Consider the following 71,896-nt stretch of genomic DNA (forward strand, 5'->3'; position numbering starts at 1 on the left):
GGGACTCTACCACCGTCCATGCTTACCACCATCCCTACCGCGTGCACCGTAGGCGGGAATCACAAGCGGGACACAACCACCATCCCTGCTTACCACCATCCCTATCGCATGCACCGTAGGCGGGAATCGCAGGCGGGACTCTACCACCATCTCTGCTTACCACCATCCCTACAGTTCCTTTCCACACAATGAATACTTAACCGAGCACTGTAGGCGGGAATCACAAGCGGGACTCTACCACCGTCCCTACTTACCACCATCCCTACCGCATGCACCGTAGGCGGGAATCGCAGGCGGGACACAACCACCATCCCTGCTTACCACCATCCCTATCGCGTGCACCGTAGGCGGGAATCGCAGGCGGGACTCTACCACCATCCTTGCTTACCACCATCCCTACAGTCTCTTTTCCTTTTACTCACATGAGAATCCAATTTTCAATAAACACATGAACATGTATGCAATCATGAGAAAACCCAGTTTTATTTACAAACATGATCATGCGTGCAATATGCGATGTACATGAACAAGCCATAAACAACAACCAACAACCACAATTCACAATGCAAACAAACACACAACAACTCCGTCCACAATCCATCTGACCCCCGAAACTCCTCGGACTCAGTCCGGCAAAACAAACCAATTCACAGATAATATGTGTTAGTGCAAAAATATATTTAAATCACGAAAGTTCTTTAAGGAAAATGCTTACAGCGCTATAATATGATTTCTGGAGGATCACAGAGTTGCAAAAGGTAGCGACTCAGCAACAACACAGTGTAAAATACACTGTGGCCGTGGGTCTCAAATACCCACTTTTCAACGGGGACAAACTAAGACTCAAAATTGATAGGGTAGGGCCTAGAGAGGTCGGTGAAGCCAATGGTGGTGGTGGTTTGCCGTGGGTGGCGGCGCAAGGGGTGGTTTTAGGCCAAAGATGCACAAATCGGAAATGGGCTTGGTGGGGCTTCACCGGTGACTGATCGGAGCTGGGGTTGGGTCCATTGGGTTGCTAGGAGGTCAGGGATGAAGTAGTGAAGAAATGGTGGCCGGAGGTGGCGCAACGGCGGCGCAACGGGGCAAAGAATGTCGCGGCTTCTTGGGGTACGTGCAGGCTACCGGCGGCGAGGTAGGGGCTGGGATTTGGGGGATGAGGTCGCCGGAGGGAGGGGGAGCTGGTCGGCCGGGCGGTGTCGCGCACGGCGGCACGACAACGGCGGTCTGGGTGAAGGTGACAGACACACGGGGAGAGAGAGGGAGCTGGGTCGCGTGGGGAGGGGGAAAGTAGAAGAAAAAGAAAAAAAAGAAAGGAAAAGAAGAAAAGAAAAAAAAAAGAGGAAAGAGAAAATGGAGTGAAAGAAATGAGGTCCAGTCCTCACATCTTGAGTCACGAAAATGATCCAACGGAAATGATTTTAAAACAACAAATCAATTAAAATAATTTAAACGTAATGATACAATGAAAATAAAATAATTAAATTCCACAATCAATTAATTTTAAAGAAGAACAATTTAAATGTATAACAATAAATAAATATTAAGAAAACATAACAATTTAATTCCCACAATTTAAAGATCATAAAATAACCCATTTAAAATATCCGATAATTATAAAATAAGAGAATAAATTTTGAATAAATAAATAAAAATGCTTCATTAAAAATGCACTAATTTACGGGGTGTTACACTTGGCTGGCCAAATCTTTACAAAGAAGGGCCTAGAAGGTTCTTGAAGTACAAAGTTAGAGGATCACCTCACTCTTTCACTTTTACAGTCCACTTGAGAAAAGATCTTGGGCTGATTTTTGTTTATTGTAATGAGAAGAAAAGGTCAACACTCAACCTTTCTTTCAGTCCTCTCACTTTCCATAACTTGTGTAAGAGGCTCTCCAGTCCACTTCCCACGAAAAGCAACCCTCCTTTACACTTTTCCTCGATAGAACACAAAAGACACTCTCAGACAGTTTTTCTTATCTCTTTTTCAAGCCTGATTCGAAGCTTTTGTAAGTGTTTAATCACAAAGTTTCCTTCATGAAAGTTGTTCCTTTTTCAGTGTAGTTTATGTGGATACCTTATTTGTTCCATTTGGAGATCATTTTTTTGATAAAAAGTTGTTTAAAACCCAGAAATTTCATTTTAGACGATAAACTAGAGAGTGTGTTATATTTTGGAGTTTTTGACTAAACTAATGAATAGATATTGGTCCAAAATTTTTATGGAGTACTGTTAACATGTGTATATAATTATTGGTTGATGATTTGCTGCATGATTAAAAGTTTTGGTAAAAGATTTTCTTAAATCTAGAAACTTAGAAATTGGAAGAGGAAAAATAGTTTCTGTTTTGAGAAAGTTTAAATCTTTTATGGTTTAATCTTATTCCAATGGATTTGATATGTTTATTGGAGGATCCTAAGCCTCTTATATACTTGTTAGAATGTTATTTTGAAGATATTTGATGTTAGTTTCGAAGATATGGAATTTTATGCAAGAAGATTTTCGGTTAGGCCAAAGTGATGATGTTCTTGGCTAAATTTATGTTTTGGTTGATGATTAACCATGTGATCTCGAGTTTGAAGCTTGGATCTATTTTAGGACACATTTTTAAACCATGTGATATTTTGGTTTGAATATCACATCTTTATAAGTCATGGACCAAGAGGTTGATCAGAACAAGTTGGAAACAAAATCTATTTTGAACTTGGAAGAAAAACCAAAAAGTTCAAGTATGGTTTTAGTGATTTTGATGACTTTTGTTCATGATTCAAAACATGATTATTCTTAGGAATATGTTATGAGTACATTAGAGGAAAATTTTTGGTTTAATCATGAGTTTTAAAATTTGAAAGAATTGCAACCAAAATCAAGAGAAATGACCTATGTATGTTTCGACCATAGTGGGTTTTCCATAGTTGTCAATGATTTTAAAATTTTCTAAGTTGATATTTGAGTCGGACAAAATTTATATGATGAATGTAAATTTTGATAATTTTTGGAGTTAGAATGTGAAATCCTTAAGTTAGGGGTAAAATGGTCATTTTTCCATATGTAGTGGGTAAAATGGTAATTTTACTCTAAGTTGTCTCTTTTCACATTTATAATTGTTATTAAATTAATTTCTAACTTTTAGAATACCCTCTTACAGTTCCTCGTGTTTCGCGCTTTATTATTGTAGAACGCGACTATCGAGGCAAGTTAGCTCTTAACTTACTATTAGTTTACTGTGTATGTGTGATGGGTAAGGGAACTATAATTTATTTTCATATGCTGTTATATATGTCATCCCATGCCATGTCATCACATGTTTATCTATTACACAAATTATTTTGTCACGAAAATCTTATCAATTACACTATATTTTGTCTCATGTTATTATCTGTTGCAAGTATGTCACATTTCTTATGATATATGTTACATGTATGTCATACCACGTAATATTCACTATCACATGTTACGCCATGTTAAGAAATATTGTCTTTTATATGATATGTCATGTTACGAAATATTATCTGTTACATGTATGCCATGTTATGAAATGTTGTCTGTTATATTTATGTCTCAAAGTATGTCGTATCTCTCGTCTTACGTCCATGTCACGTTACGCTACGTCAGGACTTCTGTCTTTTATGTCACGTTCATGTCACATCACGTTATGAAATGTCATGTATGCCCGTTAAGTTATTTATGTCAATCACAATCCTAAGTGCTAGAATTGGTAATATCCTAGTGGAACTCATTTGTTCACGTTGGAGTGTCTAATTAGGTATGAAATTTCCTGGATTGACGAAGTACAGTCAACAGGTTGCGAATGAGGCCTAACTAGCTGGTCACCAGAGCGCGCCAGACACTAACGCCGATGGAGCCACACTTTATGTTACATGTGTCCATAGCAAGTGCGGCACAAACAATTCATAGGGCCACAACAATTGTGGAGCATGAAGTATGAGGCCACAACAACTGTGGAGCATACACTACGTGAGACACAGTAATTGTGACACGTAGAATACGTGGGGCCACAGCAACTGTGGAGTACGTATTAACGTACTCAAAGCTGGTATTGACACCTGTGTTGTGATGCGATAATCGGCAGGGACACACGGCTCAAAGGGACTTGTGCACACCCGTATGGTCACTTTATTAATTAAGTCTATTGAATAATATTCCAAGTTTATATATTTCACGTTTAAGTTATGTTTCACGTTATGTTATGTTTAAGTTTACGTTCATGTCAAGTTTTAAGTTTATGTCACGTCAAGCTAAGTTTCAATTTCAATTCAAGTTATGTCAGCTCATGCCATGTTATGTCAAGTCACGTTATGCTTATTATTTCATGTCATATTATGACAAGTCACGTTATACTTATTATTTCATGCCATGTTATATCAAGTTATGTTTTGTTTACTATAGACTTGAGTTGTGCATTTATGTCTTTATTGCCATGCATGTATCATTAACCTGTATAGGAGTTTCCTATTAACTTGTTGAGATTTGTAATCAAATCTCACTGTGATAGTCTCAACTACCATTCCCCTCGAATGGTAGATCTTATTATAGAATCTAAAGGAGAACAGAAATCAACCAATTGGAAACTATCGACTAAGCGACGGTGCGACGTAGGTGATAGTACAGTAGTTACTTCAGATTACTACTTGTATTTGTGGAGTTCAATCTCCAACTCTCTTTTTATCACAACCATTTTAGACTAGTGTTGTAATCTCAGTTCTTTAGTATGTCATTATGTATGAAATATGTTTTAAATATTTGAGATATTTCAATTTGGTGCATAGTATTATTAAAGAAAAAAATTATCCACTGCAAATATTACATAATGCTAGATGCATGTTAGAAACATTGCATCTTATATGTCATGAACGGGGGCAGGTAACTTTGTGTTGCATGTTTCGACGCTTCAAATGTCTGTCCGATCCCAAGCAAAATTTGGCGGCGTCACAGTAATGATTCTTGGATAGTTGGGCTTGCGATGGGGATCAGCTTGGAGATTCAATTATATATCAGCCATATCCAAGCAAAGGACCCTTCGAGCCAAGATTGATAACACCCATGGGTCAAAAGAGGTCTGTCTTCCTTCCATCTCCATGCCATGACCTCACCGACCAGACTTCTTGCCCCATCCCCAGTAAAAATACACCTCTCATGTGTCTAAAACCTCTCCAGTAACAATGATGGTTCGGTTTCTGTAGTGTCGTGAGCTCCAATTGTTGATTTCTCTGACAAGTCTGAAAGTTCTGATTCATAGAACGTTTCTCTGCACCTGCTTGCTTACCAAGCGGGAGGAGGTCGGAGAGAATTTTTAAAAATATATGCTTGCACTGAAGATGATATCAGTGTGGTTCTATCTTGCTCAATGCAAGAAGTCAAGCGAACCTAAGATGAAGATGAGGAAGCAGCAGTTAAAGAAGGAGAATGAGACTATTATGATAAAGAAGGCAATGAAATTGAGGAAAAGGGGGATGATGAAGGATTGGTGGATGCAGGGACATTAATGCCAGATACTTTGGTGCTAGAATAGGCCAATTTTTTTCAATGCACTGCAAGTAAATATCCAAAAATTAAAAATAAGATTATTGAATAAACATAAAAAATGAAGACAAAAATAAATTCAAGCTTAAAGAAAAGATATATATCTTACCAAAATTCATAAGTACGAAAAACTGTGTAGTTTTTAATTAACTAGTATGTCAAATTCAAGTCGTAGATGTACAGCTAAAATTAGAATTATTAATAAACAATAAATAATTTTAAATTGGCGTAGAAAGTTTTAGAAAAGATGAATGACAAAAAGAGATATATGGTATATATTTTTTTAAAAAAAATAATAAGCTATAACTTTTTCTATCAAAATTTTGTACTCGAAGAATATAAATATTTAGGCCTCGATTTTATTGATGGTCTCAACTCATCTAATCTCATCTCATCTCAACATTCAAATACCATTCAAATACAAATATTTTTAAATTGTAAATTTTTAAATTTATCATCTAATCATTACAACTTTCTCAACTTCCAAATAAAACACAAAAAATAATTCAATTTTTCCAAATCCTAAAACAAAAATAATATTTTTATTTATAATATTTTTATTCAACTTTTTCTCTCATTTTTCAAAAACATCTTAATTCAAACCATTTCAATACTATTCACAAACTATCTCATTACTATTTATAAATTTATCATCTCTTCTTATTTTATCTGTGTAACTAAACGAAGCCTTAATTACAAAGATATTTTATAAAATTTAATTTTATAAATTAATACGATAATTCATGTCAAATTATATTAAATTATAAATTGATTTTTACGAAGTCATAACACTTATCTTTAAAAATATCTAAATAATAAATAAAATATCATAATAATATCTAAACACTAATACAGACTCATTTTTTCCGACTCTCTCTCTCTCTCTCCCTTTTTAAGATGAGTCCTTTTTTTCTCGTTAGTGAGGTAGACTTCTCTTAGTAGTCATTTGCTTTAGTTTCTAGAAATACAATCTTCCCTCCATCTCCACTCCCTCACATCCCTTTCCGAAAATCTTATCACCTTCTACTACTCCCAATCCCCAATTCTCACCTCGCACATACTCATTAGCCAAGCAAAAGCCCTATCATGGAACGATCTTCTTCTTAAACCAAAGCTTGGTCCAATGAACCACTTCTCCAACTGGACCCTAATAGGTAAACTTGTATCATCAAAACCCCTAAACAAAAATACATTTCATGTCACCATTAAAGTTGTGTGGAGTTTTGTGTTTGGGCTCATGATAGAAGACATCGAAACCAATACGTTTCTCTTTACCTTTCCATCCCAACAAGACAAAGAAATGGTCCTAGCCAACCGGCCTTGGAACTTCAAAGGGTTCCACATGGTTCTCAAAAACTGGTCTCCAGGTATAAGCATTCACGAAGTTAAGCTTAATTCCTCAGTTTTTTTAGTCCAAATTCACGGGCTTCCTTTGGAGATGCTCACCAACCAAAATGCTGAAAGAATAGGGAAAGTCCTAGGCAACCTTATTGAAGTGGATAGAGCTTCGATCTTTGAAGTAGCACTGAGGAGGTTTCTTCGGATTAAGGTGAAAATTAACATTGAAAAGCCTCTTCCAAAAGGCTTTGATTTAAGCTATAAGAGCAGAGCAGCAACAAAGGTCTTGATAAAGTATGAGAGGTTGTCTGATTTTTGCTATGATTGTGGTTGCTTAGGGCATATCGCCCAAGCTTGCCCAATCTATGTGGTTGTGCTCGAAATATCCTAATATGGGCCATGGATGTAAGTAGAAAACTCAAACTATAGGCGCAACATTTGAGCACCAACGGAAATTCAGGCACCAGTCGAAGTAAGAATGATAGACACAAACATCCCAAGGCAACAACCATTTGATGAACATGAAGTGTTCAATGCCAGATCAGTCCACAGAGCCACGCTGCCTCCAATTTCTAGAGCAACACTGCCTCCATTTTGCATCAAGGATCCAAGCCAAGGAAGCTCACCAGCAAAAAACTCAGTAGAGAAATAATTTCTCAGTAAAAAAAAGGGAACATGTTCACGGATAAAGTCAACTGCTACTCCAAACGTGAAAACTGTGGCAACACAATCCACATTTACACAGGAATTCCTTGTGCAGAATCATGAGAACCAATGATGGAAGCAAAACATCAATGGTGGTCGAAACTCCAACCGAAAATACAAAGGCGTGTGAAGATGAATAGTGGGCCAAGACAACCTACAACCCCATTTAATATATATCAGCAGCCTAAATCTCCTTCCCTCTGAGGGATATCCAACCTTGAGCCCTTCATTTGCAATTAATCCAAATGCATCTAGCCCTCTGAAAACCCACAGTGCACCGCGGGATCTCTCCTCATTTAGTCTCAACCAAAACCCATCAAACATTACCCCCCTCAGTCCACTAAAATCAAATCAAAGGGATTTCACTATGTACACGTAAGACCCATTAGTGTATAAGCAAATCCTCAAGCATTTTGAAACTCTTTCGGGCCCAACATACAGTTCTCCACCCACTGCAACCCAAAAGCCTGGGACCTAAAGCTCACTAAACCACATTTAGAGAAGTGGTGAATTATCGCCAACTAGCAAAAGGCACACTCCGAAGGAAATACCCAGCCCCAAAAATAGTAACCCCCCTTAGGAGAAAATCTCAAACTTGCCCCTTTCTTCCTCAAGGACAAAATCTTCCAGAGCACTCTCTCTCCCCCAACCAAGCCACTGATCCAGCTTTGAACCAAACCCTCCCAAAAAAACCATTGGAAATTTCTGCAAACACCAAAAAGAGAGATCTAGATCACCCCGAGTAGGCAGTCCCACAAAAAAGAGAGCAACAAATCTACATGTCCTTGTAACATGTTCCAACCTTGAGACCATAGAAATTGGTGACATTGAGGATACAGACCAAACCTTGGCGACAATCATCAGGTCCTGTGGTGTTCGAAGGTCAGTCAAGGTGGAAAAGCAAAAGAAGAAGCCGAAAGCTTCATCACCTGATCTCGTTGATGGTAATGATTCTCAAAACTCTCTTCAAAATCAATCATGTGTCAATGGAATGGCTGAGGTGGCGGGCCCTAACCTGCCACCAACCTTGAAATGAGACTACAAGGCTGGAATTGCAGAGGCATAGCCCGACCTCTTGCAATGTGTAGTCTAAGGGCACAAATCAGGACTCGCCATCTTGATTTAATTTTTCTTTAAGGAACTCTTTTATTTGATGTTAATACTACTCGTGTAGTGAATAGACTAGGATTTTCTTTATATTTGCATGTTCCTCCCCCGAGGAAATGGGGTGATCTTTTGTGTATGTGGCGTCTAGGTATGGACGTCGAATTTTTTTATATTTCTAGCAATGTAATAGCTCTTTTGGTGTCTTCTGATCATGTACATATGCCTTGGTTACTTCTCCTAGCCTATTGTTCAGCACAACCAAGTCAAAAGCAAGTTTTTTAGACTCGGCTTAATTCTATCGCATTAGAGTTTTAAGGACCTTTATTAAGGTTAGGGTTTTTCAACTCTGTCCTTCGTCAATTTGAAAAAATAAGAGGCAAAATGTTTGCCTCTTCCTCTAAACCCACTAGCCTTAGTCTCTTCATGAACCAACATGGTATAGGCGAATTAGGTTATAAGGGTTCAAAACACACATGGTCCAACAATAGATTTGGAAAAAACCATATTCATGAAATACTAGATATAGGGATTGCTAATCCCTTTTGGACCTTTCTCTTTCCCAATACAAAAATTTTGCACTTCCCAATTCACTCTTTGAACCATGCTCCACACCTCCTGACCACAGCTGATTCAAAAAAGGCTCCTAATTCTTTCAAATTTGAAGAATTTTGGGCAAGAGATCCTACCTGTCTTGCTATAGTAAAAAATGCTTGAAAGAATATTTGTAGGGTCACCAGCACATAGTTTTTCCCAAAAATTGAAAGCTATAAAAAAAAGTCCTAAAAATTTGGAATAGAGAGAGTTTTGGTCATATTCAAACGTTAATCAAGGATCTGAATAACCAATTGACTTAAATCCAATCTAGTGATACCTTTTATTCTTCTATCTTCATTGAGGAAAACCTAAAAGTTTACCTCACAGAACAACTAAAAATTGAGAAAATTTTGTGGAGGCAGAAATCCAGATTGCAGTGGTTCACCACCACTGATTTAAACACCAAATTCTTTCATATGACTTCTACGATGAGAAAGAAGAAGAAATGATATCTCATGTTTGAAAGACCCTTCTAATCAGTGGGTCAATAAACCATCAGCCATTACGAACATGTTTCTGGATCACTTAAAAAAGAACTACCAAACCTCAACCCCTGAGCTCCTTGTGGATCTAGATAACTTGTTTCCCGAGAAAGTCTCAAATCTGGAAAATGATAGTCTTTGTAAAATTCCCTCAGATGAAGCAATCATGTTAACCATTAGACAAGCCCCTTCCTCTAAATCCCTTGGACCTGATGGGTTTACTGATTTCTTTTACAAGCATTATTGGGAGGTTATCAAGGTGGATCTCACAATGGCAATAAAATCATTTTTTTCCAATGGCCACATTTTGCAAGAGCTTAATCATACACACATTGATTTAATCCCTAAGACCGATTCACCCAATATAGTCCACCAATCAGACCAATTAGTCTTTTTAATGTGTGCTATAAAATCATTGCCAAGATTCTGGCCAACAGACTTAAGACTATTCTCAACAGTTTTATATCTCCTCACCAATTTGCTTTCATCCCTGATAAAATAATTCAAGAAACTACCATTGTTGACCAATAAATGTTCCATTTTATTGGGGGGGACTAGAAGGAAGAAAGGTTTCATGGCCATTAAGATAGATATGGAAAAAAAAAAATTTTTGATTACATGGAATGGAACTTTCTGTTAAAAGTTTTGAGTTGTCTTGATTTTCACCCCCACTTGGATTAACTGGATTAAAGTTTGCATCTCAACAGTCTCCTTCTTTGTGATTATTAATGGTGAACACTATGGAAATTTTCATCCTTCTAGGGGATTGAGACAAGGAGATTCCATATTTTCTTTCCTGCTCATCATTGGCAATGAGGTTCTCTCTAGACTGTTCATTAAGGAAGAAAATATGAGAAACCTCAAAGGCATTAAAATTACTAGAGATGGACCTTTTCTCACCCATCTCCTTTTTGCTAACGACCTTATTCTCTTTGGGCCAGCTTTTGTTAGGAATGCAAACTCCTTCCTCAAATGCCTTGACAACTATTCTTCTTGGTATGGTCAAAGGATTAACAAGGCAAATCTTCTATCCAGTTCAGTAAAAACTCTTCCCCTTCAACAATCAGAAATGTTAAGAGTAGTAATGAACTTGAAACTCTCCTCATCTAGGATTAAATACCTTGGGCTCCATTTGAACCTTGATAGATCTAATAACAACTTTTTTTGAAGAAGTCAAGGACAAAATCTAGAAAAAATTGGCAGCATGGAAAGCCAATCTTCTTTCTCAAGCTGGTAGAACTACTTTAATCAGATCTGCAGCCAGTTCCATTCTAGCATACACGATGTCTAGTTTCCTTATTCCAAAAACCATTGCGTCTTTTATGAGATTCTAGTGGGGGTTCGACCCAAAAAAATCTTATAACTTCACTCTTAAATCTTGAAACTCAATCTGTAAACCAAAGTCAATGGGAGATCTAGAGCTGTGACTCATCTCTAATTTTAACAAAACTTTTTGTGTAAACTAGGATGGTCACTCCTTAATAATAGCACTTGTATGTGAAAAATAATCATTTCTAATAGATACTTGAAAAGTGCATTGTGGTTGGATGTTCCAATAAAACAGAAGATTCTAGATTTTGGAAATGACTATCAAAATAAAGAGACTTTCTAGCCTCTAGCTTCTGTATGCAAATTAACAATGGAGCGAGTACTAGTGTCAGGAAAGATCCTTGGATTCCTACATTGTCCCCTCCATCCCAATTCCCTCATCTCAAAACACTAACATTTTTTCAAAATTTTTCTTGCCCAATACAATTTTCATAATTCGAGTGACAACCTGAAATGGCTTCACCATTCTAGCGGTAAATTCTCTGTCAAATCTAATTAGCACAACCCAATAATCAGGATAATCCTCATCCTCCCTTACTCTGGAAGAAATTGTGGTCGTTGCATATACAGGATCGTCTCAAACTTTTTCATATGGAACGTGTTTAACAACATTCTTCCCACTCGATCCCTATTAAAAAGCTGCATTCCTCTTAATGAATACCAAGTGCTCTGTCCCATTTGCCAAACAGCTAAGGAAACAACCTATCACTTATTTCTGAATTGTCCTTATACTAGGATCCTATGGAGACAATCTCATTGGCCCCCAGATATCACTAACATAGTGGGGCAAGAAATCACCAGTTGGATTCTAGCAATCCTTGACCCAATCACAAAACTGCACATTCCTGCACAAGAAACATAAAAATTCTAATTTAGAGATGAGTTGAGATGGTTTGTGAATAGTAGAATAAAAGTTGAATTATTTATTATATTTTGTGTGAAAAATTGAGAAAATTATTTTGGGATTTGAAAATTTTGAATTGTTTATTATATTTTGTGTGGAAATTTGAGAAAATTGTAATGATGAGATGAGATGAGTTGAGGTGACTTTGAATACAAACGGGGCCTAACTCTTTGCTTTCATAGCTATGGATAGCCTCTGATTTTATAGAAATCAAATTATCCATGACTCCTAAAAGGTACCTATAGACTTTTTTTTTTCCTAAAGTCATCAAACTGTACAAAGAACAAAGCAAGGCATGAGAATGGAAAATTCATAATAATGGACCCAGGTGGAACCCTCCTCCAATGGGACATTACTCAATCTCATTCGATGTAACAGCAAGGCAATCAGGAAGCAGGACAACAAATATTTGCAGGGACAAAAATGGAATAATTGTGTTAATAGTAACAGAGTTATCAAGCAATTGCAATCCAAACCACGGTGAATCATTAGCAATTCTAATAGGATTCAAGGAAGCAACCTCAAAGTATCTCAAAAAAATAATCATAGAAGGAGACACCTAGGTGGTGATAACAACTTTGACCCAACCACACCACAACTCAAATTGGATCACTAAAGGCACTATAAGAGATACAACAATACTGCTACAAGGCTTTGAAAGCTGGAAATCAATAAAGATACATTAGTCGCAGAACTGATGCGTGCATTCTATTGCACAATGGGTATCTTCCAACACTATGTATGGAAATATATCCCTGGTCAAAATCCCGCAATGCCTTTTAAAATTTCACGTTGGAAAAGACCCACCATAGCTAATTGTACAGCTAGATTATATGTATTTTCAATTTCAACCTCTGTACTAAAAGCATCCTCAATGGATTAGCTAAATTCTAAAAAACTAATTCAAATAGATATTAGGACATAAAACCTAATGGCATTGGATTAGGCAAATTCCAAAAAAATAGACTTTAATTACAGTAAATCTAAATTTCTGGTCATATTTGGATGTGCACTATAGCACTACCAAATCAATTGTTTGCTATTATTTTATCTCTCTCCTCTGGCTTTTTCTCTTTCTACTTAAATCTATGAATAAAAAAATGATCTAAATAAAATTAAATAAATCAAGTAATTAAAATTAAATAAATAGGTAGAATAGTAAAATATGATAAAATTAAATAAATTATAATTAAAATAAATAAATATTTTTTAAGTTAATATTAGTTTATTACTATATAATAAATAAATGAATAATCTAATGTGGAGACTTGATGTGAATAGAATAGTCAAAGTCAAATTCATCTCATAATATTTTATTATTATATAATGAAAAAATGGTTATTCCAACGTAAGGACTTGATGTGAATGGAATAGTCAAAACCAAATTCATTTCATATTAGTTAAAAGTGGGGTTTAACTTTGACTAATTCATTGAGAGTGCTCTCAAAGGATCTTATATCAACAAAGTTATTAATCTTTTTGAAGAAAAATAAAAGAGAGCAACTACAGACCAGTTGGGTGATTAGTGTTAATTTAGGCTGCATTTGGATATTGAACTGAGTTGAATTGAGTTGAGTTGAGATGATAAAATATTGTTAGGATATTATTTTTTAATATTATTATTATTTTAGAATTTAAAAAAATTGAATTATTTATTATATTTTGTATTGAAATTTGAAAAAATTATAATAATGAGTTGATATGTGTTTGAAATCCAAACTTACCCTTACACTAAAAAATCACAATCTGTCACGTAGGAGATCAATAAATTACAACATAGACTCATACACAGGTTATTTTGTTTTTACAGTTCTATCTTACCCCTATCCAAAGTCGCTCTCTTTCTCTCCCTCCCTTCCTCCCTTTCCCCACCCTGTGACCTGCTCAAATCTTTGATTGTTGCTCCCCTCAAGGACCGAGAGAGATGTGGCCATCGACGAGAGGTGAGCCTGGCCATCCTTCATGCTGCCACTGCTTCTCAGTCTTCGGCTCAGAGAGGAAGAAAGAGAGATTTGGGATGGTTCTCTGGTACACCCTGGGCTGAGAATTGATTTGGAGAGCTTCATGGAAGATGAAGAAAGGCGTGAGATGAAACAGATGAAGAGCTTGCTAGTGCTACTGTCATTTGTGCTTGTCATGCGATGGGGTCTCTCTAACTCAATTCTCTCTCTCTCTCTCTCTCTCTCTTATTATTATTATTTGTTCGATTTGTGTGAATCATTGACGGTGGAAAATGTGAGACTTTGCGTTGGGATAGTCAATATAAACTGGAGAGTATTGGGTGGAGAAGATCTTTGTGTGTGGGCGGTTTGTTTTGGGGCCGTGGTCGCAGAGGTAAAGACTGCAGAGAGAGTAAGGGTGACGAAATGCTCTTTATCCTTTGCAAAATTTAACCCAATGATCGTAGGGTCAGGCTCTTTGTTCTTCTATACTTTGCATCAATTTCCTCCATTCTGCACAACACCAAATGATACCCTGCCCCAAGATCACATTAGTCTCATCTTTACTTAATGGTCCAGAAGCCTTCTTCATGCTCTTGATTTGAACATGGTTTAAGCATTAATAATTTAATAGCCCTTTGAATTTCTTCAACATGTCTTGTTTATTGCCGACGAAAATGGCTTAAGGGGAGAAGAATGACTTCGATGGTAGAAGAAAGCTTCTAGGGAGAAGGGAAAAAAGTGAGGGGGTTTAACTGGATGCATACCCACCGTAAGTATCATAAGAGCACTAATAGTGAATTCAACAAAGTTAAAATTTAGCGAAGATTTAGCAAAGGTGCACAATAAACCACCGTAATGTACTCAACAAATGAACAGTGATTATAGCAAGGTTATTTGACTGGTCATCCAAGAGGCTGACTAAGGTCTCGTTTGTTTTCAGGAAATATCTCATCTCATCTCATCTCATCTTATTTCATCATTACAATTTTTTCAAATTCTCATACAAAATAAAATAAATAATTTAATTTTTTTAAATTTCAAAACAAAAATAATATTAAAAAATATATTCTAACAATATTTTATTAAATTTTTTAACTTTAATCATACCTCATCTCATCTCATCTCTAAGAACAAACGAGCCTTAAATATTATTCTCATAATAAAATAATTCTGTCTTACTGCTGCTTTGGTCTCCCGCACAAGAGAAAATGTAAAAAAGGTGAAAAAGATGAAAAAGTTGTCCAGCTTAGTGCTTTCCTTTCTTTGAAATTTCGGCGTGCAGCTGCAACTCTACTTCAGGTATAAATAATCTAGTTTGTTGGAGGCTAAACAAAAATGAAATGAAATTGGGTTTAATATGTTAATATAAATTGTGATTTGGAAAAAGTTTTAAAAATATATCAATTAAAAAAAATGATCTTTGTATCAAAAAGATCGTTAGGAAATTATATCCATTAGAAATAATTTGAACGTTAGAAAATTAATATGTAATTTTTTAATAACGAATAAATATTTAAATTATAATTATAATTAAAAAATAAAAAATTTAAAATTAATATTTAATTCTATTGAAAAGTAACTAATTAAATTTGTAAAAAGAAATTTTTTAATTAAATTTTGATGAGCGTATTATTGGAGCTCTACTACCGTGTTGGTTTTTTTACTGCTGGGTGTAAAGAAATACATGTTTTGATGGTTTTCCCCCTAAAAAAAAAAAAAACACTAATCAAGACTCTGAAAGAACAGGGAAGGCATTGATGGGTCAGGCAACCTGATTGGACCGGATCATATCATTAATGAGGTGGCTCTGGGATAGGTAAGGTTGCAAACACCGACCTAATCTAATAAGCCCACCACCTTGACCCACCTCCACCTTATTTTCTTCTCTTTTCTTTGACCTATTGTAATTACTCAATTCATGATTTTGTAATTTATTGGTCGTAATTAAATCAGCGGTCAGGATTCCCCCTACACCCACCAGCAGCCACTTCACAATGCACACGTGTGTGACCACGACAATTCTAATATCAAAAACCGAACACAACGCCTGATACCACGTAAACAAACTCACTCCACTTATAAATCGCAAGAAATCGTAAGTTTCAACGGTGATGAGGCATGTTACGTAAAAAAGTTGTCCAGCATAATATAATATAGCAGGTTAAGATTGTTTTTGGACAGTGAGAATAATTGAAATATTTTATAAGTAATAAATAATAATTAATAATTAATAATTAAATAATAAATAATAGTGAGAATAGAACACCTTTCTAAACTACGACTAAGGTTTATCACAGGACAACGATGGTGATTTTGCTTGGATTACAGGCTATCTTGTTTATTTAAGGGGAGGTTTATATTAGTAATTTATCTTAATTTATTTTATTATTATTTATTAATTTTAATTTATAAATTTTATTATTATTTATAATTTATTTTATTATTATTTATAATCTATCTCAACTTATTTTTAAATATAAACGATACCTTAGTCAAAGAAACTGACGAGGATGATGGGCCACTCTGATTATTGTATTTTTTTTCTTTTTCGTTATTTTTATATGCTTTATCTCTTGTTAGAAAGAACGAAAATTTTAGACAGATTATACATATTGGAAAAAGAAAAGGAAAAATCTAGTTAGAAAAGAAAAAGATTGAGATAGCAAGCAGTCTTGGGTCTGTATGTCATCATCAGCCACCTTTTACTTTGTCTGTTTCACAACTGAAGCTGTACAGGTACTCTTGCTGCGGCTTACTTTTCACGCCTCTCTCTCTCTCTCTCACTCACTCTCTCTCTGTGGTTGGCTCCCAGTCATTCTTCTCCATTTGCGTGCTTGCTTGCCTTGGTCGCGGTTTTTGCTCAAACATTGGTCATTTGTAACGGACTAATTTGATGGGGCTTTGGTAATTGTGATTTTGTCCCTTTTTGTTCTTCAGGTACCGCTTCCTTTCTTTTCTCCAGGTGTTTCTTCTTGCTTTTCCATGTTTCTGATGCAATTCTCTCCTCTTTTGATCTGAAAACATCACAAAAAACTTTGTTTGATGCTGTCATTGTTGCTTAATTGTCAATTGATGTGGGTTTCTTTTAGTGTTTGATGTTGCGCGTGGTTGCCTGATCGCCTGGTTAATTTTCTCATTTCTGAATTTGATGGGTATCTTTGTCTGTAGAAGTTCAGACTTCTAATTCATCTGGCTGGGTCTTTCTAATTATTTGTTTCCGTTATCTGCACTCGTGTTAGAGTCTAAAATATGATACGTGATAGCGCAAGAGTCAGTAGAAAATGTGGTTCGTTCTTAGTTGAAACTCTTGGGTATCTGTTAGTTTAAGGGAATCTTACTTTGAACCAGTTTTATACTTGTTTCAAGATGATTATGTGGGTGTACCATCTGTATAAAAAGGCTAATTCTTCTTCACATCATCACCGCTGAATTTGTCTGTTGTTGAACTAAATTTTTCGTAGAAGTCGGGGGGGCATGTTCCTCCAGAATATCTTGATATTGATTAGTGATATTCAGATTGGGAGGAACTCTCTGGGTCTCTCTCTCTCTCTCTCTCTCTCTCTCGATGGGCAATATGCTCGAATCATCATTCAAATGGACTCTTTGCAGTACTTTGGGTGTAGAGTGCGTTGAACTCCACATTTTTCAAGGGCGTTATATCTATATTTTTTTTTCTCTTTAGCTGTTTCTATGAAGCTATTCCATATTGTGCGTAAGACTTTTTTTGTTTAGTCAAACAGGAAAATTTATTTCAAGGTAACATAGTAAAATCCTTATTGTCATTCTTTCACGACAAATCCATTTTACGATTATTACTTGTAATGATATCATTCTGAAAATTGAGGGTTTTGTGATCTCTGTACAGCAGAAAGATCAGTTTGTCTACGAACACCAAAAAAATGTTTGCTTATTTTGTTAGTTACTGCAACATTCCACTCACTTTACTCATCGGGTTAATTTTATTGATTTAGATTTGGTAATCGACCATGTGATTTGAATATTTCCAAGAGTGTTCCACATGCTTTGTATGTACTAAAATATCCAAGAGTTTTAAATTTCTTGCGTGTGTACTGGATTTTACATAAGAGTTTCTAAAGATATGTCAAAATCTTAGGGATTTGAAGCTTGCTAATGGTACTTTTCAGCCTGGTCCAACTCTAATCATGACTACTAGTTCCCCTGTTCCACCAAATGAACAGAAAGAAAAACACATTTTTCTCACTGAGGTAATTTTTTAAGCTGCATTTGCTTTTGATAACTTTTTTTTTTTTTTTGTCTAGAACCTTTCTCTGGCATGATCTTCAATTTCTGACTTTTGAAAATTGTGGTGCTTTCAGGTTGGTAACTTCGAAAAACAATTGTGGGGATTGATTCACACCAAAAGTCTATTGCACTGCGATGTTCAAAACTTGTTTCGCAAAGTTCGTTTTAGTTATGAGAAAATCATTCTAAATGATCAAGAGCATGTGGAACTTCAAGATGTTGAATATTCCTTGTGGAAACTTCACTATAAACATATTGACGAGTTTCGTAAGATAATAAAGAAAAGTTCTGCTAATGGAGAGAGCACAAAACTGGTAATGACGCAAAATGCTGGCAATGTGCAGAGTAGTGATGATAAACACATGGTAGGATTTAAGTCATTTCTCTCTGAAGCAATGGAGTTTTACCAAAATTTGATTGTGAAAATCAGAAAATGTTCTAGCCTTCCTGATGACTCCTCTTATAAAGAGGGTGACATATGTTCTTCTGTTGAACCAAAAAAGACCCAGAAATGCCAATTTTTATGCCATAGATTTTTAGTATGTCTTGGGGATCTTGCTAGATACCGAGAACAATATGAAAAACCCGATGTTCAAAATCATAACTGGTCAGTTGCAGCTTCCCACTACCTGGAAGCAACAATGGTTTGGCCAGATAGTGGAAACCCCCAGAATCAGGTATTTTCTATTATTCTTTTGTCATTAAATTATTAGCTTGGGATATATGCTCACTCTTGAGGACTAATTACAGCATGTGTTTTTATTGACATTTTTAAATGCTGTTTTGTTGGTTTTTCGCATGTGTAACCAACTCTGATAATTTGTAGTTGGCGGTATTGGCTGTATATGTTGGCGATGAGTTCCTTGCTTTGTACCACTGTGTAAGAAGTTTAGCCGTCAAAGAACCTTTCCCTGATGCCTGGGATAACCTGATTTTACTCTTTGAGAGGGTAAGACTTGATACTGAATTACCATTTTTGGCATATAATTTTTATCCTGTGCAGATTCACTCCTGCTGATTTTCCTATCTTGGCATTTCTCAAAGTCTTTCATGATCTTTCAGAACAGGTCATCTCCAAGGCATTCCCTTTGTACAGAAGCCCACTTTGACTTCCTAAAACCTTCTGAAAGAAGCTATGTCCAGAGCAAGTTACAATCAAGCGACGACAATATGTTGAAAGCTGAAAACAATTGCACAGTGGAAACAGACTTATGGTCTCTTCTTATCAGAACTATGAGTTTCTTTTTCATACAATCCAGGTACTCCCAGTAGATTAGAGTCTTTATAAACAGTGTAGTTTTATTTATAATTCAATTATAGGTTAGTTCAAACTTTACACAGTAATTAGGGTTGAATTCCAGAGATGTTAATCTGTGGTTTAAAAAGTTACATTTACAGTCAAATATTTAAATTCGCATGTTTACATCACTTGCCTTGAAATGAAAGCCTAATAACATAATAACAACCTATGCACATGTGGGTAATGTACAATTTGCCTTTAACTGTGTGATGAACTTTTATATCCTGATCAGCGCAGAGCATCTTGCTTTATTCAAATTGTACCTGACGTCCTAAACTCTCAACATTTTCTGCTGTTTTTTTAAATGTGAGGCAGTTTGGAGGAAGTCCCTTGTGCCTTTGCATCTGCCATGAGAGAGTTGGATGCTGTGATGGCACTAGATGATACAAAACTAAAAGCTGCATTGGAATCCTATCAGTGTTTGGATTCAGCTAGAACAGGCCCTTTTCGAGCACTACAAGTTGCTTCTATATATATCTTTATCATAGAGAACCTAATTCATGGTCCCCAAGTAAGAAGGTCAAAAGATAAAACTGATATGGAAAAGCTTGCGTGGACACAATTTGCAATAGCTGCCACATTTATTTTCATGGGACGCCTCGTTGATAGATGTTTGAAGGCTAGTCAATTGGATCTTTGCCCACTTTTACCAGCTGTGCTTGTATTTGTGGAGTGGTTGGTGGACATGCTTGATGAAGCAAAAACGTTTGGGGTTGATGAAAAAAGTAGAAGTGCCATGTCTTACTTTTTTGTTGTGTTTATTGACCTTCTGAAGCAGTTCAATGTTAAAGGGAGTGAAGCCATGTCTCGGGATGGTACTCCGCTTTGGGAAGACTATGAATTGAGAGGCTTTGCACCGGTAGCATGTTCAAATTTGCCATTATTTTTTTCAACTCCTTGGGAACAAGTAGACAGTTTTGAAAGTGGTGCTGAATGTCGTGCTCACCGCATCATTAACGCTGCAATGAGGATTGCAGAAAGATCAAATGATTCTGGAAAGTGGTTTTTGTATGATAAATCAGAAAGAAAATTCTACATTGGAGAGTCAGATGAAATTTCAGAGAGAAAAGAATCAGAAAAAGTAGAGTTACCCAATTCTGATCTTAAAGTCAAAGAGCCTAGCCAGGATATTTACTTAGCCACAAAAGAAAGCGAGGAACAGATCCTGAAGGCATGTCCAAATGACCCCTGTGTGAATGGTAAATCAGTTGCCACAGATGAGGAAGAAGTCATTCTTTTCAAACCTCTCTCGAGGTATAACTCAGCACCACTGTACACTTCTATTGACACGAACAGTCAAATGTCTCCAAAAGATTCGGGGGATGAAAATATACCTTCAGATGAATGCTTGCGCCGAGCTATATCACTACTTAATGAGCAAAACCAGGCCCAGAGTGATCCTTTAGCTTTCCATGCTGACATCTCTTATTTCCGGGGCAACCAGTCATTGAAGCATCAGGAGTCTCACGAGAAGGATTCGTCAGCACACCCATTGTTAGAAACCCCCATCTCTGCTGGGCCTCCCTCGCTCAGTGCTTGGGTCTTCAATGGAGGAAGTTTGAGCAATGATAGGGGGAAGACAAGTAATGCGAGTAAACATAGCCTTAAGCCTATTGAGGAAATGGCTTTTACAACCATGGCTGGTCTTTCCATAAACAAAAATGAGGATTCTGCAATCATCAATTACTCATCTCCTACTTACCTACCTCCAGTGCCTTCTGCTCCATTATTGCCCGATGATGCTGTTTGGTTTAGTGGCATTCAATCTAACTTTGTGGACTGCAGAACCTCTGGAGACGGTAGTGGAGCAAATGATTTTTCCAGAGCATCGCAGGTACCAAGCTCTTCAAATTGGGTTGCTCCTCATGGGCATCCTGATTATGGTCACAGTGTTGGCAGTTTCATGAATAATTACCCACCTTCATGTCGAATGACTTCTTCTGAATGGCTTCGTCAATACAGAGAAAGTCACAATTCTCAGCAAGTCAATAGTTATACATTGCCGGTTCATTGTTATGCTCCTGAGAACCCCGGAAACTTCCAACATCGTGAAGTTTCCAATTTTGGTGTTTTTGATCCATGGGGAAATCCTATGGTTTATAATCCAAGTGTATATATGGAGAGCCCGCCACTGTATCAGGCTTTTCCTCGTGTTTATGGTGCAGATGAACTCCGAAGGGAGAAGCTCTTTCATGGTTACCAAAGACCTGTCCCCTTAGGATGTGGTGCTGTGACAGACCTCATAATTGAGCCGCAGCCACTTTTGCAGTATCCGAAAGAGAGAGAATGGGGAGTCCTGCAAGATCCTGGCCTTAGAGGTCCTACATACATGGGAAATTAGAAAGTTTGCTAATGTGAAACATTTCATTCTAGATGTCTACTTGGCTGTATTGCCTTTCTTAACGTCTTCATTTCATACAGCATGAAAAGCTTAACACCACTACCCCCCCCCCCCCAATAGAGTTCGAGATGTCTGATTAAAACATTTCACATGTATGCATGTAAATATAGGTGCCTAGATGTTTCCATATGCCCTCTGAAAGAAGTGGTCTCAAGAAAGACTGAAATGTGTCAAAATTTTCTGCTGATCAACAAGTCCAAAAATTGTATGACGTCACATTCTCTTACTGATCAAATATGAGTTAAAAGCATTTATTGACAAACATTATTTAAAGTGATCCCCAAAAAAACTGAAAATAGTTTACCAGTTGTCCCAGTGCAGGGTTTTACTCATCTACAACATTTACCAGACCATTATCCAGCATCCATATGTGGTTGTGAGAATTTTGCTGACATTAAGTATTCTGCATGTAATTTAAGCGCTGGCAATGGTGGAATAGAGCCAAATTTGGAATTTTGTATATTGTGGCTTGGATCAAGGTTAATGTTTGGTGAACTTGGTCCTGGTAAATGTTATTTGTTTGAACTCATGAAATTGAAACCTGGTGTCTGACCCCACCAAGCGAAATTAACTCAGGCGAGTCAACGAAAATCCAAATGCGATGATCTGGGCCAAGCTTCTGTGGAAAAGAAATCTGAATCGAAACGTCATAGTCATAGGGAATTAATGTCTAATTTCTTATTGTAATGGCTGCTGGGTGCTGTCAAGGCTTCAACAAATCATTTTATGTTGAAACAATTTAATGATTCATATCTTCAATGAGAAAATGGTTGGATTTTTTTTTTTTTTTCTTGGGGCAGGGGGGCATGTAAGGTCTTGTGAGACTACTACATCTGCATGAATTTTCAAGTTATATGTTTGTCATTAAAGAATGAATACAAATGACCTTCAATATTTTGGGATGTGCCAAATAGTTCCTCATATATATATATATATTTTAAATAAGTGATAGCTCTTTAGATTAAGGACACGGATTGTATGAAAATCATCTATCTATACAGAAGAGCATAATACACTCGATTTCCCATAGGGTGAGAATGACATATTGTAAAAAGGGTTATGCATATATCATTACTCTTTACATAAACAGCTAATCAACGCTCAGTTTATTAGGCTGTGTTTCTGAAGTGCCAACTTGTGGCCACTTTGGATAGCTTCTGTGGAGTCTTATTTTCATGAATTGTTGTTGGATTTTCTGCAGGTTTCTCGCACAGACTGGTTTGATTTCTGTTGAACATCAAATGCCAAATACGACATCATGTTTGGGAAGAAAGAACTTCAAGAGGATTCTCAGTAACAATTCATTTGGAAGGACTGTATGATTATGATGCTTTCCTTTGGAGTATGGAATCATGTGGAGATAAAGGCTGAAAGAACAGTGAGTGAGCAAATGACAGTATTTCTTCCATTGTTTTTGCAAGAATTGCTGGAGTGCTTACATCTATCAATCAGTACTCTTTCCTTCCTTCCTTCTCCTCATGTTTGCTCTTCTTGGCCTTGATGAAGCAGAAACACGAGCAGCAGGGGAACTGGAACAAGAACTTCATATCTTTCTGTTGTTATGATTTCAAATGCTTGAAGAACATTATGTATATAGAAGTTAGAACTCCTCTCCGACCCTGTTTTTCTCATTCATTTTCTTCTGCATTTATTCCTCTCCACCTTTGAATCCTATTCGTGTTTGTTGTAGATAAAGAAATGCCTAGCTTCCCCATTTCCATTGCCATTGCCATTTCCATTGACATGCTCAGCAGTGATGTTGACGAGAGCCGCCCTTTTCCTTTTGTGATAGCATCTGGGTTTGTGCGCTGTGACTGCACATGCACCTATGCTTCTTGGCATAAATTACTAAGCGTTACATCGCGTATTTTATTTTAAAAAATAATAATAAATATGAAATTTACGTAAAAAAATAATAAATTTTTAATAATAAATTTTATATAAAAAAAATAAAGGACATTTGTACAATTTATTATTGTATCTAGCATCCATCTTCATAAAATTAGACTGTTTAAAACCAATCCAAAATTTTATGGTTGTTAAGAGGAAAATTTCTTTCTCTATCATTATAAAATTATTTTTATTATAAAATAAATTTAACGTATCACGTGAACTCTTGTATTTATTTTATGAAATCATTTTTGACATTCTTGTATTAAACTTCCATCTTATTCTTTTGTCTTTTTGAATATAGCTTTTCGATGATATTGATTGAGTTCAGGGCGGCCATTCCATTAATGCATATATATGTTTAGATACTATACATTTGCATAAATATTAGAGCATAGAAATAAATCATAAACACGTTTCAACAAGCAAAAAAATGTGTTTTTTTTCTTAAGAATTGTTTAAGAACATCATTTTAATAATAATAATGAATAGCATTTTTTTTTTTTTTTGCCTTATTGTAAATAAGATTTCAAACAGTTTTAATCCTTCTAAATTTTAATTTGTATTTATCTCCTATTTATTTTTTGAAAAAAATGGAGAAGTTGGAGATAATTGTTGTAAAGAAATTATTAAACTTACTACAAATTCTGCTATAAAAATTCATGTAATTAGTGACACATCGCCAAAATAGAAAGGAGAAATGCTATTTCTGTTCAAGTTGTAATAAAAAATAATAAAAATAGAAGCATCTCCAAAAAAAAATGTTATTAGTTGTCTATTTTAATTGAAGAAAAAATTTATTCATCATCTATTTATTTATCATCTTTTTATTATTTTATGATGTAATATTAGATGATCGATTTATAAATAAAATATAATAAATAATTTTTAATTATTTAATGACATATTATAAAATAATGAAAAAATAATGAGTTGCTCTTAGCTGAATGACATGGCGCTGTATGATTGGAAACCCAGGAAAAATGGCATTTGCAACGTGTCTGGGCCCTACAATAGTCCGTACACCCTCTCCGTACAGAAGCTGCTCCGTGGCCATGGGGCCAGAAGCGCACATGGTCCACCGCCCACCCAATTTCTTCGCCTTGTGTATAAAGTCCCGCGCTCTCTCGCCAAGAAAACCAATTCCATTTTCTTTCTCTCTTTACTTTCGGTTAGCTTTTGCATGGCACTGTCACTTGCTGCTTAGCAGGCTTGGGGTGACCATCCTCTCCATCTTGATCTTGTCTGTGTAAGAAACCCGAAGTGGGTCGCGCTAGAATTGCATATACTAAATATGGATGTATTGTCATCTATTTTTTTCTACGTATATTCCCAACCCACTTTTCATTTAATCTTTTTGGTGAAGGCTTGAGAAGGTGGTGTGTTGGAAAGAGATCATGGCTGGGAGTGATGGCTGGGATGCAGAGAAGATGTGAGTTTCTTTCCTTCAATGGTGTTTAATTTCCACAGTGGTGGATATGGGTCACTTTTCTTTTTTCTTTTACCTATTTTTTTTTCTTTTTTAATGCTTAAGTGGTGTTTCTTTGATTTGACCGGGGCCATAGGTTTGAGTTGTATTTGCATGATTATCTGGTGAAAAAGAAAATGCACAAGACTGCTGCAATTTTCAGAAATGAAGCCAATCTTGGCGAAACTCACGTTGGTAATGTTCTTTTTTTTTTTTCTTTTTTTGAACAGCGTAATGTTCTTTTCTGTACATGCCTATTTACGTTATATGCATTTTTCAATAAAAGAAAACGTTATATGTATTTTTCTTTCTTTCTTTTTTCATTTCAATATGCTTCTAAAGGATGAAAAAAGTTATTTAATTATTACTGAGATGTACTCCTGGAGTGTTTATATATTATTTTCTTTCTATTATCTTCTTTCTATTAGCTGGAATTTCCTTTGTTTCTCTGTAATTTTCCTAAAGAACTGAGAATTTGGGGGTATATGTTTAATGCTTGCCCCCTGAGGTATTAAATCTTGCAATATAGATCATTGTAATTGTTCCCTTCGGATTAGGCGACGCTTCTTGCTCTCTGCATTGCAAATGATATTTTTGTGTCAGTTTGATGTTTACATTGACGAGTCAATCATTAGAAATGAAATTCTCGTCTCCAGATGTTGATTCCACCGAAGGATTCCTCCATGAATGGTGGTCGATGTTTTATGACGTATATGCCTCTAGGCAACTGGAGTATCAGCCAGCCAAGGAAGGGGGCCCTGTTAAGGTGGTAATTTTGTCAAATTTGAGGCGTCATTTTCTTTAATTTTGTTGTAACATGGTGCATTGTAGTAGGTTCCATGATTTATCAGATTACACAAATTGACCCATAATGATCAACAGAAAATCCCTTCAACAATCCCACAGGTAGCGATGAATCGGCACGGGCCCGGACAGTTACCGGAAGACTGTCTTAGACGTCTTGCTGAAACCTTTAATCCCAATTTGGGTCCACTTGATCTTAATAAACCGAGTTTCCCAATGTCAGCTGCAGTCGGTTCAAGGTAGTTTGAAATACATTTGCAACCTTGTATCATGTCAAACGGATTTTAGTGTGCGGTTGTTTATACAGTTTATTTGGTTCCAATACACCCCATGTACCACATACGGAGGATTGGAGCTTATCATTTCACCTGAAAAGAAATGTTTTCTCGGAGTTGTCTTAGTTCAGTGAAAGGAGCATTAAACTCCTTAGTTCCGCGGCTCTAGTATAAATGAAGTTTTTCATGGGGACTCTCAGAAATTATTTCCCATACATCAAGAGGGTTGAATACATGATCCCCGTTGCTATTAATTAGCTTCACTTAAATGTGGAGGGTTTTTAACCTTTTCCCTTTGACAATTTCTTATTCATGTGTCAGCCATCCACAGCAACAAACTCATAAACGGGCTCAAATTCAGGTTGTGAGAGGATTGTCAAACCTTTTTAAATTCACCAAAATTCCAAGCTTCTAAAACTCTGAACATTGTTTTTATTGGGCGTGCAGGACATTAACATGGAGGAAACTACAACTACGGACCCCATTCTGTATGGAACACCAGAAACCGAACTCTCAATAACTGGGTCATCATATGATGCAGGTTTTGTTAGATCTTACTTCCTATTTGCATTTCTTCTTTGGAGAATCTTGGGTATCAGCTTAGCTAATTTACCTTACTGTTAGTTATCGACAAAACTTGTTGCTACGGAATTGAAAAGATAGATGGTATGTGCTGTTTGCTTTTTCTGCCTTTTGTTGTCTTTAGATGGAGCTACATCGATGATATATTATTATTGCTTCTATTGTTAATCCACTGTACTCTTTTCAAGACCTCTATGCCTTCAACATCAAACAAATGCCTCTTACGTTTATGTGGCCTAACAACAAAGCTACAAATTGTAATTGAGTTCCCTTTTTTGTCTTTTTTCTTTTCCTATTTTCTCTGGGGAGTGGTCCAGGATGAGTAAATCCATGCAATCTCTTGTAGAAAGTGATGTGCGTGATGAAATGATGAGTGGATTTAATTAACTTTCATGGTTGTACTCCATGGCGGGAAATGGTGGGCATGATACCATGTAGTTTTGGTTGCATCCTGTCTAAGTTTTAATCAAGCAATCATTCAACCAGTTAGTGACACTGGATACAAATGGTTTGATAGGCCTTTTAATTTGGCACTTTAGCTCTTTTAAGTTCTAGCTTGCCAATAAATGGAAGGAAAATTAGAAAGGAATATTTCACTGATTTACGTCATTAAAGATGGGTATAATGGTAACTCCCCTATCCTTGCAGTAGCTTGTTGGGAAGAATATGGTATGTATCAGAAATTATGCTGAAATACTTACAATTAAACATGCGTGATATAGGGTACTGAAATGGAAATGATGCAATGTTAGCAATGTTATCTTTCAAGTTTTATTGATATTTGTTCTAAGACAACGGTTGTCAACATCTATAGGTTTCACTTTTGAAGAGGTTATTACCCTCCAATGCAGCAACGGCTTGTCGTGCTGCCACTTTTCATCAGATGGGGAGTTGTTAGCTAGTGCAGGGAATATAAGGAAGGTGGTTTTGATGTGTTTCTTCATTTAGATTTAGTCTGTCTTTCTTTTGCATAAGTCCTGAGCTATTCATTTTGCACTGCCAGGTTTTGATTTGGGACATGGAAACCTATGGTTCCATTAGTACTTCGGAAGGGCATACTCATCTCATCACAGATCTTCGGTTTAGACCAAGTTCAACTCTTTTTGCTACTTCTTCCCTTGATAAAACCGTGAGAATATGGGATGCAGCAAGGGTAAGCTTTTTTCTTGCCAGTTCTGACGTTGGTTGTCTGCATCTGTCTTCTTGTTTTGGACGTCAGTTTTCTTTTACTTTCATTTCCCGTCTAATGCCCCCTTTTCCTTGTTTGTTTTCCCTTAGAATTAATGCAAGGAATTTTGACATTGAAGGTCCCAAATTCAGTATCTTTTTTTATAGCTTCTACGAAATATTAATCTCATTTTTGGTTTATATCCACGGCTACTTGCTCTTATCTATATGAAAATCCAACAAGAAAAGCTCGCCCACGTTGCCCTTATCTAACATATTTTACTTCAGTTCAAATTGTGTCATAGGTCTATAATACTTTGAGGTTTTAAATTCTTTATAGTAACAGATATATATCATTCTTGTATGTTGCTATGGCCTACTTGTATGTTTAGTTGGAATTTATTTTTAAATTTGAACATTCTTTTACTTATATAGGTCCAAGCTTTGCATTTGTTGTTCTACCAACTTTTTAATTGTAGCTTGCATTCTGAAGAATATCAATAAGAATGTGAATATATATATATATATATATATATATATATATATATATACATTTTAAGAATTTGATTCTATAGGTTAATGTGCTTTATCAATTTGATTTTATGATTTTATCAATGTGATAGGTAAGTTTTTTTTGGGCTTTATGATTTTATGTAGCCAAACAAATCGCTGTACAAGTTTCTTGGGCATGTTCAACAAGTAATGTCACTGGATTTCCACCCACAAAAGCTGGACCTCCTTTGCTCTTGTGATCAAAACAATGAGATTCGACTGTGGAATATCAACAACTATTCTTGCACACGCGTCTCTAAGGTCAGGTCTTGAGCTTTCCACTTATAAGAATATAATCCAAGCATCAAAATATGCTAAAATTCAAGTAGCAACAGGTGTGTAGTTACATTTATTTGTTGTTGGCACTAATATCAGCTTAGAAACACAAAAGTACTATGGTGCATGATTAATTTCATAGGAGCATTATATATCGTATGGGTGTTTGCAGCATTTCTTGTGATTGGTTTAGTTTCTTGGTTCCAAATGTTGAGAAGGGTCAACTTAATGAACTGCCTTAATATGTGTACAATACAGGGAAATGTCAAATAAGAGTGAGTTAACTCCATAAATTATATCGTCTTCATGGCGGGATTTGTTCACATGTTTGGAAAAACATTATGAAAGCACTTGTGTTTTTATGTCCTGAAACTTTTCCACATTCTTTAAATCATTTTGGAGTAGTTGTAATGTAGTCAAACTTTTCTTGCATTTCTATTTATCAATGTCTCAATCTACCTTTGGAGTAACTGCAGGGAGCTACTAAACAAGTCAGATTCCAGCCACAATTTGGAAAGCTTTTGGCCACTGTTGAAAGAAACATTATCAATTTAATTGATGTAGAGACTGACAGCGTCCAGTTCTACTTGAAGGTAAATTATACAATCGTGTAGTGCAGATAGATTATTATGTTTGGATTCGTTCTCTGTTCTTTACATTTTGTTTCCTTTAGGGACATGTCAAAGATATTCTTTCAATTTGTTGGGATGCTAGTGGGAAGTATATTGCCTCTGTTAGTGAAGACAGTGCACGAGTTTGGTCAGCTATGTCAGGCGGTAAATGCATACATGAACTTAGTTCGAATGGCAAGAAATTCCAGTCATGCACATTTCATCCGGGATATTCACAGCTCCTTATCATTGGTGGTGATCAGGTAAATGGCTCATTAATCTTAAGTTCTATTTGTTTGTCCAAATAAATGTTAATAATTAGAATATGTTTACATGATAACTGGAAAAATAACTGCAAAGATAAGCAAACATGTCGGTGGTAAATACAATAGACTAGTGTCTACATCATGTCATTTTATCTCAGTTTTAATGACTAGAGGCCAACTTTAGCAGTCACTCATTTTGATGTTTCTGTACACAATATCCTCCTCTGGTTAGATTTAATGGTCCGTGATTTCTTGCAGTCTCTGGAGTTGTGGGATCCAACTGAGAACAATAAAACAAGTTCGGTTCCAGCTCATGATGGGTTAATTGCTGCACTAGCAGATTCACCGCAGACTGGAATGGTTGCCTCCGCATGTCATGACGACTGTGTGAAGTTGTGGAAATGAGACTTATCAGTGTGCACATGGCCGTGCATGTGAAAATGCGCAGGTTTGGTTGATAGTTCCAGTTACATTTCGTGGTTCTGTATAGAGGCAAAATACGCAAAACAGTCCGGAGTCAATGACTCAATCACCAAGTGACGGTTAAAGATAATCCTTTTTGTTTTAGAAGAAACAGTTCAAAAGGATGCATATACTTGTTTTCAATGTATAAAGCAGATTTCTTAGACTAAATGTAAATGGAACGAAATTACAGCATATAGCACTGCCTCATTTTGCTTTCTGATTGTTTCTATAGCGAGTTCAAGTTGCTTTGTTACACCAAGTGATATATTGCTTGGTTTACTTAGGTCTTGTTGGAAACAGCATATCGCAATGTTAGGTACACGTTTAAGTTGTGCAAGCTTAAGGAGGCCTCTGTAAAAAATAGATCCCACTAAAAAAAGAAATTTTTTTTTTTTTTATACTTTTTTATTGTGAAGCCTACTATTTTACAAAGGACTGTGGAGGATTGTATATTTGGGACTTGCACAAATCATTCCTCTAAATTTCTATATAATCAGCTCCTTGCCCTTCCTACTTTTTCCAAAAGCAAAAGAAGATGAAAAAAAGCCTGCAGTTTGGAGCATTAGACATTGTGCCTTGGATCAAGCTGAGTGGTAAATAAGCATGCATGTTGGACTCTACAACCAAACCTGAGTAGGCAGGAGACAATTGCACTCATTTTTCTTTGCATCTAATTTGGAATATGAAGTAAAGAGTAAAAAAAAAAAAAAAGTCATTTTGTTACAAAAGTTCTGGTCAAAGGTGAACTAATTTCCCTCGGATCTGCAAAGCATTTGCTCAACAAAATAAGCTCCACATTCCTGGAACCAATGCCTCCACTTATTTTACAAGACAACCCATGATTTCCTCTTTCTGGGGTTCAACTTTTGGAATTTTCAATGTACGCTCCGAATGCCAATGCCAAATCGAAGAACTGAAAAACACCCAAATATTCTTCATTTTTCATGTCCACAACCTCCCCTGTACTCAATGTTGTAAGGGGAGGTATAACCATCTCTTTTTTTTTTTTTTTTTTTTTTTATTGGCACCGGTTGTCCAGTACAGCATCCCGACTAATCTGGAGGTGCACAGGTCCTCAGCAATGAGTTTTTCGTAAGTGCACCTCGGTTAATTCAACAATCCAATAGCCTTAAGAGGTTGTTTGCACCCAAGAGGATTTGAACCCTAGACGTAGAAGAGCATACCCCTAAGCCCAGGCCTTTACCACTTGAGCCAACCCCTAGGAGTTGGTATAACTATCTATTATGAGACAACCATATAAAACCACATCTTAGTCTAAGATTTGGCCAGTAACAAGAACATTTAAATGGTTCTGAGATTTCTCACACATCTTACGTAGGAGTTTCAAGTTTGTATTAACAAGATAACTATATCAAAAAAATTGCAAATTGACTCGAATTCATTTTCTATTTTGCGCACATTCATTAAAAAAAAAAAAAAAAAGTACCAAAAAGTGCACACGATCCAAATGGATATACGAGAAAAAAGCGCTAACTTTTAGAAACCACAATTTACCTGTGTGGGAAAGTAAGGTATTTGGTCATCGGCACCGAGACAATGTTCGCCTGGCATTCTGTAATGGACCCAAACTTGACTGATTCGAGATAGTCAATCTCCAGAAGGGTTAGAGAGTAGAAAGAGAGAGAATCGAGAGGAAGAAGAAGGTAGCTGAATATTCTGAGTTGAGGAATTTTTATTTCCCTCCAACTCCTGAATTTATACTTCTTTCCTCAGACGACATCGTTTAACAACGTTCCGAAACGAATTACAACAAAACGACTACGTTCTACTTATTCAATACAGAACATTAAACTAAACGACAGCGTTCTATTTAAGACTTCCTTCAATTACAACACGACACCGTTTTTCTATTACTAATTATACTAACTGAACACCAACGGCTACCGCTCTTTCTTCTTTCTTCTGCGGAAAAGTTTAAAAAGCACGAAACGGTAGAGGCACGAAAAGCACGATGTCAGCTGAAAACTCTCTTTTATCCTTGCATAAAACAACAGTATTTTATTTTACCATTTTACCCATGTCAGTAATCTCATGGGTAGTCCCTTCTTGTACTAAGGGACTACAATTTTTCACTACAATTCTATTATAGGTAGTCAATCTCGCACACCCTTCGTGCACCCCCTACTGACTTGGAGGGTAATTTTGTCAATTTGAGTTACTTTAAGGATTTCAGACTCTAGAGGCCTTCGTCTTTCCCGCTCAACACGAACTAAGAAGGCAAATACACGATACCCAGCCCCTTTCATCTTTGCCATTGGCACGGCTCTGCACTGGCACATCTTTGCCACTATTACATCTGGGCAGGACTCTCTTGCCACCAGCACGTCTGGGCACCTCGAATTCGGATTTTACAGTCATCAAAACGAGGTAAACAGATGATAATCCCTCAAAAGATGAAATAATTTTGTTTTTTAATATTCTGGTTTTAAAAGATGAAAAAAGATAATGTAATATATACTAGTATTTGGTGGATGTTGAATTCATGACGTATCCCTCCCCTCCATTCTTATGGGTAGAGAAAATGTTGAGAATTATGTGACTCTCTTTTTCATTTCATCATAAATCTTATGTGCATTCTATTTATCCATCGCAGAAACAACTATTTATTTTCATATCATTTCCTTATTATAACAAATGAGGGAGGAGAGTAGATCTGTAACCATCCCATACCCAAACATCCTAATCAACCTAAATTAATTATAAAATCACACACAAATGAGAGAGATTGAAATATATATATATATAGATATATATATATATATATACTGCAAGGGAAAAACTCTGGAGGCTTCGGTTTTTGTCGCCGGATGAAGGAGGGCAGGTGGAGTGGGTTCGCCTTCCATCACGAGATGGAGTGGACTCAGTGAGAATTACTTTCTAGAGTCTCCATTCACGAATAAATTGAGGGTGAGGGGGGAACCATGGGCTTCAACTTCGACGAGGGGAGAATTTTAAAAATGAAGTTCAACATACCGTTTCAAGAAATTTTTAATTTTATCTTTTAATTTTCACCAATCTGTACCATTTCGTTTAATATCCTTACATGTCATCAGAGTGCGCAAAGAGTGCATCAACTTCATTACGTTTAGATTTTTCCTTTTACCTACTAACGTCTTATAATAAATTAGAACGTACCCTTCCTTGTAAAATAGTAAATGTAATCACGCCCTTGTGCAAAGATACGTTGCCCAACAGTTCTATTATATTTATTTTCTTTTTTTTTCATTTATTTTTTTAATCATCATAAATATTTAAAAAATACTTATTTAATCATTAAATTTTAAAAAAAAAACACTTCCTTTATTCAATAGTACAAATCTTTAAGAAAAATTTGAGGATGCACACAAATATGATTTTTTTTTTTTCAAAAAAAAAAAAAAAAAAAAACTACAAATCTTGGCCATACTGCTGCTCAATAGTCCACAATGGCCGCCCTGAAATGCAGTTGCTTGCCTCCTTTGACCACCTTGGTCACCCTCCTCACCTGCACTACTCTCTCTTCGAATCCATGTTTCACCTTCTCCTTCTTCGCTTTCGACCCGAACCCAGTCGTCTTCTTGACCTTAGAGTCCATAACGTAAATGTCATTTCCCAGATAGCTCTCTCCACTGTACGCGGGCCGTAGAGTTCTTCGTAGGCTATGGCGATTTCTTCTTCGGTCTTCAGGGGACCCTCGTCGAAGGAAGGTGGAGGAACAAAGCCTTCAGGAGGTTCGGGAGTGTTGAAGACAGTGTCGTTTTCATCGTTGGGGTTGTAGTTGTCGAAGAAGGAGGTGTCGATGTCGGAAGATTTGGCTTTGAGGGTTGGGGTTGGGAGTGCGGAAAAGGAGTGGAAAAGATTGAGTTTTGTAAGTTCCGAAAAGAAGGGTCTCGCGGGTTTAGAGAGGAAGGGGCGAGGAGTGGTGGTGTAGAGGGAGAGAAAGGACAGGGAAGCGAGAGTTGCAGAAGTAGCGGCCATGCTTCTTGTTCTTAGGTTTGGAATTTGGGTTGGGTTGGGACAGTGAGCAAGAGAAAGTGTGGAAGAGGCATATCAATGTCCAAAGCCTGAGATGGATCAGCAAGATGACGATGACGATGATGTGATTATCCTTAATTTAACCGGATGAGAGGATTCTTTTTAATTTATATTGTTAATCATCTCAAATGATTTATCGTCCCATTAAAAATTAATAAGAAGTTAAGAATGAAAATACGATGGATAATATTTTTCTGAGATTATTATATTAAATAGGTCGTGTTCACTTCTATTCTGGTAAAGATGGCCGGAGCTAACAGGATAATCACACATATAAATGAAGTTAAGTACTGAAGAATCTTCAGTGAAGATTACGAAAAAATGGCAAATGCCAAACAGCTTTACAATTATTACATGATTAAAAGTCACAAAGTTACAAGGGAGTAGATAAGAGTTGCCATTAGAACATCATCGATCGGGAAGGATTGGCTCCTACGATAAAATACATGTGTAAATGACTTGGAAAAAATTTGCGTTTTCATTCATCTTCCTCTTCATACTAGGCAGGTAAACATCTGTTCAGACCGAGACTTCATTGACGCTTGGCAACACTTGCGGTCTCGTCTGTGTTCCAGTTCCACATCATCCTAAATAGGATTGTTAACCAGCATTCTACAGCAATCTCGGCAACTGCGGATGAACAGAATTTCGACTCGGAAGTTAACAGTACAAGCAGTTCCAATCAGCAGCACTTGAGTTTTGAACAGACAGCAACAACACTCGAATTCGAATCATAAACAGCTGCAACGTTCAAAGCAGCAGCACTTGAATTTAAAACACGGCAGTCTCGGATGATGAAAGTTCTCAGCAACAGTACAGCGTTAGAATTCAAAGTTATCACTGAAAATCTAACATGAAAACTCTTCCTCTATTTTCTCTTAATGCATTAGCCTTCCAGTCAACGTACGTTGAAAAGGGGCTCAATAAATACATATACAGGTAGAACCCAAATGGTGGTTCTTCTACTTTGCATAAACAGAGTGTTTTGTTCTCTTTCGAGGGTGACAAAAAGTTCATCAAGGGATTTGAAAATATGGCATCTGCCATCTGGTGTGCCATCGACTATTACAATTTAAAAGCTTGTTGATAATGATTGTACAGAAAGGAATCTCAATGGTTCATAGAAGGAGAACTAGGAGGTCTGAGGACAACCCGTGTTTGCTTGCCTCATACTGGGAATGATTGCAGCGGAGCATGGTGTAAATGAGTGTAATGAAGTTTCGCTGATATCAAAATGAATATAAGGAGAAATTAATGGTTGTGAAGAGGTTATCCTGCCAGAATGTTTATTTGTTTTTCTTTTTTCTTAAAAGGTGGTGAGTTTGTTTCCAGTTTGTGAGGTTAGTCTGCAGAGGCTATGCGGCCATGCAGAGGGAAGGAATGAAGTGACAGCCATCCTAGGGAAGGAATGGAGCGACAGCCATCCTAGGGAGAGGGAATGTGTGTGTGTGAGAGACTTGGCGCCCCATGGTAAACATGTGGGCGAGACTTGGGCTCACTCTGCAGAGGAAACAAGCAACCATAAATCACCATATATTCATGGTCACCCTTCAAAAAGCAGCCTGATTCCTCTGCAGCATCCCAAGGGCTATACATGCGGTTGGAGTGGCTGGGTTGTAAGTATTGATTTCAAGAGAAAGGGTTAGGGGGTTTATAGCGTTTGTTGTTGGTGTATAAAGGTTTTTAAAATCTGGTTTATATAATGTTAGGAATGTGAGTAAAAGATTGTGATAATGTTTGGAATGTGAGTAAAAAAGAGCAACTCCTGATTGATGAAATTTGTGCTTCAATGATGAATGACTTCTTATTTTGAACCAACTCAAGTCTCAAGGCGGTCGTTAACAGAAGGGGATGGTCATCTTGATGCCATGTCCGCCTTTTTTGTAATCTGTTTGACCAGATCCTGAGGACCAAAAATGCAGTCAGGTCCATCCTGCAAAACAAATCTCTTCGTCAATCATAGTGCTGAAGAAGCTAGCAGGCTTGGTTCAACATTTGAAAAAAGAGAGAGATTCGTATAAATCCTTATCATTACACTGTAATAGTCCATGACATATGCTGTAAATGCATGCAGATGCGGATAATGAAGGAAACAAAGTACAAGACAACGGTATCTTAATGGTGCTTATTCAATCCTTTGTTTACTGGGAGGTATCATTAGTATGCCCCTTGATATGTTAACCAGTCTGAATGTATGGCCTATAATCCCCAAAAGAAAAAATCCAAATGACTTATAGCAGTGAGCATGAAGATAATTCCATGATTGACCGCCATAGCCTTTCACTCAAATGTTTTCAACTTTTCAATACAAAAAAGTTAGACATTGAAAACAGGAAAAAACAGAAGTAAATTTGCAGTCAAAGTAATCGATTTGCTGATGTAATTAAGACGGAGATCTTTGTACAGATGCATGTTTAGAGCTAAGTGGTGCTTTAATGGATGAACATAGTTGGCCCTTTTTGCACCTTGTAGGCCCAGAAAGGAAGATTAAGTCATCAATGCCAAATCATTATCTGAGTGGATTGAATGCATTTATGTTTTAAAAAGAATGGTTGCGTATATTTATGTTTCCAAAGAAATCATTTCACATGCATTTTCCTTTCAAAAAGGGTGAAAGTAATGGCCATATGTTCTTTATATTCTTTCCTTATTTTGCTTTCTTTCTTGTTCTTCCTCTTTTCTATTTAGAGTTTTCATCTCATCCATACCCAACCAAAGTTTTACTCAATATACTAAAATATGATCGCATTTGTATGCAGGATCATAGTGTGAATCTACAGAAAATTTTGATTTTAACATAGAAAAGTATTCCAATTCAACATGTAATCAACTAGAGATCCAAACAATAGGCATGGTAACTAGTCCATACGAAATTCAGACATAATACCTTCCTCCTCAGAAGGAAGTTAATCATATGATGATACTAATGATGAAAATGGAAATGCAACTTGCTTTGCTTACTAATACTGAGAATAAAGCTTCATCAGGAAAAAGAAATCATATCAGATAGAACTAGTCCTATTATGCAGCATGGTGCCTCTGACTTACAGGGAAAGCCACTCTGATGAGGAAAGGTTTCCATCGGAATCAATTGAGCTTACAACCATCGCTATGGTGAAATTCCTATGTGGAAAACTTCTAGTACTTCTAGGGGTACAAGAAGAAAAGAAACTCTCATAAAACTAACAGAAATGAAATTGAAGGATTGAGCTGTACTGGATGAGTTTTTGAAGAGACTCTGAGCCTTTTTATAGAGGCGATCCAGTGAGCTGCATGTAACCGAAAGCTTTAGGTGATAACACCTGCCTAAGTCTGGTCTATAGCTGTCAATCAAAGCGATAACGCCTACAAGAGTCCAGTCTATAGCTGTCAATCATCAGTCGACGGTTACCTGCCTCAATTAGCTGTCAATCATCTAGAATGTAACGTTAAATCCGTCCAATGGTGGCCAAAATTGTTGTGCCACAATGACAAATGGGGTTAGCTGCAACGAATTCATCATTCATGACTTCTTTATGTGTTATTTTGTTAATATTTCTGACCATGAAATTAAAAAACCACTACCGAAAAGATTCACATTTACAAGCATGCCCTATTATCTAAAAGTAAATGTAGTCCAGCCATCAAGCTAGCATTCACTGCCTTGAGAAACATAAATCTACATGAAGGCTGAATCAGAGTACACTACATCAAAAAGTTTGCAAACTATATAGTATTGATCTATTTATCTGACGTCCAAGGATAAAAAAAAGTGAGTGTTTTGTGTAAGTTGCATGAAAGTTTGTAACAATGTTGATCACACAATAGAAAGCCATTCCCAGATTAGGTCCAAGCTAATGTTAGACAGAAGTGGTTTATAGAGGTTCTTATGAAGGGGGGATTGGTTCAATTATTCTTTTATATGAAGCCTAAAAGAGAAAAGGAAAAAGAAACAGTGAAATGATCCTTCATTTGTAAAGAGCAATTCAAATGCCATTTCATAAGAAAAAGGGAATCTGCACCGGTCCTGTCCCTTTATGCCTGTTTGCATGTTCATCAATCCGTTCCCAGTTTTAAATCAGACTTTGTGATTCATTAGTTCCCAAAGACTGAGCATTATGGGAGAAAATGATAATGTAAATCAGTTTGAGGATTTCGTTAATGCTTACTTTAGAAATAAATTTTGAGCTTCTTAAGGCTTTTGAAATAGTTTCAAGTGTATAACTTAAAAATATCTAATCCCATGGAAGTGAAGGAAAAGTAACAAGAAGATGACAATGCTGATGATGTTATTGAGGAAATCAAAGGAGAAGAAAGTAATCTAATCACAAACATTTACTGACAAATAATTCAGCTAACTATCTTGAACTCAAGCTTATTCACTTGAGAAAAATGTATGAACTAGGATTTGTAACCATAGTCTATCACAAAATAAGCTTCAAAATCAACTTGAGCAAAACCATATAATGCAGAATTCGTTTAAAAAGGTTGAGCCAGGTCTACCTGAATAATCCACTCACAGCCTTCAATTCCAAATACCCAATGCCCTATTGAAATAGTAGCATCATGCAAAAAGAAACATCCACTGCTGGTAAATTTTTCCAATTCCAAATACGCATTACTAGTGAGTTTGAACTCAACACGATGATATTTTGAACAAATTGACTACTTTCTTGCGAGGATTCATTTTATGTAGATTACGTACTTCGAAATACTTAAATATCCTCTCTCTGGGTGAGTAACAGGTTTCAATTTAAGCTCAAAACTGCCTGCAGTTTCCCTCAACCATACTGATATTGATCAGGATATTGTCTTATAGCTTTAAACTGCAGCACATAAAGTGCATTGCAAAATGCAAAGGGGATCAATTGAAATTATATAATTAAAAGTTTACAATGTAGCAGAAGCATCACTGACCGAGAACTGTCAGCTTGAAACTGAAAAGGCCGTGTTTTGCATTTTACAACTCTGTTTATAACGTAAAAAGATCACAAAAATATATTCGGCTCAGCCTAAGTTATTCTCACAATTGAGAGTGCTAGTGGGTAACTAAAGAGATTTAAAAAGACAGCGTTTTCCATGATTGTTACCTGGAATTGGTCACATTATGTGCACTTCCCTGCACAAGCAATGGCAGCGGAACTTGGTAAAGTAGCGCAGGGGCACGCTCCCCACTCTGGCAGTTTGTGAAAGTGAAACCGCCACGCAAACGACGTCTCCGGTCCAACTCCTACATCCAAAGTTCACCGGTTCCTAGACAAATACAAGGAAAATACTACTTTACCTCCGACTAGTACCGCTCAATTTGACCGCTCGTTAAATTTTTTTTTTATTTTATTTAATGATTAAAGAAATATTTTTAAATATATTAAGATTTTTATTTTATTTTTTTTAAAATACTTACATATATTAAAATATATATATATATAATTAAATAAAATAAAAAAAACTCAAAACACAAAAGCGAGAAAGTTGAGCCGGCCGATTCCAAATACAATGTGGCTTTGACCTTTTTTTGGGGTCCAAAAAAGAGGTAAATGTGGAGTGAAGCCAACAATCCTAACTTAAATATCTCTATTTTGGATCCGAAATTCCGTTATTAAAGTTAATTTATTTTTAATTCGAAATATAAAATATATTATTTATTTCATTTAAATAATAAAATTTAATTGATAAATTTAATTTTTTTAAAATTAAATTATATTATATAAACACTTTATTAGATAAATTATCGCTTCTAAATCGTAAATAATTTTTTTTAATTATTATATATCTTTTTAAATTAATTGAAATGAAATTGTATAATTATTGTTGAGTTTTTGAAAATTATATTTTACAGTTGAGCAGTGGCTAGCACGAGACTGGTTCAGAGAAGAACAAAAAAATTTTTTTATTCAATTTTTTTATATTCTTATTTAAACTAAAAATTACAATATCATTAATAAATACTTTCTTAATTCACTTAAAATAAAATAAAAAATATCGGAACCAATCGAGATACTAATGTCGGTAGGTATAGTATTTTCCTTTACAATTTGGGAATACTCCTGCATACTTAGCACCACGTGTTGGTTACTACCCAAACTGCCCAACAATGGTTTAGCAAATGTTCAAACACGAGGCCCAATCAACCCACGTGTGACGCCCTTACGCTGCCACCTTCCCCTCCTTCAACACCTTATAATTAAGAAGCAATCGAACACAACATGATCATCAAAAATCTGTGTAATCTACACGAAGAAGAGAAAAAAAGTGAAGATAAAGAAAAGCATGGCAGCCATGTCCATGACAATAAACGCAGTCTTCAACCTCTCAAAGGCCTTCCCTACCAGCAACACTTCACTCTCCCTCAGATATTCCCGCAAAGTCTCGAGGGTTTGCTTCACGCACGCCTCTAAACACTCCGAGGTAAAACCCATATCTCACATTTCTTTGACCCTACTAATTAACTAAACCTTAATTTGCTTATGCTCTTCTTTCTTGTCCTTTCTATTCTTTTTGTGTTTCAGGGCCAACATGCCTCGGAAGGAAACAGAGACTCGGCGCACTGGTCCAGGGAGGTGCCCGTGACCGATGAAGCAAAAGAAGCCGCAAAGGAAGGCGTGGAGAGAACCAAAGAACGTGCTCACGGAGTGAAAGAGAAAGCAAAAGAGTATTCTCAGGATGCCAAGGAGAAGACGAAGGAAGGCGCATATAGAGCGGCAGAGACGGCAGAGAGTGCAAAGGAGAGAGGCAAAGAGTACGCTTACGACGCAAAGGAGAAGACTAAAGATGTAGCGGGTTCGGTGGCTGATGAGGCCAAAGAAGGAACAGATAGAGCTGCCGAGACGGCACACAGCGCTAAAGAGACAGCAAATGAGTATGCTTACGATGCCAAGGAGAAGACCAAAGACACTGCGAGGTCTGTGTCTCAGAAAGCCAACGAAGGGGCGACGAGAGCGGCCGAGACAGCGGAAGATGTTAAGGAGAGGGCCAAGGACAATTTGCTAGGTGTGAAGGAGAAGACTGAACAAGTGGTGGGGTCAGTTACCGAGAAGGAGAAGGAGGAGACGTACAAGGCGACGGAGACAGTCCAGAATATCGGAGAGAAGGCGAAGCAGACGGTGAAGGATGCGTGGGGCGCCGCCAAAGAGACTACGCAGAAGATTAAGGAGACTGTGGCTGGGAAGGATGATGATGATGATGGTTTTGGAGGGAAGACTATGGACGATGATGTCGTGGAATTGAGGCGTGGTGCTGGAAACCCAAAAAAAAAGAGCGATTAATGGGGTTTCTCTTCTTGCTATATTTCCTTAGCTCTAATAACTGAGAGGTCATGATGATATGCTGTTTTTTCTTGCCAGTGTTTATGGAGTTGATGCTGTAACAGATCATGTTAAAAAACAGAATTATCTTTAGTTTTTTAATATGATCATATAACTGCAATTAAATAGAAGACCCGAGGCTTGCAGTACCATATGCATTATGCATGCGAAATTGGAAAATTTTCAATCTTGTACTATTGAAATCCTGTTTATTGGGAAGATCAATAGGATCAAATGCTCTACAAATTTCAAGGACAAATTGAAGTCCCTGGCTCCAGTGGTTTAATGTAATTAATTAGCCAGGGAGATGCAGTGGGAAAATCTTTAAAACTCATCTAGAGCATTCACATTGTGGTAGGCAATTTAGCCCACTTTAGCAAAGCCAATTTTAGCAAAGATTTAAATGATTCTATTTCTTTTTTTGTTCTGTTCTACATACGGATTTCGAAGGAAGGAAAACAAAAATCTGGAGAACATGAATCTGCTACGAGAGTTAAAGGTTTAATCAAATTAATATTCAACTGTCTTACGATTTTTAGATTAATGGTTGGATTTATAATGGATCATAACAGAATATAGAAAGCATATAAAAAGAAGAGAAATACCTGACTTAAATTGTTATTTTTATAGTGAAGTAGATGTACCAGATTATTTAGTAAAAGGAATAAGAATATCATGAATATAGATCAAATGGGTTTGCCTATAGCATCACGATTTCAATTGCCTGTAGCATCACTAAAAGTATAAAAATAGGAAGCTTAAATTCAGAAATTACTAATGTTAATTAGTTTTCAGGTCAGGATCTTTGGTCATGATCTCTTCAACCGTCTGTCAGGGTGACAGTCGTGATTCTGAGAGGTGGTCGGAAAGTATGGATGTCGGAGGTTGCTGCCGGCCACAGAAACCGTCTAATTCTTCTTCTTTTTTTGTTAATTAAACGTCTATTTTTTAAAAAAATTTAATTTGTAAGATTTTTAAGACGTGAACGGCGACCTTACAAAACCCTTGTATGTATAACTCCCCTCATTGTAAAGAAGATTGCTTGCATACTTTCATCTACTTGTGTCAATTGTTCTTAGTATGTCTGATTAGTGAATTGGTAAGGGAAGTGCTATTGCTAGAAAGTAGTAGTATAGTATTTATGGATTGAACCGAAACAGATTGGGTTAGAAGTTCATTACATTCGTGTAAAGTAGTGTTGAGCTTAACATATTTGTTGAGTTACACTGGATTCTTTGAGCCCAGCCCAGATTTGAATGGGAATACTGAAATTTGGGTTCCATCTCCCAAAACCCAACAGCGCTCCCATTTCAATTTGGGTCAACCTTTACCAATAAACGCTTGTCGAGACATCAAGCACATGTTTGGGCAATGGATGAAAATGTCGTCCCACTAGCCTCCTACCTCACTGACAGCACCCACTCACCACTTTCCTTTAAGTGTCGGTTTGGATGGCCAGATGTTTTATCTCATCTGGTCTGTACGGAACTGTTTTAACTCATCTGATCTGTACGGAACTATTAAGTTTGAAAAATGATAGGGACCCGTTGGGTTCCGTTTATTATCCTACTCTAATTTTTAGTTTTTTTTTTAACGTAATGATTAAAAAAATATTGTTTAATAATATTATAAATTTATTTTTAAAAAAATATTTAAAAGTGTTAAAAAATGATGTGAATGAAAAAAATAAATTCACATCATTTTTTTAACACTTTTAAATATTTTTTTAAAAAATATTCATAATACTATTAAAAAATATTTTCTTAATCAGTACGTAAAAGAAAAATTAAAAAAAAACAAGGAGCGGGATGCTTGAACAGGATCCTCCAACGGAATCTTTAGCATTGCCCGTTAGGTTTGGACATTCAAACGGTTAGATTTCATCTCTATTCATCTATAAATTTTTAAACTCATTTCAAACTTTTCTGATATGAACGGTAAAACATTTTATCAAATTTTAAAAAGTTAAAACTATTTTATCTCACTATCTAAACATATATTTTTTTACAAACTATCTCATCTTATATTAATTTAAAAAATCTTATTATTATTTAAAATATTTTATCTCATCTCATTTGAGCTGCCTATCCAAATTGGGTCCCTCATGCCAAATAATTTTAAAAAGTAATTTTATATATAACTGTAAAATGTGTAAAAACTGCATAATAATTTTAAAAAAAAGTAAAATTTACTATTAAAAAATTAATTTTTTTATGATCTTATATTTTATTTATCTTTTTCAGAACGATTACAAGAAGACCACACAATATACGACCTCAATCTCAAAACCCTCGTAAGAAATGCCCCCATCGACCTTTACAAAATCTTGGATACATCTTCCTCCGCAATCTCTTCTGCCGTACACCCATTGTCAATTTGATTTATTTTTCTGACAAAATTAGATTTGAAAAATACGTTGTAAAATTATTATTATAATTTAGAAAAGTTGAATTGTTTATTAAAATTTAAATGTTGAAGTGAGTTGAGTTGAATTGAGTTGAGATGATAAAATATTATTAAAATATTATTTTTTAATACTATTATTATTTTAAAATTTAGAAAAATTGAATTATTTATTATATTTTATATTAAAATTTTAAAAAATTATAATGATAAGTTAAGATGAGTTAATAGTAATTTAGTAACCAAAGGTATCCTAAACCATATTGCCACTATTGCATATTCCATTTCAGCCATCATCCCCAACCAAAAATTCCTCTTCCGACTATTCCACTCCTCTCAAAGTTTTCTCTCTGGCTGACGGGCCTTTGGAATACGACCGTTACAAACAACAAGTTTACTCTTTTTATTTTTTATTTTTGAATAATCGTTCGAAAATTTAAAACAGGAGGGAACATATATGCATGGTAGGTGTTCCTTACGACTGAAGGGAACAGGAGTTACAAAACGGTAGCGTCTGTCGACAGAGTGGCTGGTGCTTGTGGAAGAAGCAGTTGTAACTTGTAACCCCTGTACGGACGCCTGCGTCACCTGGTCCTCCCCCTCCTAATGTCCATTTCCGTCTGTCTGGGCAGCCGCCTCGTCTTCGGTTGCGTTTTGCTTGGAGAAGGGGGAGGGAGGGGTGCACGTGGCACTCCCACACTGATGATTTAAAACCTGCCCTCTCTGACCCTTGATCCCCTCGAAAATTACCCATTTCTCAATTGAACGCGAGTTTCTTGGCCTCGACCAGCAACTCGGGCATGAATGCAGGGTGTATATATTCTCAATATCCTCGAATCATATATTATACATAATTTTTTATTTTTTATTTTTATTTTATCAAATATGTGATATATAAATAATAATTTGAATAATTCAATTAGTTTAAAAAATAAAATTTAAAAATATATCATAAGTAGCAAAGCTGATATATTATATTCCGCATCTTTTGATACTTTTTCATTTTCTTTTTGAGATGCTTTTTGAGATGCACAGGGCATATGAATTGAATGTCTCGAGAGCTATAATGGTATCTCACCATATATAGTCTATACCTGATATGTGATTATTTTGTTTATGTCTTTGTTTGACTTGTTTGACTCGAGACAGAAAACTATAATTTCACACGTACGGAACTCTTGTTATGAAAGTTCTCTGGATATTAATTGCATTAAAAAATGATTGTATTAAAATAAACTAGATCCTTAGGTCATCATGTTTCGATATTATTTGTTGAAAGCACAATGAGATCCGGTCCTGAGATTGGTATTCACAGGTAAATACCACGACGGAGAAATTCTATAAACTATGGGGGACACTATCGTCTATGTCGAAAGTGGGTGCCGGAGCTATCAAGGAAGGGTGCCCGAAAGGCACAAACACAAACATGATGATGTCAGTCAGAACAGAACTGAAAAATAGAATCGAAGAGTCGAGATAAGAGATTGTACATGAAATGAGAGAGAGAGAGAGAGAGAGAGAAGAGTTGCTGTTGCTGATGTTTGACGCAGCCACCACTCATTGACGGCCGCCACGCTCCGTTTCTTAGACCGCTCTTTTGCCGCCTCGCGCTCTCCCCCTTCTTCCCTAGTGGTTCTTCCTCTAATTTAATCCAGTAATCCTCTTCTCCTTTAGTTCTTGGGTGTGATTGTTTTTTGGCTCGGAAATAATACTCTTGGGTGAGTAAAGCTCTGGAGTGAAAGATTCGAGTGTTTGGAAGATTCAGGTAGAGTAATTAGCTGCGATGTGATTTGTGTGTGCGGATGTGTTGTGACTCTCTGATCAAAGCAGTCAGCTGGGGGGTTCCAACGCTCTATAAATACCTGTTTCGTTTCATCGTGAGGATTGGTAAGAGAGGAGAGTACTGAGTCTCAAACCCCGATTGCCTTGGATCTTTCCTGCCCTCAAATTAAGATCTCTGCTTTTCTGGATTCATCCACGTACACACTCCTCTCTCCAGACGGCAGAAAAAACAGCTCTTTCCCCTCTGTCTTTCTGCCTCCTTTAATAAGTGAGAAAGAGCCGAGCTGGTGAAAATCTTGGGGGATATTGTAGGGTTTGCATAGAGATAGAGTTATTAATATTATTACTCTATTATTCTTGTATTTGGTAGGCAGGGAGGAACGAAAGGATTGCATGCACAAGCTGGTAATGATGGCCGTTAGTTTTTTACACTAGAGATTCTCAAAGCTCAGAGACAGACACGTTGAGTTTCCAAAACTGAAACGCTCAAAATTGACTCCTCGCCAAAAACCTGCATGCTCACCAATTAACGGAAGACCACCCCCCCAGCCTCTCTCGATATATAGACGAAACCACAACCACAAGAAGAAAGACCACACCTTCAAAAATAATAGAGACGATTTAGAGAAACAAAGATGCACCAAGAGAGAGATGGAGGAGGACCAGAAGACATGAAGGCACAAGACTCGAAACTAAAGCCTATGCAAGCTGAAAACGATCAGCAGCATCATCCTCAAAAATGCCCTCGCTGTGAGTCTCTCAACACCAAGTTTTGTTATTACAACAACTATAGCCTGTCTCAGCCCCGTTACTACTGCAAGGCTTGTAGAAGGTACTGGACTCAAGGAGGAACCCTCAGAAACGTCCCCGTCGGAGGCGGTTGCAGGAAGGGGAAGCGTGCAAAAACCTCCTCATCTGCTGGCGAGAATTCTCGGTCTCAGCAGCCCCCACAGCCGCAGCAAGTACAACAAAATTTGACAAACCCACCAGCTATAATCCCCTCCGATCCAGTTTTCACCCCAAGTCCAGCTCTAATGACCACAGAACCCGGCAATTTGGCTTCACAATCTGGAGCATCGATCCATTCAACTGCGCCGTACTATGCGGGAGGTGGGAATTTATCCTCTTTGGCAGCAATTCAATCGTTAATGAATCAACCACATTCTTTCAGTCAAGCTCTCACTTATGCTAGGGGAGGTTTGGAGGGTTCTTCAAATTTGGATCTTCTACAAGGCCGGTTTACTGTCCCTTCGTTTGGGTCACAACAGCAGCAGCGGCAAGTCCAGCAAAGGCAATTTTATCCAATGGGTAACATAGATAGAAGCATGGAACCGCTCTATTTTACTGGAGAAACATGGAGTCAGTCAAACAGGCAGACCAACACTTCTTCCCGTGACTGGTATCAGAGCTTTCTAAACAATACTAACGCCACGGCCGCTGACACCACTCTGTGGAGTATTAGCACAGCCGCCACCGCCACTGGTAACGCTAACGGCAATAACAGTGCTGCTTCTACTTCGAATCCGAGTCAGTGGCCTAATCTCCCTGGATTTGATCCTCCCCCGTGACCTTCTTCAGCCATTTTTAGAAGCTCCCTCAAGCTCCATAGATCAAGCAGCTACATAATTTGGTGGAGTACTTTTTTTTGCTTTGTATACCCAAAAAAGAGCCCGTTAAATCTCTATCTGTCTACCCTTTTTGTCTTTTTGTTTTACTTTGCATGGTTTAGGCCCTCAGGGAATGATTGATCGGTTCGTCATAGTTTGAACAAAGAGATCAGTTTAGCATCTTGTGATGCGATTCATTGTGGATGAAAGAATAGCGGGGTTAATCGCCGCCTTTTTTTTTTTTTTTTTTTTTCTTGTCATAAAGAATTCCTGGCTTGAGTTTTGTTGTCTCGAACTTCTTAATTTTTTACGTTAAGGTATATATGCTTGAGCTTTAATTTTGTTTGGTTGTCTTAATTCTCGGCTTTATTATGCACATGTGATTAAACAAGATGGGGCAGACAAATTGGTTGTCTTAATTCTCGGCTTTAATTTGTTTTGTTACCTCGAAAATAATGTCATTTATTCCTAATTAGCAACCAAACAAAAGCACAAAGAGACTGGCTTTACTTCAAAACTGGTCAAAAAGGAGATCGGAGAGCTGGTGAGAATGTTAAGATACATAGATGGGGCAGACAATTAATTCGTTCTTGTTCGTTCATGGATGTGGATATATGACCGAAAGTCTGAAACCTTTAATTTTTTATCAGTTCCAAATGCTCCTTTGCAGTACCACTTATACAGTACTCTCGTACCCTTTGATTGTTCGCTTCACATTTTTAATGCCTTTACCCATCAGCTTCAGATTTCCAGTTCCATATGGACTTTGATCATTCAACTCATGTTGTCCTGTCTTCACATTTTTAATGCCTTTACCCATCAGCTTCAGATTTCCAGTTCCATATGGACTTTGATCATTCAACTCATGTTGTCCTGTCTTACTGTGCGTCTTTCTCCGTGTCGAGCTCTCTATGATCTGGTCATGCATGCCGCTTCAATTCGTGCGTGCATGCTTTTGTCGTGCTTCACGTACAGATTAATGAAATGGCTGATGGTGGCGTGCATGCGTGCTTGCATGGACATTTCCTACCCAACACTGAAAGGACAAGCACGTACGTAATGCAGAAGATGAAATGATCAATAATGATGTTTGTTGAGGGAGCAGGCACACCCGAATTAAGCACCTTTGAACTGAATCCTAGCTCTTGACACCTTCAACAAAACTAATAAAGAAACGAACTTTCGTACCCACCATCTCTATATATTATATTTTTTTTTTTTTTATTTTTATATTTTTATTTTTATTCTTACTAAATTTATTAAATTATTCTACTCATCATTTATATATTACACATTTAATAAAATTAAAATATAAAAAAATATAGTATGTAATTCGTAGGAATTATAAATAAAATTTTTCTAAAGAAACTGGGTTTATATTTTATAGCTAGGTTAAATTTATTTATTTTTTTCAAGATCTGAAATCACTGTCGACTTGACCTTGAAGTTTTAAAACGTGATTTTCCATCTTGATGAATTGTCAAATCGCTCACCATTGCACTGTCAAAGATGACGATTTGAGAGAACATGCATTTTAATTTTAATTTAGGAAGGTGCTATCGGGCCGGCCAGAGTTACCGCTGAACGTGGGGCTATTTATTTTTATTTTTTAATATTTTTTAACAATATTAGATATTTAAAAAATTAAAAATATACAATTTTATTAATAATTAATTTTTTAATTATTAAATAAAAAATTAAACTAATCAAGCGATAATTTTAAACGATAATATTGAAAAGCTAAGTAATATTTATATTCTAATTTCAGATTATATATTCAAAATATGTGATAACAAAATTAAGAAATATACAAATATGGTGGTAAAGTAAGTTTATGGTCCCGGCCAACAGTTAAGAAATTATAATTTCTTCTTTTTTTTTAACATAAATAGGAAATAATTTTTTAAAAAAAGACTATTGCAATTTTTGTAATTGGATTTGGTTCGAACATTTATAATTAGATTTGGATTTGAATTTAGATTATGTCATGATTTCGAATCCGAATCCCTCTTCTTAACATAATTTAAAATCTGAGATTTAGAAACATTAAAATCTGATATCTAAATCTAATTTTAAATACATAATCCGAGCTAACGCTTTAGATTTTAAAGATCTAAATTTAAATATTTTGCCTTAAATTCAATCGTCCAAACGCATCATTTAAAAGTTTCTTCTTAAATAATAACATTATTTACCATAAGCAATTACAAACCAAACAACTAGAAATACAAAACACTTTTGTTTTTCTCCCTTCCCCTGTATGGGGTTGATTACCCAACCCACAACCACTGCTCCACCGCACCCATGAAATTCCCTCACAACCAAACTCTCACGACCACCCCAAAGCCAAGTCTCCACCTCACCAACTACCTGATTGCATGGGTGAATGAAAATATTGTCAGGTATAAAAACATCAAAAAAATCATTTTTTTGGAAAATAATATTAAATTTTTAATTTTATCTAATCATTACAATTTTTTAAAATTTTTATATAAAATAAAATTAAAAAATAAAAATAATATTAAAAATATATAATTTAATAATATTTTATTTAACTTTTAATTTTAATTTATCTCACTTCAAAATAATTCCAATACTCCTTAGTTTGATAGAAGAAACTGACCAGCTGCACACTGCTGTAACTCAAGTACCATGGAGTACTTTAATTATGCACTCAGGAACCTGATAATTGATCCAGTGGACCATTTTCGATCATTATAAAATTTCAGTCAAAGCAATATGCTTTTCATCCTTAAACTCTATGGTATAACATATATAATTCGGTATTTTATATTTACGATCAAAATGATCAAGATTAACATATTGTTGGTTAAGAATCTAAGATCAATTTCTAAAGAATTATATTTATATGATTCCTTTTATTTTCCATCAATATAATTTAGAGTTGGGCTGCTAATTTATCTATATATTTAAAATCAGAAAGCTCATCAGTATATAAAAGAATAAAAAAATAATAATAAACTTATAACTTTTCTACCATTCTATTAAAATGATTAATGATATTTATATAAGATTAAAATTATTTTTAATAAAATGAGATGATTACAGTAGTACTTAAACATTAAAGAAATTATAAAATAATTATAGGTGCATGTTATTCATGTATATTAATTAGTATAGGTAAGTCATAAGTGGATTATTAATGGTTTGATCAAATTTTTCACGCTAAAAATAAATATTTGTGATTAATTATTTATAATGAAAATAGATTTATTTTAAAGAATAATACTAGTCTTTCTGTTGAGAGCTCCTGTTAGAATTTTTTTTATTTTCTTTTATTTCTTAATTAAAAAATGTTTTTTAATAGTGATGTGATTTTTTTTTATTTTTTTAAAATATTTAAAAATTTAAAAAAAATGTATGTAATAAATGAAAAAAAAAAAAAAAAAAACCACGTATCAAATACACCAGTGGGAGTCCCCTGCGGTGACTCTAGAAGGATCCTATTTTAAAATATAGTGAAAGTCTTGAGGTGCTTTGGAGATCGGTCGATGACAAGCATGCAAGAGGAACAATCCAGTGTCTGGCTTTACCACCACAGGATCTACATGTACATGATTTTGGAGTGTATGGGGGGCCCTTTTTTTCTTCTTTCGAGAGTATCATTAGCATTGGCAGCTGAAACGGTGGTTCCAACTTTCCATCAAACATCCCATCGGTATGGAAAGGTAGGCCCCGTTTCACCAAAATCTTTGGTCAGTGAGTCTGTAGATTTCAGCACTTCCGTGGGACAGAATGGTTATTTGTTCTACCCTCTTTCTTTAATTTGTATATATGATCAATGCACGAACGAGGAATAATCTGCCACCTCATGTGACGTCCGTGGCATTTTCCCCCTGAGTTGTTAGAATGATTTTGAAACTTTAGTTACTGCGCATGTTTTGACTATAAACGAATTAAGGTGGCTGTCGGCAAAGAAAACATGATTTCCAGTTCCTACTTTCAGTTTATTGTCACCTTTTTTTGCCAACCGAATGACCCATGCATGTTTTAGCTCAAGATTTTGAAGTACATAGGATGGTACTGTTTATACAATAAGCATGTTTGTAAAGTGATCATTTTTGTGAAATTAATTGAATAAAAAGAGTACCGTTACATTTTCAAATGAATTACAAAAAAATAATCTTAATTTAACGTAATTTTATCTAATTTATAATAAAAATAATTTTATAATATAATGAATTGTATCAAGTTACGTTAATTTATAGAATTATTTTTATATAATTTTTTTTGTGACTAAACTATTTCTGATAAAAAAATATCGAGAGAGAGAGAGGACCAAGGAGCGCCAACCCTTTTTAAGATATTCATCGCCTTAAAATGCCAATTAATAAGAGAGGGGGCCTCAAAATTCGTGGTGTTCGTGTGTGCCCGTGAGCAAAGGTTTAACGCCATTATCTATGTGTGTGTGTCTGTCTGTGCATGCGAAAAGACCCTCGCACTCGCAGTACACGCTTGTAAGCAAAGGTTTGACGACAATGGTTGTATTTGTGGGGATGTGTCATCGCCAACATGCACCAATCAATCTAGTTATTGAATACCTTAATATAATTACAAAAAATGCACATGATGTCTGGCTATTTTCTCGCCTATCGGGCTACTTGTCGTCTTTCATTTGTCTCAATTCATCGAATGCGAGTTTTTTTTTTAGTTCTAAGATAATATAATACTTTTTAACTAACATTATGACACATTTAGAAAAATATTGTATCTTCAATTTTCAAGACCTCGTCAGTACTCATATATATATATATATATATATATATATATATATATACACAAGGGCCACATTAAGCACTTGGGCCTCATGCAGTAGACCCATTAAGCACTTGGGCCTCATGAGACCGAATTAATTGCACTTTTGCTAGGTAAAAAAGAGATCAGTGCGTTGGGATCAATTAGCAGATTTAGATCTAAAACCTTAGAGAATTTTCGATACTTGCTTAGAATATTGTACTCGTGAGATGGTGGTTTAATTATTTGATATGTTACTAACTTAAGATGGAAGATTTCGTCATGAGTTGGAATCATTAACGGGAAATAGAGGAAATGATGGTGTTTGCCTATGATGTTTTTATGGGGAAAAAAGTGTGTGCAGAATTGTCACAAAGCTAGTTTCGTGGTGATCTCGCGATAGTGCTGCTTTCATTTCCATATAGAAATTAATTAAACGATATGCAATCACATTATTAATATAATATGGCAGTTTAGGTCAAGGCCAGTCGTAGCTAGCTAGCTAGCTAGATGTAATGCTTTAAACACGACCCAGTAGTTTAATTATACTCTGTTTAATTTACCCCCATCTTTTTCAATATCTAGTTTAACGTACATGAGCTAACTATACTATTTGATTAAAATTAATGAAAGCTTCATTTTCTCCTCACTTTTTCATGTATACAACGAAAACGATTATTTGTGTTAAGCTATTAATTACGATGAAAATTGACTCATTTTAATAAAAAATATTATTTTTTTATTTTGCAAATAATTGACTATATATAATCGAATTTTGTTTTTCAATTAGATCACATGCAAGTACCCCCATAATTTATTTCAATTAGATTTAGACGTTGTTCCTGATCATCAGTCAGGACAAAATAGATATAACTTAATATCGTGATCACAATTCGAAATATATCTTTTTTTTTTTAATTAGGCAATTGGCGGGGTTAGGGACATTAGAGTCATTAGACACTGGGTGACCCACAGTAGTACCGTCCCATGCTAATAAGGTGCCGTGAACTACTAGGCCATGGAGGGCCAATATTGGCGTAACAATTGGACAATTACTATATATGAAATAATGAATCAAACGCTAGTTTGAATTTTTCAACTCCCTATGCATGCAGAATGTGGTCAACTACGACCGTTAGATCATGTCTTAATATAGTAATTTTATTATGTACAAGTAAGTTTACATATCAATCTGTATATTAATATTATTATTTTTATATTCTAAATTTAAATTAACACTATTTTTAATAAAATTTATTTTTTAATTAATCATATTAAATAGATGCACATATTAATGCGTAAAATTACTTACGATTTGATTTTTTCGTCTTAATATAGCCGTGACATTCGACACTTTCTACGAGTTTTCCAATGATAACAAGCTGGTAACTTTGAACATGATGATCAAAGTGTCAAATTAAGTACTGGTTTGACATGGCACAATAATATGCGCAACAATGAACGAGTATTTATGATGAATTATTTATGATAAAAATAAATAGTTGTAATGAAAATATATTTATTTTAACAAGAAATAATTATTTTGATAAAAAATAACTAGTCACAAATAAAAAATTTTCTTGGAGGGACCTCTCAACCCTAGCTAGGTTTTTCTCTTTGTATTGTTGTGCAAAAAAAAAAAAAAAAAAAAAAGGAAATTAAAACTCATATATGTTTGCAAGAGTAGTGTTACTCTGCCACCTCTATGTGTTCACTCTATGTGACGCCTAGTGTAAATTGCACATTTCTTTATTTTTTATTGCTCTTTATTTCAAATATTTTATAAATATTTTTAAAAAATAAAAAAATATCAATACTCTAATAGTCACTTACTTAACCATCAAGAAAATAAATAGCTAATAGCTAAATTCAGCAGGGGGATAATAGCTAAATTAAGTGCGATGAAAATTAAAGGGATTAATGAAGACTAGTGAATTAATGAGAGAAGCTATGCACGGCCGGCTCTTTACCACTGAAGACTCGAAGAAAAAGTTGTTTAATTACTAGCTGCGAGGCAAGTACGACTATACATACATACATATATATATATATATATCCTCAAACATTAATATTTTTCAAAGTTCTTCACCTGGAGTGCATGGAGTTTGGAACAAATTTAATTTGTGTATGTAATGCAGTTCCTAAAATGGTGCTGAAATAGAATTCTATAATGTGCAGATCAAGAGAGATGTTCTTACTTTATTTGCTGATTCTAATTAAGGGACTCAAGTTTTTGTCTATTCAAAGTATAAAATTAACTAGATCAATGTATACGTTTTAGATTTTTCCTCTTATAAATGATATCAAAGACGCGTTTCTAATGCATCATGTGGTACTCGAACACGGCCTTGTGCACGTGCAGGAGTAGTCCTGAGGAGATCATCGATATCAGAGATTTGAGTGAGGAAGATAAAGTTCATGTCTTGATGATCAGGCATGCATGCAAATCCCTTGTTGGTTGCCTACTAGGTACGTAATAAATACTAATTGGCTTAATTTCCTGCATGCTTAGATATTATATTTAAAGATGCAGATCAAGCTAGCAGATTGATTCTACTATTTGAGAATGGACTCAACTTCAGATGGCAGTGATCTCCCCCCACTTATAAGTCCGATTTAATTAATGATCTTTCAAGACCAAATCTTCTTCACTAGCTAGCATCCTCAACTCAAGTATCCCCCTCTCCTGAGTCCCCTCCAAACTCATGATCTGAATATAGGTATATCAGAGATCAATAGATTGCAGCTAGCTCTAAATGGTAGAATGAGTTATCACTGCATGCCCAAGATTTCCCTCGGACATGCATAAGCATTATTTACCAAATTAAAGCACAGTTCCTTACCAAATAAACAACATCAAAACAACATTGTAAAGCAACATACCAATACCAAGCACATACACTAACGGGTCACATTGAAACAACAAATCTCCCTCTCTTTCTATACCATATTATACCCACCCTTCCCCATAAACACTTCAAATAAGGGAAAAAAAAGAAGAAGGTAAAACTAAGTGAAAAAATAATTAGTTCCTCAGATGATCTTCATTGAGGACCGCAACATATACCCCCGACCCCATCTAGCAACAAATAGAAAGTAGGAAAAAAAAGAGACATGGTCATTATATATACATACAATAAAGTCGAACTTTCTAAGTTCGGAAGTTTAATTCTTCTCCGAAGGATCCTCAATATTTTCAACTAAAACTAACCTTGATCCATAGTACTGCGTAGGTGATTGTGACAATGATGATTATACCCAAGTCGATGAGATGAAGATCAGGATCCGAGGTTCCTCTCAGCGCAATTAGTGAGTCGACTCAACCTTGATAATAAAACTAACAGGCTGATCTTTTGCTGCTGACATGATCGCTCCGATCCAAGCTCCTCTCAACTTTGCTTCAATGAAATATCTTTCTCTTTTTTCTTTTTTTCTTTTTCTTTTTCAGACTTAACTTTTGAAACCCCGCCCCACTGTGACCATAAAATTCACTGAAAAACAGGAGTAATCAACAGAAACCTAAGTAACCAGCAATGACCCAGATAAGATGACTAAAAAGAAGGGAGACAAATGGAAAATGATTTTTGGTTATGCTAGATCAGAGAAGTGACGGAAGACCCGAGGTTTCCCGGATCATTCCAACCACCAATATTGGTTGCATTCCAGTAAAGGGAAGGATCCGACAGGCTGATTTGCTCCATTTGGTTCTGGCAAGAACCATTCCAATTCAACCTGTGTTGGCCGTTTTCTACTTTCACTTCTTTCATGGCAATCTGATGAGCTTCACTATTACCCATTATTTGCAAGCCTTCAAATGGTGCTGAGCTTTGGAAATGATTGTGTGCGCGAGTGTCTTTGATACCATCATTGATGAAATTTTGTTGCTGAAAGCTAGAGGCAAGCAGGGAAGCGATGGTTGGAGTAGTGGTAGTAGTAGAAGCTGAGGAGCCGAAGATGGAATTATAACTTGAGAGGAGCGAGTTTGATGTAACCACATCTTGGATTTTCTTAGCACGATTAAACCCATTTCGGTAATCATGATTTTCACCAGCAATATCATTAGTCATAATTCCAGAGGAAAACCCTAGTCCAAGAGCACTCAGCTGGGGCTGTAGATCATAATTACCAGAAACAGTTTCCACATTGGAAACTCCGGGATTGAATCTGGAAAATGGAAGACTCATATCAGAAGAATTACGGGCTAACCCATAAAACACAGGATTGATATGATGTGTTGTAGTTGAAGATATATCAATGTGTGGTTGAGATGGAGGATCTGGATTTGCACTATGAGCTGAAGAAGAAGCGCCATCAGTGGCAGAAGCTGCAGGCCTCTTCACGCGCTTGTTTTTCCTGCACCCACCGCCTACAGGAACGTTTCTCAGGGTACCACCTCTTGTCCAGTACCGCTTGCAGGCCTTGCAGAAGTGCCTAGGCTGAGACAAGCTGTAGTTATTGTAGTAACAGAACTTTCTGTTAGATGAATCGCAGCGAGGACACCTGAGTGCTTGCTGCTGTGGCTGCTGCTGCTGCTGTTGTTGTGGTTGGTCTAGAACTAATTTTTCCATCACCCTACCCGTAGAAGCCATCAAGCCGTTTCGATCATCTATTTGATTCTGCACAGGGAAAAAGAAAAGAGAGAGCTTGAAGTGGCGTTTTAGGGTAAAATAACCACACAGGAGACATATTCTCTTCCAAAAGCATAGCAACAAAAATGAGGGTAGGGGTCATGTTCTGTCTAATAATTGAGAGAGAGAGAGACGGTGGCAGAGAGAGGAAGAGAGAGAATAACCTGTGACCATTCGTTTGTAGTTGGAGGGATGTCTACCATCTTCTCACAGTTACCCAACATTTTCTGATCTCTCAAAGGAATCGTTGAAACAAAGAGTAAATAGACAAAGAGCAGGTGGGGACGTGAGTCTTTCTTGCCGGGGTTGAAATATTACGAGTACGAGATCAGGCCGGGGGAGGGAGAGAGGGAGAGAGAGGGAGAGGATTATTTAGTATAGAATTACTTTGCAACTACAATCTTTTAAACCTAATTTCACGTGATGGGCGCTGGTCCAAAATCGAATTTGAGTAGATCATCATTATTTTAAGAGGATTTGAATAATGAAAAGAATATAGACATTCGAAATTCAAGAAGAAGACGGGGAGATAAAGTAACGTTAGAGGTGAATCTTGGGGAGAAGTTCAAGAAAGAAAGAGCATTAATATACGTGATGAGAGACTGACTACACATTCCCGCATCACTACGTCGTTAAATTCCTTTGTACAGATTGAGATGTCGATAGATAAAGAGAGGGAATCCCTAAGATCAGCTAGCTAGCTCTAGCTCAATACCCGATGCTGTCACACACGGCAAATCCCACTTCTACTTTATTTATCCGCTCACCATCATATATTCGATCTACACCACCCATTTCAATTATTTAATTATTTGAAACTATCCTAATTATTAAGATATATAATAAATAATAATATATATATATTTTTTAATTTAAATCTTTAAGATAAATAATAATTCTACATAATATTAAAGTAGAGATTCTGATGAGTTCGAATTTCGACTCCACATTCTATTCTATTTAATTAAATATTTCATGTATTTAGCTACCCATTAAGGTGGAGTCTAATCCACACGTAATGAGAAGTGTTAAGATATAAAATAAATAATAAAATTTACATCTTTTTATCAGCTTTAACTGATTGTCTATTAACCCCAATTAATTTCTTTCTGTGCTTGAGTATACCATTCTTCAGTACTGTACCCTTATTTCATCGTCACAATAAAGTCTTAGCTTTATCAATTATCACAGTCGGACGATCGAGACCCATGCAGCTTAATTACCGTATTTATTTGATGTTCACTGAATTTGTAGAAAAAATACGTTAGAGATATGAATAAATATAACGGTTTTAAAAGAATTTTAATGAAAATATTAACTAATGCGCTTTTAACTTGAGGGAAATTCCTTGTAGTCTCGACGTTCTAATAGAATGTCTAAACTACATATTTTATATTCTAAAAAATTAGTCAATATAATTAAATCAACCTAGTCATTAAAATATTATAAAGAGTAATAATTTTTATTTTTCAAACAATGTGAAATCTTATATTACATTAATACGTATTATTATCTTTATCATATAGAGTATCGTATTCTTCCTTTCCGAACTGTACATCCTGATATTAGTTGGAATTTTATTTTCGGACATCCGGCGCCATTTGAATAAACAATTATACAATTTGTACAAGTTTAATACAAATTGGATAAACAATTTGATTGGTAGACTCCCATAAATTATAGGTTATATAGATTAGACATGAGATGTTCCGTTTAAGAGAGAGAGAGAGAGAATCAAATTGAGCTGCTTTTGCACTATGGATTTATGAATTTGTTTACGGTACGCACTATGTCGCTTTTGGACTAATATTGATGGTTTATGATACTTTTACTTAAACAATATTATAGATGACTATTAGGGCGGAGACGAGCTGGAGGATGAAGAAGAAGAAAGGTAGAGAGAGACTTCATTTTTTGTCATAAAGGACAGCAAAATTTCCAAAACGAAAAGACAGATCTAGATGTATCCCCAAGTGGCAGTCCACGTCTCAGATAGAAAACATAGGAAGACCACGCTCTGTTTCGCAATGGCTAACTAGTCTTTCTGCATCATATGTCTGCTTCTTTCACCCAGTTTGGCCTGTAAAAAAAATGACAAACCAATTAAATATAAGAGAAAAAGAAACCGTTAATGGCTTCTGGGGGAGAGAGAGAGTGGAGCCCTGAGGCGCAGAACCATGTGGTGGGCAGCTCAGCTGCTGAGGAAAAAGAAGAAAAAGCGAAGAAGAGTTTGGGGAACAAACGGATTTTGTAGTCCCCCAAGGGATCTTCTCCTCCACCCTACATCACATCATTATTCTTCCACAGATCATCTCTGATGATGATCTGCTTCTTGAGCTTTAACTTAATCTTTAATTGGTAACAAAAATATTAACTGTCAGATTGCTCGCTCTTTACAATTAAGATCGAACATAAGATTTTTAATTACTATTCTTAATTGGAGTGTGGAGAAGTGTACGATATGTAAACTTGCAGCAGGTTAAAAAGTATATAATTTATTGGCATGCATGTTGGATCATATTCCTTGCAGAGACATGATGCTTGTCCACCTAATATGAATAGGTCTATAGTGGGCGTAGGAGGACTCAGTACTTAGTAACAACAACTGGTTACGTACGATCGATTATGGAAACAATATTGCTATTTCTAATTCCTGCAAAGAACGGGGTCGACTGGGGCCAAGTTACAGTGGAAAAGATGCAAAGGAACGATTCAGTAGTCCATTCAAGGAATGCATATCTAAAACAGGGTACAGTAATACTACTGGTTAAGTTAACCTAATTTTTTGTAATTATGTTACTTATTGCCTGTTTGGATTGAGAGATTACTCATCTTCTTATTATTTATTATTATTCATTAATTTTAACTCATAAATTTTATTATTATTTACGAATCATCTAAACTCATCTCATTTTATTTTTAAATTCAAACGAGATATTTATGTAAACGAAGGTAGAGAGGCATATTGGCTATTGGAATGAGTCAAATTTTGAGACGTGGATGTGGAGGTGCAGGTGGGCCCTATCCACCCACACCAGTCACCACCCCACCACCACCACCGAGTAAGAGATTCCAATTTGGCAAGCATGAAAGAAACCCAACGTGCACGATAAAGGTAATAAGTCTGCAATTTTAGAGAGAGAGAGAGAGAGAGAGTTTGGGGCCTAGCTTAGGGGGGACCAGACCAAAGCATCAAATCCAAGCCAACTGTATCCATCAGAGGCTGACCATATTGCACCCAAAAACAATGTGCAGAGACAAAGATTCACTCTACATTTAGTATAGCTTCTTTTTATTCTCGCCGCTTACAGTGTTTTAAAGATAGCATTGCCCTCTTAAAAGCTATATATATATATATATATATAGAACTAGGGCAAACTCGAAATTTGGTTCAGTACTTGAACGATGAAAATTTAATACATTCGTAATTTTGTTGAATGTACAGAGGCAGCCGCAATATAAAAATTATTTATCTGTGATCAACTTTTTTTATTAAGATAATTATTTTTTATTAAAATGAATGTACTCTCGTGATAAATAATTAGTTTCATTACAAATAATTTATTGTTCATTTTTTTGCGTGCAGGGTTTTAGTAATTTCAGATATTGGATAATATGAATGGATTCTTTCGATCGATCGATGGCCATCTATATATATATCGCAGACTTATCCATCATGTACCTGCTGCATGTACTACATATACGTAATATTGTTGTATGAACGTGGCGATGGGTGTTAGATATTTTAATATGAACATTAATAAATAGATCTTAAATTTTATATGATCCACAATAATAAACAATAATAGTGAAAGACGTACTTTTTTCCATCTGTTTGATGAAGAAATGAATCTGGCTATGAGAGAAGGATCATCCTAGCAACTTGGCCTCACTAGTGTCTCTCGATGGCTAGAGGCACTCTAATATTGTAGGTGAGAACCCTTTAACCCCTCAGTCCTATTTATAGATTTCTGGCCATCATAAAATCTAAGTCTTTGAGTCAGACTATAATTAGAGATAAGAGTTAATCTTATCTCTTAGGAGTTTAAATCTCATTATAACTCTAACAATTATTTAAAACTCTATCAGATATGGGTGAGTGGGACATAGAGTTCAAATAGAACTCTTACATTCTCCCACTTGGCCCATACGCCCATAAATGATATTTTCCGTTCATGAGTTTATTACAGAAAATTAACCATACTGCGCAAATTCATTTCCTGAAATTTTTCATAACTTAATTTACATTTCAAGAGTTCCGTAATATCAATGTCAAACTAGATACTAATGCGAGTCATGGCGGTCCTCTGTTATATAATCAACAAATTCCCTTCCATGTACCACAACATCAGTAACTTAATTTAACATGATCTTTGATTGGGATAATTAAGGCTAATGCTATAATGCCTTGGGTTCCAATTCATGTCTATTGTTGACATTATCTTGTCATCATTCATCCACATCATTTAATGTACGTATAAAGTGAAAAGACAAGAAAACAGAAACAAAATAACCATAATAGATATCATTAAGTGTCAAAATAGAATTCAAAACATTTACAAGCTCGTTAACATGTTCATATCATAAGACCCATTCTATCAACATGTTCCTTAAATAGCTTTGCTACTAGACCCTTTGTTAATGGGTCTGCTATCATAAGCATAGTACTAATATGTTCTATGGACACTGTTTGTTTCTGTACTTCCTCCTTAACGCTTAGGTATTTGAGCTCCATGTGCTTGGCACATTTAGAATACCTATCGTTCTTGGAAAAAAATACTGCAGAGGAATTATCACAATAAATTCTCAGCAGCCTGGCTATAAAGTCGATAACTCCAAGCCCTGAAATAAAGTTCCTCAGCCATAAACCATGTACTGTGGCCTCAAAGCATGCAACAAACTCAGCCTCCATTGTAGATGAAGCAGTGATGGTTTGCTTTATACTTCTCCATGAGATCGCTCCACCAGCTAGCAGGAAAACATAACCTGAAGTGGATTTCCTGCTATCAGAGCAACCAGCAAAATCAGAGTCTGAGTATCCAGTTACCTCCAAAATGTCAGTTCTTCTGAAGGTAAGCTGGTAGTCCTTAGTTCCTTGCAAATATCGCAATACCCTCTTTGCTGCTTTCCAATGAGACATCCCTGGGTTACTTTGGTAGCGCCCAAGCATGCCAACTGCAAAACTAATATCTGGCCTCGTGCAAATCTGTGCATATATCAAGCTCCCCACGACTGATGCATCGGGATTTTTGCCATCTCTTTGCGCTCCCACTCATTTTTAGGACACTGAGATAGGCTAAACTTATCACCTTTTGATATTGGAGTGTCCAGTGATGAACAACTTTTCATGCCAAATCTCTCAAGAACTCTTTCTATGTAACTTTTCTGAGACAAACCCAACAGTCCTTGTTTTCGATCTCGAAAAATTTCGATTCCGATCACAAAAGATGCCTCACCCATATCTTTCATTTCAAAGTTCTTAAAGAGAAAACCCTTGGTTTCATAAAGTAAGCCAAGATCACTGCTAGCTAACAAGATATCATCAACATACAGAATCAAAATTATGAACTTACTCCTACTGACCTTTAGGTATATACATCGATCAACAATGTTTTCTTTAAATCCAAAGGCAGTAATGGTATCATTGAACTTTAAGTACCATTGTCAGGAAGCTTGCTTAAGCCCGTATATTGATTTCTTAAGCTTACATACTAGGTGATTTTTGCCCTTTTCTGAGTAGCCTTCTAGCTGCTCCATGTAGACCTCTTCATCTAAACTTCCATTTAAAAATGTTGTTTTCACATCCATCTGGTGTAACTCTAAATCATAATGAGCCACCAATGCTATGATGATCCCGAAAGAGTCCTTTTTAGATACTGGAGAAAAGGTCTCTTTGTAATCAATGCCTTCTTTCTGAGTGAAACCCTTAGCAACAAGTCTGGCCTTATATCGTTCAATATTGCCTTTTGAGTCACGTTTGGTCTTAAGGACCCATTTACACCCGACTCTTTTACTCCCTTCAGGCAATTCAACGAGATCCCAGACTTGATTTTGATCCATGGATTTCAATTCTTCTTTCATGGCATCAACCTATTTACTAGAATCATTTCCGTGTATAGCTTGTGAAAATGTTAGTGGATCTTTACTTGTCCCAATGTCAAATTCAGATTCCTGGAGATACACCACATAGTCTGTTGAAATAGCAGGTCTTCGATCTCTCTGAGACCTGCGTAAGACAACCTGTTCTGGTGACTCCGAACTTGGTTCGTCAGTAATATTATCATTCTGAGATGGATAATCATTTACATGTTCCAATGTATCATCGTGATGATCAATTAGAGGAACTATTATCCTTTCTGAGGATGTAGGTATAGGGACATCTATCCGTACTTCCTCAATTATCACATCTCTGGGTTCAATTCTCCCACTGATCTCACCAAATTCAATGAATTTAGCATTCCCTGTTTCCACTATTCTCGGACTGTGATTAGGACAGTAAAACCTATACCCTTTGGATCTCTCTGGGTACCCAATAAAGTACCCGCTTATAGTTCTAGGATCCAATTTCCTTTCATGTGGATTGTAAAGTCTCGCTTCGGCTAGGCAACCCCAAACATGCATGTGCCTTAAACTTGGTGTCCTACCAGTCCATAGCTCGAAAGGAGTTTTTGGAACTGACTTACTAGGAACTCGGTTTAAGATATGCATTGCCGTCTTAATAGCTTCACCCCACAGTGATTTGGGTAAGGTAGTATTGCTTACCATACTTCTGACCATATCTAATAAGGTCCGATTATGCCTTTCAGCAACACCGTTCTGCTGTGGCGTCCCAGGCATCGTATATTGTGCAACAATGCCACGCTGTTCAAGAAGTTTGGCGAATGGGCCAGGGTTACGGCCCGATTCATCATACTTTCCATAATATTCTCCACCTCGATCCGACCTGATGATTTTCACTTTTTTGTCTAACTGCCTTTCCACCTCCATGAGAAATACCTCAAGTACTGAAACAACTTGAGATTTCTCATGTAATAGGTAGATATATCCAAACCGTGAAAAATCATCAATAAAGGTGATAAAATATTTTTCTCCACCAAAACATTCAGTGGAGAATGGTCCACATATATCAGTGTGAATTATTTCAAGAAGCCATTTACTTCTTGTGGCACCTTTCTTAGTATGTTTGGTTTGCTTTCCTTTAATGCAATCCACACACACTTCAAGATTAGTAAAATCAAGATACGGAAGTATCCCTTCTTTTACTAATCTTTGTAACCGTTCTTTGGAGATATGTCCCAATCTTTTATGCCACAAGTCATAAGAATTTTCATTCATAATGTTTCTTTTAGTTCCAATACATGTTTCATGGTACTGAGTATAGGTATTTTTAATAAATGTATTATCGAGGCAAAGTCGATAAAGACCATCGGAAAGAAATCCAGAACCAATAGATAAATCATTTCGAAATAAATTGAAACTACCATTATGGAACGAAAAAGAATAACCATCAGTATCTAGTCTAGATAAGGAAATCAAATTACGCCTCACAGAAGGCACATATACTGTGTTATGAAGGTCTAAATATTGACCGGTACTTAAAACCAAACGAAAAGTTCCTATGGCTAAAACTTCAGCCTTATTATCGTTTCCCATAAAGATAAATCGTTCACTGGGGCTTGGTGTTTGGCTTGTAAGGTATTCCTGCATGGTTATAGAAACATGAACATTAGCACCTGAATCTAACCACCAAGAGTTAGTGGGAACATTTACAAGGTTTGATTCAAAACATACAAAGGCAAGTGACTTACCTTTCTTTTCAAACCAAGCCTTACGTTTCGGATACTCAGCTTTCATGTGTCCATGCTTCCCACAAAAGTAGCATTTGCTACTGTTATGTTGAACCTGATTAACTTTCCCAGACTGCTTTCCTTTCGGTGGTCCAATTCGTTTCATCTTACCATACTGGTGCTTTTTCTTTCCGGCTTCTTTGGTCACAAAATTAACAGAGTAATGACCTTGTTGTTTCAGTCTCGCTTCTTCCTGAACTACCATACTTGCCAACTCATTCACATTCCATTTGTCTTTAATAGAATTATAATGCATCTGGAATGGACCATACTGAGGTGGCAATGAGTTCAGAATAAACTGAACAATGAAGGACTCCTAACTTTCATTCCAAGGGTTTGTAATCTAGCGGCAATATTGGTCATTTCAAGGATATGCTCTTGCATTCCTTTAGCACCATCATATTTCATGGTGGTAAGTCTAGCCATAAGTGTTCCTGCTAAAGATTTATCTGCGGACCTAAATCTCTCCTCAGCATTTTTCAAAAAAATTTGGGCTTCCTCAGCACTAGGGAGTGAATTTTTTATATTTTCAGCTATGGTCATTTTCATGAACATCAAACTCAACCTATTTGATCTCTCCCATTGTTTATATGACTCTCTCTGATCTCTATCACTATTCTCAGTGATGGGTGGTGGTTTTGGACTCGTAAGTGATGAGTCCAAGTCAAGGACTCCCAAGGTGAACCTAACTCGCTCAACCCATTCAGAAAAATTAGAGCCAGTCAAAACAAGAACAGATGAAGTTTGTGAGTGTAGTGATGTAGATACGCTTACTGCAAGAAAATTTTATCACATAATGCTTTGAGTTAGACACTTATAAATAATAATCAGAATTTAAACAATTATGGATAAACTAATAGTATCATCAAGACCCTCCTTTGGGAGTGGATCTTAATACACAAAGTGTTCTCACCAGTATTAAATTATGTGGATGAACTAGTTGTATCATCAGAATTCTCCTTTGGGAGTAAACTTTGATATACAAAGTGTTCCCTCCAATCTTTACTTTTGATGGATGAACTAGAAGTGTCATCAAGACCCTTCTTTGGGAGTAGATCTTGATACACAAATTGTTCACTCCATCATATCCACCTTACTATAGGTTTAATGATTTATCATAAAAATTAAGAAAATCTTGTACCTTTGGGCAACCAATATTTTCTTAATTTTTGAAGTAAATCATTTGTCCCATATTGGATAAAATATGCATGGCATAATAATAGCCAAAATAAACAATTCATACATGTATTTAATAATATGCATAAAATCTAATTAATACATGTATATAATAATAACATGTTAATAAATATTAATACATGTCTTTAACAATAATAACATGCATAAAATAACAGAAAATAAATTCCAAAATTTTTTTTTTATAAGACGGGCCTTTCTCTCGGGCTGGGCCAAGGCCCACGGCCCAGGCCCTTTACAAAAACATAAGAAAAACTCTCGGGCTGGGCCAAGGCCCAAGGCCCAGACCCGTATCACATTAAGAAGAAACCCTACGGGTTCTTCTTCTCTCCCGCCCACAGTGCCATGACTTTTCCTTTCTTTTGTGATGGCGCCGCAGCACACACAGACCAGCTTCATCCCGTAACGGTGGACGTCGCCGGCGAGGAAGAGACATCATGGCTTCGCCACATCCTCCCACCGCCGAGGTCCACCTCCACTTACAGTTTCCTTTTTGTTTACTGAATCTCTCCACAAAACCACCGCGGGCAGTGGGCTTGAGAGCCCTCTGCCGCCGTTACAGAGATGCCGGCGAGGAGGTTCTCAGCCTCCTCGCGGCGTCGTCCTCCCTCGGGGTTTTTTTTTTTAAGCAGGAACGTCACCCATTCGGGACTTCACAGTCCCATTGTGCCGTCCCGTCTAGCTCCTTGCACAGCAGCGTGTAGTGACACGGCCACCACTCACAGTGGTTCCACCATATACGATGGTTCCTCAAACGCAGCAACGTATACAATAGATGAAATACACTCAACAAAGACATATACAAATTATGGCACACCAAAACCGAAATACATTAATGGTTATTAGTGCATCGTAATTTCATATAACATGGAATCAACATCATCATAAAACTTCTCTTCCAGATCGTAAAACTAATATTTTTAATTTTTCGCAATATGATAAAACATAATATACGAAAACACATATTCACTGTATATTTTATCGAGATCATAAAAAATCTATCAACCTAGTTGCTCTGATACCACATGTTAGATATTTTAACATGAACATTAATAAATGGATCTTGAATTTTGTATGATCTATAATAATAAACAATAATAGTGAAAGACGTACCTTTCTCCATCTGTTTGATGAAGAAATGAATCTGGCTATGAGAGAAGGATCACCCTAGCAACTTGGCCTCACTAGTGTCTCTCGATGGCTAGAGGCACTCTAATGTTGTAGGTGAGAACCCTTTAACCCCTCAGTCCTATTTATAGATTTCTGGCCATCATGAAATCTAAATCTTTGAGTCAGACTATAATTAGAGATAAGAATTAATCTTATCTCTTAAGAGTTTAAATCCCATTATAACTCTAAAAATTATTTAAAACTTTATCAGATATGAATGAGTGGGACATAGAGTTCAAATAGAACTCTTACAATGGGCTCTTGGAAAAGACCAAAATAGCTTGTCAAGTGGAAGAAACACATGCTGTCGTTCACTACAACCCAAGCAGACAAATCTCATGATGCATATTTCAAAGATGGCATGCACTAGCTAGTACTTAATAAATTGGAGCCATTTTACGTTCTCATTACCGCTATATATACATCTGTCATGAATACAATTCTATATCATGTAAGGGGCTGCTCGTAAATCAAGAGAGAAAAAAAACCGTGGACCGTATGATGTTTGTTGTATATATAATTTGAAGGGTCCAGTACTTCAAACTGCAGAGGCAACGTCATAGCAATAAACACTGGCAAAGGCGCTTCCACATCCACATGCAGACAATCATGCAGGTTCCTTTCTCTGGCAAATTGATACTCATGGCCAGCAAGTTTTCAGTATCTGCATGATTGATCCTGCCATTTACAAAAGCGATATTTATGAATGAGAAATATTGTAGTCTTTTGTAAAATTAAATTTGATATAGATTAATCTTATAATATATTAGATTATAAAATAGATCTAACGTATCATATGAATTTATGTCATATATCAATATGATCATATTTATTCATATTGATTTGGAAGGTCCTTAACTCTCTTTGATAATATATATGAATATGATCATCATATATATATATAATATGTCATCAAATAATTAGAACATGTTTTAATATTGATAATGATCATCAATATGATTGAGGGCTATGATCAAATTTTAAAATCTGGACTGTGTATATATATGCATGGGCTGTGGCATTATTGATTGTGCCACTGAAACATGATAATGAACAGAAATTGACAAGAGAGTCAAACCTGGGAAATGTCCCAGAAGGAGCAGTGAGAATGGAAAATTCTAGTGAGGTTCTCATGTTCATATATTGTCTTTTAATTGGAGAATTTAATGCATGCCTTCACAATATAATATATGGAGGTTGGACGCTAGCTAGCTAGCAGCCCTGGACTGTTGCTTTTGGAAGTTTCAAATGGCGCCGGTCCTGTGGGACCTTGAGAATGTTGAGAGGGCCGATTCCTGTTGTTATTTTAATTGCGTATGCCGTAAACAATTATAGTTTTTCTCGGAGATAGTCCAAATATTCTTGAAAGGCTCAAAGGTCTATATATGAGAATATATATAGATGAGTCGAGCCCGCTCTAATTGACTGACAGTTGTTTTTTATAATTATTTTTTATTTTTTTATTTATACTTTTTAATATTTTTAAAAAATAAAAAAATATATTAACATATTTAAAATTATTTTCTTAATTATTATGTAAAATTTTATTTTTTTTCCGAACAGTTAAGTTGAGCGGTCAAAAATAGAGCGGGCAAACTAATTTTTTTCCTACGTAGAAACTCATGATAGAAATGGAGGAGTTCTTAAATTTGAGGCTTTTCCACCTTAGCGATAATCTAAAAAATTAAAAAAAAAATATTTATGAAAGGTGATTATTATATTCTGAGAATGAACGATTAGCAATATATATATTCTGAATAATATGAAAATGATATGGTGGTGGTAAGATGGGTCTCTCATGAAGCCGTCAACTTCATATCTACAAGCAAATATTATTAAGAGATCTTTTCTGAATTATATATAATACTTTCATAATTAAAATCTACTCAAATTATCCTTTAACTTTGTCCAATACTCATGTCCGCAGTCCTCAACCATCGAGATTTTTGGACCATAATATATATATATATATATATATGGTTATCATAGTGGATTAATATTGTACTTAACTTATGCTACAAATGAGCAAACAAAAGGAGCTTGCGTTGTCAAATTTGAAGACTAACATTCAAAAAGCATGGAAGAGCTTAATTAGGGTTGGCAATGATATCTAGCTATCTTTGAAAGGGAGAAAATCACACACTAAAGAGTTTATTGGATAACTACTCGTAGATGTTCAGTTAAATTATAGATATACAGAGAGTTCATTCAACGTTCATCGTCATTAATCAAAAGTACTCTTTTTTTTATAGGATATATATATATATAGATCGGGAGACAGAAATAGTTATGCTTCAGCCTAGCTAATGAATTGAGGTCAGTACAGAAGCGTTGGATTTGACTGATCTTAGATTAATTAGTACTTAAATATTGAAAATATATAAGCGCTAATCAAGCATTTATGGGTTGAAAATCTCAGGCACCGACTAGCCCAAAACAGAGACTAAGGTTGGTCCTACAAATTGTAGCCCAGGTCATGAGGCAAATAGTATTAGTAGCCATATACAAAGAGGCAAGTTTGAAAATGGCAGTCGGCAGAGTGAGAATATCTCACTAATTGATTTGAAGAATAATAATAATTTATGAGAAAGTCGAATTAATTAGCGGAACGAGAGATCAGTACTGCATGGGATCAGAGATCAGATCCGACTTTATCAGAAATTAGAATATTAAACAAATAAAAAATTTTATATTTCACAATTATTAATATAATAAAATAAAAAGATAAGACATTAACCTTATTTTTCATAATTATGAAAGTGTACATCATACGTTTGATGAAGTTTTAATATAGTTAGAAAAAGATTTTACAAATATAAATTTATATATTGATATGATTTTTTATAATACGATATATTTATTTTATAATAAAAATAATTTTATAATTTAATACAATATATTAAATCACGTTAATTTTATTTTTATAAAATCTATGTCCAATATATATTTTTATATTTAACCAGTTTAAATTAAAAGATGAGTTAAAATCATCTTATTATTATTTATAAATTTTAATTAATAAATTTTATTATTATTCATAAATTATTTTAATTCATTTTATTTAATTTTATCTCATTTATAAATTCAAATGCTGCCCTTAAAATCTCTCTCATTTGAATTCGAAGTACGTACGTGTACGTACGTGTAGCCCAGACTACCACGCACGCACTAATTATTAAGAGGGAGGAGGGAGTAGTACTGCTCCTAATTGGACATATATGCCTGCAGATTTCAAAGTCCTGAAATAAAGGAAAGGAATCGCTTGAAAACAACTTACCCTGTACAGTAATTAATGGAAGGAACAGAAATTCGGGATCAGGATCAGAAACCGACATGGAAGGAGACAAAAGATCAATGTGAGGATTTAATATCATCATTAACATATGCTGGCTGGCTCATCACTGATCGATCAATATTATAAGGCCACAAAAAATCATGTATATATATATATAAACTGCTTTGACAAAATATTACCACTAGCTAGTGTATTATTTTACCGACACATTACGTCCATGCACATGATGTCACACATATAATTTGACATCTAATCTTTAAAATTTTAGACACTCGATGGATGGGGTCCATCATGTCGTAGAGATAATTATATATATATATATCACCTTATTCAATCCGGTATGCACCTTACTTTTTAATAATATAAGAGAAATAATATTTACAGTCGTAAAGTGTGTAAATATTACATATTTTAAAAAAAATTATTTTTTTATTAATAAACTTTTTTTTTTTAAAAAAAATTATATAATAATTATATAATTCATAATTATATCTTACATTAATTATAATATAACTTCCCTCCATGCATAACCTAACACGAAAATACATAATTTTTTTTTTCAGCCTGAAAATGATAGAAAGAGTGATGCTGCCCGCATTGATCCCACCATGGACGGACCTGAGTGGTACACGTTTTTTGATTTTAATCTCTTGCATGTCCCCTTGATAGCTATATCTATTTGTACATATATATATATATATATATATATATATCGGTTTTGGAATTTAAGTGGCTATGAAATTGTTGGGACTCGTACTAGAAAAATGACAAACCCCAAGGCCCTAGGCGCGCATCATCATGATGACCTGCATGCAGGATTGGGACCCACCAATTGATAACTAAAGCCTTAATTTTATAATCATGGTTGATTAGCGGTCAAACTCAAATAATTTTGTTTTTAACTTGATTTTTTTTTTTTTTTTTTTAATCTTCTTTGCCAAAAAGCCATTAATCAAGCCGCAATTAGTCCATGATGTGGTACCTAAGCGTGCACCGTTTAGCAAACAATTTGGCCCTACTTGATTAACAGATTGATCTGGTCGAATGGCCCGTTACAATCTCTGGGCTATTGGGCTTGGATTATTCGATCGGAAAGCACACTGGCCCTGTGTTATAGATCACGAAAAGCCCAATATGGCTGCTGCAATCTAATGCTACTTTGGAAAGCTTTTACCCATCTGAAATTCCGTGCATGCTACTTTGGAATTCCAAGCGAGTAAAGAAAGGGAGAAAAAACAAAAACGGCGACAATAGGTAATGATTACATTCATTTATTTATGTAAAATGTGCCGTGAGTTTGACTCTTATTTTGACCGTATTTTTTTTTAATAATTAAGAAAATGATTTTTAATATATTTTATTATTTTTTTTTAAAAATATTTAAATATATTAAAAATATATAAAATATAATAACAATAAAAAATAACTTTGTGCTGGCAGGCACGCCCAACAGTCAAAGTTGGGCTGTAAGCCAGCACGACTCATTTATTATTATTTACTCTTTAATTTTGTTTTGTTCGTTTTACTCTTTAAATCTGGATTAAAAATTTTATAACATGACATTTTTGTATAATTTAGAATAAAATAAATTTAATCAACTAAAGTAATCATATAATTTAATTAAAAATAAATTT

The 71,896-nt window shown here is 35.8% G+C and overlaps 5 protein-coding genes, 1 long non-coding RNA gene and 1 pseudogene across 11 annotated transcripts; 4 read left to right on the forward strand and 3 right to left on the reverse strand.

Annotated features, from left to right (window-relative positions):
* The first annotated feature begins 16,530 nt into the window (after positions 1-16,530).
* On the forward strand, positions 16,531-22,116 carry LOC121266829 (protein SMG7L-like). 4 transcript variants are annotated; one of them, XM_041170656.1, is made up of 6 exons: positions 16,531-16,679; positions 18,089-18,169; positions 18,281-18,883; positions 19,033-19,155; positions 19,269-19,465; positions 19,822-22,116. In XM_041170656.1, exons 1-6 carry the CDS (start codon positions 16,626-16,628, stop codon positions 21,845-21,847), a joined length of 3,084 nt encoding a protein of 1,027 aa, XP_041026590.1. In that variant the 5' UTR covers positions 16,531-16,625; the 3' UTR covers positions 21,848-22,116. The 4 variants fall into 4 exon arrangements, with proteins under 4 accessions (XP_041026590.1, XP_041026593.1, XP_041026592.1 ...); XM_041170659.1 differs by having other exon boundaries at positions 16,557-16,679; positions 18,058-18,169; XM_041170658.1 differs by having other exon boundaries at positions 16,678-16,880; positions 18,058-18,169.
* A 2,919-nt stretch (positions 22,117-25,035) lies between these two features.
* On the forward strand, positions 25,036-30,203 carry LOC121266831 (transcriptional corepressor LEUNIG-like). The gene is made up of 12 exons (XM_041170660.1): positions 25,036-25,229; positions 25,363-25,460; positions 25,922-26,034; positions 26,148-26,308; positions 26,666-26,705; positions 26,792-26,885; positions 27,741-27,847; positions 27,930-28,079; positions 28,751-28,906; positions 29,398-29,514; positions 29,595-29,795; positions 30,057-30,203. The coding sequence occupies exons 1-12, from the start codon at positions 25,195-25,197 to the stop codon at positions 30,201-30,203; spliced, it is 1,419 nt and encodes a 472-aa protein (XP_041026594.1). The 5' UTR covers positions 25,036-25,194.
* A 3,493-nt stretch (positions 30,204-33,696) lies between these two features.
* LOC121267964 lies at positions 33,697-34,376 on the reverse strand (annotated as a pseudogene).
* Positions 34,377-35,972: 1,596 nt separating this feature from the next.
* On the reverse strand, positions 35,973-37,972 carry LOC121266832. The gene is made up of 2 exons (XR_005940922.1): positions 37,347-37,972; positions 35,973-36,231 (listed from the first exon to the last, which is right to left on the reverse strand). It is a non-coding gene; the product is annotated as an uncharacterized LOC121266832 (long non-coding RNA).
* Positions 37,973-40,489: 2,517 nt separating this feature from the next.
* On the forward strand, positions 40,490-41,617 carry LOC121266833 (late embryogenesis abundant protein, group 3-like). Its single transcript, XM_041170662.1, has 2 exons — positions 40,490-40,685; positions 40,787-41,617. The coding sequence occupies exons 1-2, from the start codon at positions 40,548-40,550 to the stop codon at positions 41,540-41,542; spliced, it is 894 nt and encodes a 297-aa protein (XP_041026596.1). The 5' UTR covers positions 40,490-40,547; the 3' UTR covers positions 41,543-41,617.
* A 3,638-nt stretch (positions 41,618-45,255) lies between these two features.
* On the forward strand, positions 45,256-47,714 carry LOC121266834 (dof zinc finger protein DOF2.1-like). Of its 3 annotated transcripts, none has more exons than XM_041170665.1 (2): positions 45,256-46,516; positions 46,596-47,714. In XM_041170665.1, exons 1-2 carry the CDS (start codon positions 46,506-46,508, stop codon positions 47,332-47,334), a joined length of 750 nt encoding a protein of 249 aa, XP_041026599.1. In that variant the 5' UTR covers positions 45,256-46,505; the 3' UTR covers positions 47,335-47,714. The 3 variants fall into 3 exon arrangements, with proteins under 3 accessions (XP_041026599.1, XP_041026598.1, XP_041026597.1); XM_041170664.1 differs by having other exon boundaries at positions 45,257-45,638; positions 46,137-47,714; XM_041170663.1 differs by having other exon boundaries at positions 45,257-45,616; positions 46,137-47,714.
* A 7,284-nt stretch (positions 47,715-54,998) lies between these two features.
* LOC121266835 (dof zinc finger protein DOF1.4-like) lies at positions 54,999-57,241 on the reverse strand. The gene is made up of 2 exons (XM_041170666.1): positions 56,921-57,241; positions 54,999-56,744 (listed from the first exon to the last, which is right to left on the reverse strand). Exons 1-2 carry the CDS (start codon positions 56,978-56,980, stop codon positions 55,722-55,724), a joined length of 1,083 nt encoding a protein of 360 aa, XP_041026600.1. The 5' UTR covers positions 56,981-57,241; the 3' UTR covers positions 54,999-55,721.
* Positions 57,242-71,896: the final 14,655 nt, after the last annotated feature.

The sequence above is a fragment of the Juglans microcarpa x Juglans regia genome, chromosome 5S (assembly GCF_004785595.1).
Source record: "Juglans microcarpa x Juglans regia isolate MS1-56 chromosome 5S, Jm3101_v1.0, whole genome shotgun sequence".
Lineage (NCBI taxonomy): Eukaryota > Viridiplantae > Streptophyta > Magnoliopsida > Fagales > Juglandaceae > Juglans > Juglans microcarpa x Juglans regia.

What these genes read in the sequence shown, in the direction of transcription:
- LOC121266831 (XM_041170660.1), top strand. Translation starts at nt 25,195, where the DNA reads ATGGCTGGGAGTGATGGCTGGGATGCAGAGAAGAT. An exon ending in GGCTGGGATGCAGAGAAGAT is followed by an intron (nt 25,230 to 25,362) that starts GTGAGTTTCTTT and finishes CCGGGGCCATAG; the next exon opens with GTTTGAGTTGTATTTGCATG. An exon ending in TCAGCTGCAGTCGGTTCAAG is followed by an intron (nt 26,309 to 26,665) that starts GTAGTTTGAAAT and finishes TTCATGTGTCAG; the next exon opens with CCATCCACAGCAACAAACTC.
- LOC121266833 (XM_041170662.1), top strand. Translation starts at nt 40,548, where the DNA reads ATGGCAGCCATGTCCATGACAATAAACGCAGTCTTCAACCTCTCAAAG. An exon ending in ACGCCTCTAAACACTCCGAG is followed by an intron (nt 40,686 to 40,786) that starts GTAAAACCCATA and finishes TTTGTGTTTCAG; the next exon opens with GGCCAACATGCCTCGGAAGG.
- LOC121266834 (XM_041170664.1), top strand. Translation starts at nt 46,402, where the DNA reads ATGCACCAAGAGAGAGATGGAGGAGGACCAGAAGACATGAAGGCACAA.
- LOC121266829 (XM_041170656.1), top strand. Translation starts at nt 16,626, where the DNA reads ATGTCATCATCAGCCACCTTTTACTTTGTCTGTTTCACAACTGAAGCT. An exon ending in TGATTTTACTCTTTGAGAGG is followed by an intron (nt 19,156 to 19,268) that starts GTAAGACTTGAT and finishes ATGATCTTTCAG; the next exon opens with AACAGGTCATCTCCAAGGCA. An exon ending in TTCTTTTTCATACAATCCAG is followed by an intron (nt 19,466 to 19,821) that starts GTACTCCCAGTA and finishes AATGTGAGGCAG; the next exon opens with TTTGGAGGAAGTCCCTTGTG.
- LOC121266835 (XM_041170666.1), bottom strand. Translation starts at nt 56,980, where the DNA reads ATGTTGGGTAACTGTGAGAAGATGGTAGACATCCCTCCAACTACAAAC. An exon ending in CTACAAACGAATGGTCACAG is followed by an intron (nt 56,745 to 56,920) that starts GTTATTCTCTCT and finishes TTCCCTGTGCAG; the next exon opens with AATCAAATAGATGATCGAAA.